At 38.3% G+C, this 72,089-nt stretch overlaps 3 protein-coding genes and 1 pseudogene across 4 annotated transcripts; 2 read left to right on the top strand and 2 right to left on the bottom strand.

Annotated features, from left to right (window-relative positions):
• The first annotated feature begins 22,554 nt into the window (after positions 1 to 22,554).
• Positions 22,555 to 54,367, top strand: LOC309637346 (olfactory receptor 2M2-like). The gene is given in 6 exon segments (XM_082411755.1): positions 22,555 to 22,957; positions 23,781 to 23,869; positions 33,074 to 49,737; positions 49,740 to 50,207; positions 50,210 to 50,254; positions 50,257 to 54,367. Coding segments are annotated over 4 exon segments (876 nt in total). The 5' UTR covers positions 22,555 to 22,957; positions 23,781 to 23,869; positions 33,074 to 49,673; the 3' UTR covers positions 50,556 to 54,367.
• On the bottom strand, positions 23,877 to 33,064 carry LOC309637345 (casein kinase II subunit alpha pseudogene; annotated as a pseudogene). The gene has a single exon. The product of its transcript is annotated as a casein kinase II subunit alpha pseudogene (transcript).
• Positions 33,256 to 34,464, top strand: ZNF322 (zinc finger protein 322; the record flags this gene model as incomplete). Its single annotated transcript, XM_082413768.1, has 1 exon — positions 33,256 to 34,464. The coding sequence occupies one exon, from the start codon at positions 33,256 to 33,258 to the stop codon at positions 34,462 to 34,464; it is 1,209 nt and encodes a 402-aa protein (XP_082269894.1).
• A 2,171-nt stretch (positions 54,368 to 56,538) lies between the features above and the next one.
• On the bottom strand, positions 56,539 to 70,365 carry LOC309638680 (olfactory receptor 2M2-like). Its single transcript, XM_082414912.1, is given in 3 exon segments — positions 56,539 to 62,654; positions 62,656 to 63,257; positions 63,260 to 70,365. Coding segments are annotated over 3 exon segments (918 nt in total). The 5' UTR covers positions 63,324 to 70,365; the 3' UTR covers positions 56,539 to 62,402.
• Between the last annotated feature and the right edge of the window lie 1,724 nt (positions 70,366 to 72,089).

Genomic DNA, 72,089 nt, shown 5'->3' with positions numbered 1-72,089 from the left:
GATTGTTCCTGGTCTTGCTGTCCAGAGTGTCCAAGACCTCTGGGTCTACGCTGGAAAGGTGTGGACTCCTCCGTTTCAGAATGTAGAATCCATCAGGTGCTTAGGTGCTTATAAGGAATGATTTTCAAAGAACATTGATTACATTCTTTAAAAGCTGGAAACTGATAGACATGCCTGGAAAATGTTATTTCATATTTTAAGTAGAATGTGGGAGTTTAAGCTTGTGTTCCTTCTTAGCACAGTTGGCAGTGCGTCAGTCTTATAATATGAAGGTCCGAAGTTTGAGCCTCCGAGAGGGCAAAGCAGTTCACCTGTCTTATGTTGCTAAAAAGAAAAGGTATGTAGACTGTACCAAAACAAACAAACAAAAAAACAAAGTAAAATGATCAAATGCTGCCAGCTAAGCTTTGATAAATTATCCAATTTTTGCTCAGGAGGGTGAAACCAGATTTCAGGTTTGTTGCACTTCCCCGTAACTTCTGTAAAATCATTGGTGAAGTAATTTAGATCACACCAGAAAATACAAGCTATATCATATTTTTGTGTTTTCTTCTCCCTCTGATGGAAGAAGCCAGGGAAATTTCTCTTCCAAATTGGTGCTGTGAAGGTCGCCTAACAGCAGTTAAGCAATGAGGATGTGTAAAATTATTTATTCTTTTAATCATGCAACAAATAATTCTTGTTAGTGGACTCTTCTGGGTGCAGTGATTCAAGAGTGAATAAAACCCCCTAATTCCCTTCCTCATGGAGCTATACCCCCTCCATCTTCTGCTTCTTCTAGAGTGGCAGGATCCAAGGAGCTTGAGGATTTGATTAATGAGGTTTGTGAGGGTTCTTACACTAGGTAAACTATAACTCTTTGACATTCTGTGAGCTTGGAAGCTGGAGGGAGAAAGCGGAGACAGTGGTCACATCTGGAATGCTGACAGTGTAGACAGTGTAGTAGCCTTTTCAGGATAATAAAATATCTTGAAACCACTTTATTCTTTGCGGAACCAGTGACAGTATGGTGACATATATGATTATGGGTTGTAGGATTCCAACTTTGCCCAGTTGATTTTCTTTTAAAATGTGAAAGAGAAGTGATGTTCTGTTTTACTTCTTATACACATGTTACCAAAATGATACCCAGAGATGGATTTCTGAAGGTTAGCTTGTCTAGAGCTTGCTTCCTAAAGATCAGACCGTGCTGTTTCTTCCCCTTAAGGGCTCAAGGAAGGGAGGCATCTTCAGGCTGGAGAAAGCACCGCAGTGGTTACGAGGGGATTACCTCTTTCCATCTGCTGCCTCTCTGAGCCTTTGAGAGAAGGATGACCACCACTGGGGACTTGGAATACAGGCTACGAAAGAATGAAAAAAAAATCCTTTTTCAGCACCATATGCTAAAAATTGTACTAAATGTTTATTAATTTTATGGAAGTTGTTTGATTTCGGCTTTGCAGTTCATCCAAATATCATTATTCCCATTTTACAGATAAAATTGAAGCTCAGAGTACTTGAACCATTTTTTTCTCAGTTCGAATGGCTGTATGGAGCAAAACCGGAAGTGGAAAACTGATTTTTTTTTCCTATATTAAAATGTAGGCTTTTCCTTTAGCCCTGTGCATAGTCTTATCACTTTTTCTCCAGACCAATTCATTCATTAATTCATTATTAAAACAAATACTTATAAATGAGTGGATTTAATCTTCCACGCATCAGATATTAATTCAAAATCACTTGTGTCTACCACCCAGGTTCAAGTATTCTATACATGGCTTTGACACTTTCTTCTCCCTCAAAATCTCTACATCCAGTGTCTTGACACATACTCAAATACTGTAGATCCTTCCTGGACAACCTCTCCAGAATATTTCTTTTTCCTCTCACGCATCTATGCCTTTATCCATTCTATGTTTATGGAGAATGTATTCTGTACCAGACAGTGTACTGGGCTGGAGATGCAGAAAGACTCATGCCACTGCTAATCTCAGGAGCTAAAAGAATAAACCTCGATTCTTTAATATCTTATAACTTCTTTTTCTCTCTCTCTAATTCTAGTTTCTCCGTTTCCTGCCTATTTGGCGTTCAAAATAAAAGCGTTTCATAAAATGTTTTGATTTTAAAGCCATGTGCCTGGATTTTTTTTCAAAGGTTCTTAAGCCTCCACAATTTTCTCCCTAGTGTATCTTCATGTGTCCAGGCTTTTCAATCACTGTTTCCCTCCATGTCTATTTTACACACACACACGCACACACACACTCCACTCCACTCCAACTAAACAGGTAATTGCTGAACACAGGAATTCCTACCTCCATGCCTGTTCCTTCCACCCTGTTCACTCTTCATCTTCACCCCTCAATGTCCCTATTTTATATCTTCTCTCTGATATGATCTCGCTTCCTATTTCCGATGGGTCTTGCTTGTAATAGTTTGTAGTTTGGGGTTATTCTCTCACACGGTGTAGATGTGAAACCTTTCATGACCCACCTCAGCAAGAATTGAATAAATATGCCGGGAAAGAAGCACAGCATGAGTTTCCGTAGTGTAGTGGTTATCACGCTCGCCTAACACGCGAGAGGTCCTCGGTTCGAAACCGAGCGGAAACAACTGGTGCTTCTTTTGCCTTCCACCATCTGGGAAAAAATCAGTGTACCACCTGCCCTAAAAGGGACAAGTGATCATCCAACTTCTTTTGGTTTGTTGTTTCGGTCTCCTTTTCAAGACACAGATAATCATCCTGAGATAGTCTTGTCGCATTAGCCAACTGTTCTGGGTGACTCCTCCCAAGTGAGACGTGTTCTCTTCTGTCCCAGAAAATCTGAAACGTGAACTTCTGGGGTATCAAACTTTTCCCATGGCTACTTTCTTTTCTTAGCGGAGGACTAGGTACCAACCGCGCTCTTGCTTTGGGGCATCTTTGAGAAGATGTGCCTTTAGTCTAAATTCTGGTTTCGCACTAATGGCCTTGACATTTCCTGAAGTTTGGGCCTACCAAAAGAGCGAATAATGAAGTACTCTGAAAAACTGAAGGAGGAAGGGGGGGGCGGGAAAAAAAGTGAGTTTGCTGTAGGGGAATTAGCTCAAGTGGTAGAGCGCTCGCTTAGCATGCGAGAGGTAGTGGGATCGATGCCCACATTCTCCAAATTTTACTCTTTCTACTAAGGAGTGCCAATCTTCCAGCCTGTAGTAAGAAATGAGAAAATTAGACACTTTGGACCCTTCCTTGGGCAAGTTCAAGGCAGGGCAGCGCTGGCTCTACTGGCCTTCGGTATGTACAGATACTTTCAGCCTATAATTTGTTTTGTTTCTTCAGAATAGCTGGTCATCTAAAGGGATATGCCCAATTCGTCCTTTTATTCCTGTTTCTTCCTGCAACTTGGCCACAAGGAGGCACAGTCCTGAGAAGCTCAGGACAGAGCGGAGTTCAATAAAGCCGCAGCTTTCTTATCAGGGACTGAAACCGAGTGCCCCAAGTAACCAGAAAATATCGAGAAAGACACTGTGGAAAGCAAACACGTGAAGTTATTAGTGAATTTCTGGATGAACCCATTATCTATGTATAAGTGACTCAGGTCCTAAACAACATAAACTTTGAGAAATGAAGTGATAGCGCACTGCCCAAGTCCACACTGGTCACTGGATTGCACACACTCCAGAGATCTCCAAATAGCATCAGAAAGGCTTTGGAAATGGATTGGACTATGAAACCGCAACACACAGAAGGCTGGTTGGTACTTGGAACTTGAACACAAGGCAGTCAATTGACCGCAAAAACAAAAGTAGCAATATTCTCCATAAAATTTGAACAAGACACAAAGTCTGATGCAAAAATGGCCAGGTTATAATCCAACATTATTCAGCAAATGAAGAACCAAGAAAATTGGTTAACTGACTTGGAAAAGAGAATCAACAGATATCAATACTGAGATGACACAGATGTTGAAATCTTCTAATAAATACTTTGAAGTAGTGATTATTCAGTGCTCTGAGAATTAGGGGTGAGAACTGTTTGAAATGAATTGAATGTTAGAAAGTCTTAGCAAAAAAATGGGACATATAAGTCCAAATTGAAACTTCAGAACTGAAAATGTATTAACCAAAATTATAAACAACAATGCCTCAGTGGATTGTCCTAATAGCAGACAATGACTGAGAAAAAGTCAGTGAATGTGAAGATAGACAATAGTAACTATCCAGTCTAAATGACAGAGTGAAAAGTATATTTTAAAGGATGGCTGGTGCTTCAGGGACAAATTGGAAAATAACAAAGATCTTATATTCACATCATTGGAGACACAAAACAAGAGGAGAGAGAGGACCTTGAAAAAAGGGGAAATGTTTTTTGAATTTCCAAATTTGAAAACTTTCCAAATTTGGCAAAAGACCTAAACCAGATTCAAAACGTTCAGTAAACTTGAAGCAGGATATACTCCTATAAATCCACACCCAGACATGTTACTATTAAACTGCTGAAAACCAAAGGAAAAAAATAAAAACTTCTTGAAAGCAACCCGAGGAAAACTAAAGGCAAACTGCGATCTGAATGGTTTTGGAGTTCTCATCAGAAACCACAGAGGCCATAAAGAAATGACATGACTTTCTTAAATGTTGAAAGAATAGACCAGAATGCTGATATAGCAAAAATATCATTCAGACAAAGAGCTGAAAAATACATTTTGATTTGAAGGTAAACTGAGATAATCCATTGCCAGCAGAAGTGCTAGGAAAAAGTAAAGTGTGAGACAAGAAAAATGATACCAGGAGGACACTTGGAACAGCATGATTGAACAATAGCAGAGCTAGGAAAGATCTGGGTAAAAATGACAGACTGTTATTCTCTTGAGTTCTTTAAAGTATGTTTGATGATTGAAAGGGAAAATTACAACACTGTCTCATAGAGTTTCATTATATCTACATGTACTTTATACATAACATAAAGGGCTTATGGCAAAGATACATAATGGTGGTATAGGTTTCTATACTCAACTTGAATGGTAATTTATTGATTCTAAGTATGCTGTGAGATGTTAAGGATGTATAGGGTAATCACTAGACCACCTACTAACAATGCTTAAATAAGTCAAATGAAGGTAGGAAGGAAGAGGAACAAAGAAATATGAAAAACAAAGGGAACAAACCCTTAGTAAATTATTAAATAGTAAATCTGTATTCAAACTTATTAGTAACTATATTACATGAGTTTCTTATAGTCAGTATATTTATTTTTTACTAGTTATCCATTTTATACATATTAGTGTATATATGTCAGTCCCAATCTCCCAATTCATCCCACCACCACCCCCAGTATGTTTATTTTTTAATAATTCTGACAATCTAGACATGTCAGACTGTACTAAAAATAAATATGCTGACGGAATTGCTTCTCAGCATTTTCTGCTGTGAAGTTTTTGCATATCTGTGTCTATCTCCAGGAACCTCTAAAACAAAAGAGGAAAAACTATCCAAGTTTTGTGTGTAGCACATGAGAATGGCCTCTTTGTTTCCTTTCATGATTTTGAAGGGTTTCTAAAGTTATTGCTCAGGACCGGCATTACAGTTGAAATACAGAGGCAGGGACGGTAATCATGGGGTCCTAGGCAGATGGGTAAGCATCTCGTTAAGGACAGACTTCCCAACACTCTCTTTCTTCCCCCTCTTCCTGCGTGAATTCATTTTCTATAAATTCCACTGGGCGTCAGAACCTTCCTTTGCCCGACTCTCTGGCTCTTTGTCATCCCCTCCCCGACCGGCATCTACTAGGAGACCTTAGACCCGCAAGTCCCCTCGTAATCTAGCTTCTCTAGGTCCCCGTCATTGGCCATTTAATTAACTTTTCACCATTAAAATTAACTTATCTCGGCTTCTATAACAAGGGGTTGAGGACCCACCCGACATACAGCACCGCGCATTGCTGTGATGGAAAATGACCAGCCCAGCCTCGCACAGACCTTCTTCCTCTTTGAGCATCTATCTCTGCCTGCTCCGAGATCCCCCATCTCTCTTCCACTGTTTTCCTCCACCGGCTACAAAGTTGGAGTGTCAGTTAAGACATCGCCAGCCCTGTCATGTGTGGAACCATACGAGGAAAAAAATCAGAAAGATTCGATTTACTACACTTCCAGTATTTCAATGTCCAATATTTCCCTGTCTTCTACGGGCTCATAAAAAAAGTTTTTAAGACACCCGCCCCCCCCCCCCAAAAAAGTCAATGTTTTCTATATCTGTATTGAGCTGTAGTGAACTGGGAAGTTGCTGTTACCGACCAAGAGGGCAAGGAGATGCACAGCCGAAGACCGCGGGCGTAGACCCTGCAGGCACCAGCCAGAGAAGTTAGTGAAGTACAATTTCTGTCCTATTGGCTATTTTGAGCACGTGGTTATTTCGGCACTAGAAGTTTTATGCTCCGCGTGGTTTTTCAGGACTAGTCTGGAGCCCCAAGCGTCACCGCCCTCAAGGCAGAGCTTCTCCAGAACCCCTCGGGAAACAGCTGTTGCGCGGAGCGGCGAGCGCGTGTCTACTGGGGACCCTAACGGTTATTGTAGGAAAACTCTGGCTCTGATACCATCTCACTTCTCGATACTTCAGAGCAGAAGAAACTATGTCCCAGAGGTAAATAAGTGCAAAAACAAAGAAAACGAACACGCCGAAGAAAAGAAAGCCTGCCTTCTCTGAGGCTCGAACTCAGGACCTTCAGATTATGAGACTGACGCGCTGCCCACTGCGCTAAGAAGGCGGTGGGAGCGCCTTTTTCGCGAGATTGTAAAGGAATTATCTAATTTCTTTCCCTCGAAACGGACTATTTTCTGGATTTTCAGTTTTCTTGGTCCAGAGTTACTGGCTATCCAAGATATTTCCAAATATCTAGATTCCTTTCTAGCCCCGCGCTCAAAAGAGCTTCATACCTGGAAACTAGTGTATCCACTGAACAATTGTGCCTGACCTCTGGTTGGTGCTGTCCTTATTTTCTAATCATCTGGATTGTCGTTCCCTCAGTTATCACTCGATTTTTTACCATCCATAGTCTCCTCTGTTGGAATAGTAGACTCTCACCAAACAGTAGTTGGATGAATGCATAACTCCCAAACATATCTGCAGTCTACACTTACGTGTCTTCATTTAAATCTACATTTCCACCTATGTTGCCTGAGATGTTCCCCTCAGTATATCACAAACTGATTTTGTAAGTCTGCATGTTTTCTTCACTTCTATGTACCAAAAATCCTATTAAAGATTCTATTCATTCAATTTCATTTAGTCCAATTTAATTTTTTGCCATAAATCTATATATCATTATCCACATTTTACTGATGAAACTGAGGCTCAGTAGAATCAGATTCACAGCTGCTAAATGGCAAAGCCAGATGCTGAAAGCAGATTTTGCTGATTACAAAAAGTGTGCTTTCTTCACTCTAGATTATGTTCTTTCCACCATTCTTCCCCACATCACCACATTCACTCGTTACACAAATATGTATAGAATTATGAGTTCTTCAGTCCATTCAACAGACATTAATTCACAACCTGCCATGTGCCTGGCACCTGAGTTCAAAACTTGCAAGACAGCCTTGACCTTTTGTCCCTCAAATCCTGACAAATACCTTAGACTATCAGTGCTCAAAGTGTGGTGTCCAGACCCATGGGGGTTCTGAGACACTTTCAGGGTATCTGTGAGGCCAACAATTTTTTCATAATTATCAAGGCTTTATTTGCTATGAAAAAAAAATCCGATGGTGCAAAAACGGCAGCGCATAAAGCTTCTGGTGCCTGCTATGGATCAAGGCAGTGACATCAAGCTGTGCTAGCCGCCACTGTGTCTATCTGCTACACACTCAGAAAAAAAAAAAACGTATTTTACTTAAGAATATCCTTGATGGAGCAGTAAAAAATATTTACTAACTCTCACCCTTAAGTACATGTCTTTTTAATAATTTGTGTGAATAAATGAGAAGTGCAGAAAAAGCCCTTCATCTGTGCACCACAGTAGAATGATTATCTCTAAGAAAAGCACTTGGGTGACTTTTGAGTTGTGAACTGTTCTAGTTATAGGTTTTGTTTTGTTTTGTTTTCATGAACACCACTTTTATTTGAAAGAAGTAACAGACAAAACTATGACATATTCAGGCATTTTCTCAAGAATAAAAAAATTCAGCCTGTCACTTCAAAGAAAATAACTGACAGAATTTGTTTGCAATGATAAAATATTAGCCTTCAAGTGAAAATTAGCATTTAGGAAACTTCATGAATTTACAGCTTCCCAATATTTAGAGATGTTTCTGATGAGATTGGTGATGGTATCAATGAATGTTCTTTTCTGTTTGTTTGATATTGTATACTGAAACGTTTCAACATTTGGAAGAACTATATATCTCAGTGGACCAATATAACCAAGTTGTTACCAAATCACACATGGGTAAAAGATCCATTCAAAGTTAGCAATAAGGCATCAGATTCTACTTTACAACCAACCATAAAGAAGGTACTGCCTGTCAAGTATTGGTGTAAAATCAAAGAAGGATGTCCACAATTACCTGAAAAGGCTATTAAAATACCCTTTCCTTTTCTAACAGCATATCTGTATGAAGCCAAACTTTCTTCATATGCTTGAAACAAAACATTATATATCAAGATTTTTTTGAATGTGGAAGCAGATATAAAAATCTGTCTTCTATTAAACCAGTCATTAAAGAGAGTTTAAAATTATATAGTTATTTTCCATAAAATTATATTACTTATGATAACATCTAGTAGGTTGATCATGTTATTTTAAAAATCAAATAAACATTTTAAATCTTAACATAATAAGTATTGACAGATAAAATTCACAAAGATCTTTGGGTTTCATTATAAAGTTTTTAAGAGTGTGATGAGTCCTGACACCAGAAAGCTTGAGAAGTACTACACTAGATTATTTTTTACAGAACCTCTCTTGAATCTCCCTCTTCCTTTTCATTCCATCATTCATTCTACTCATAATTATTGAGGACGTGTTCTGTGCCAGGCATGGGGAGTCAGAGGCAATTGGGCAACCCCGACCTCAGGAGCTGACAGGATAAACAAAGGCCCCGTTCCCATACTCTCAAACTTCCTCATTCTCTCAGCTAAAAACAGCCTCTTAAATATATCATTTTGATAATGTAAGCCTTCTGCTCTGTATTAATTTGCTAGAGATGCCATAACAAAATACCACAGACTGGGTGGCTTAAACAACAGAAATTTTTCTCACAATTCGGGAGGCTACAAGTTCAAAATCAAGGTGTCGGCAGGTCTGGTTTCTTCTCAGGCCCCTTGACTTGCAGATGGCCACCTTCTTGCTGTGTCCTCATATGGTCTTTCCTCTGGGCACATGTCCGGTATCTCTCTCTTTGTGTCCTAATTGTCCCTTCTTTTAAGGACACCAGTCAGTTTGGATTAGGGCCCACTCTAATGACCTCATTGTAACCTAACCACCTCCTTAAAGGCCCTGTCTCCAAATACAGTCATGTTCTGAGATACCACGTGCTAGGCTTTCAACATATGAATTTGGAGGGACAAAATTCAGCCCATAACATGCTCAGATTTTTTATATTTTCAACTCCAAATTTTCACCCTTTGCTGTCACTACTTCCCTTCATGAGTATTTTAAAGCCCCCTCAATTAGAAAGGCCATACACTTTTTCTCATAGAGGAGTTCCCACTTCCATGCCTGGTTCACACATCCATGATTTCTCCTCATCTTCATTCTCTAAGGCCCATTCTTGACACTTCCATTCTTATATGATCTTGACTGTTTTTTCTGGAATCCATGACTCCTTTTCAGTAACCATCTTATGGTTTTTGCTGTTACAGTATTCAGTATGGATGTGCCCCATCTTTCATTAATATCTTCCATCTAGCAGTCACTGTATCCATAAGGAAGTGCCGCCAGTGGAGCTACACTCCAAAACCTTACATATACATAGAATAATTATTGAGTTGGCCAAAAATTTCCTTCGGTCTTTAAGTAAAAATAAAAGACACATTTTCCATTTTCACCAAGAACTTTATTGAACAACGTATTCACCGTTTTGTTCCACTACCTTCTGCCATTTTCCAGGCAACTTCATAATTCCATCTTCCCAAAATGTTTTATCTTTTTGAGCAAAGAACTGTTCCAGGTGCCTTTTACAGTTGTCCAGGGAATTGAAATTTTTTCCCTTAAGAAAATTTTGTAAAGGAATAAATGGAAATCCAAAGGTGTAATGTCTGGTGAATATGAGGATGAATCAGAACTTCCCAGCCAAGCTGTAACAGTTTTTGCCTGGTCATCAAAGAAACATGCAGTCTTGTGTTATCCTGATGGAAGATTACGCATTTTCTGTTGACTAATACTTGATGCTTTTCATCGAATGCCTCTTTCAGTTGGTCTAACTGGGAGCAGTACTTGTTGGAATTAATCGTTTGGTTTTCCAGAAGGAGCTCATAATAGAGGACTCCCTTCCAATCCCACCATATACACAGCATTACCTTCTTTGGATGAAGACTGGTCTTCGGTGTGGTTGGTGGTGGTTCATTTCGCTTGCCCCACGATCTCTTCTGTTCCACATTATTGTACAGTATCCACTTTTCATCACCCGTGACAATTTGTTTTAAAAATGGAACGTTTTTGTTATGTTTAAGTAGAGACTTGCATGCGGAAATATGGTCAAGAAGGTTTTTTTTTGCTTAACTTCTGTGGAATCCAAACATCAAAGCGATGGACATAACCAAGCTGGTGCAAATGATTTTCAGCGCTTGATTTGGATATTTTGAGTATGTTAGCTATCTCCTGCGTGGTATAACATTGATTGTTCTCAATTAATGTCTCAATTTGACTGCTATCAGCTTCAACTGGTCTACCCGACTGTGGAGCAACATCCAGTGAGAAATCTCCAGCACGAAACTTCGCAAACCACTTTTGACATGCTCAATCAGTCACAGCACCTTCTCCATACACTGCACAAATCTTTTTTGTGTGTTTCAGTTGCGTTTTTACCTTTCTTGAAATAATAAAGCATAATATGTCAAAAATGTTCCTTTTTTCTTCCATCTTCAATATTAAAATGGCTACACAAAAATTCACCAGTTTTGATAAGTTTTTCTTTAAATGCACGCTGATAAGACAGCTGTCACAATACAATCTAACAAAATTGCTTCGAATGAAGTTAAAGGCAACTAAGCGCTACTAGAGACATCTTACGGAAAACCAAATGAACTTTTTGGCCAACCCAATATTTATATTGCCTAAAGAAATTCCTGACTCTGAGTCCTGATTCTGAAGGTAGCCATTTGTTATCTTCTTATTCACTCAGGTTCTTGCCAAGCTTACAGGATCCAATGCAGGTCCCAGGAAAAGAGGGAGGAAGGTAATGCAACCCTGCTTCTGTTTCTACCTACCTGGTTCCTTTAGCTGGAAGCTCTGTAGCATCCATGTCATGGGATGGTTTATGCCATAGTCTCAGGAGTTTTTCTAATGTTAAGAGTATCTTTTCTAATGAACTCTTTCGTTGGTGAACTCTTGTCATTTGTCTTGGTCAATGCCAGTAACAGGTCTGCATGTCAAAATGTTTGTAGGTGCTTGGGATGTTCTTCTCTTCCTCCATATTTGGGTGAATCATTTTCTCTTAATTAGGGAGTTCTTTCACTCTTGTTTCAAAGTCTAGTCCAATATGCTTCTTTTACAAAACCTCTTCCTCCATGCTACATTTCTCTTCAGATTCTTTTCAGACCCTCTTAGATCTTTGGGGTGATGGTTGTGGGGATGCTGGCTATAACTACTTTCTACATTGCTACACATCTCTATTTAAATTTGAATAGGGACATAAAATGAGAAAAAAATACACATTCGTATCTCAAAATATATAGCACAAATGCAAATAGGGAACAGCTGACAATAGACCAGGAATTATCTACTTTCTGCTCTGGTTTTAAACAGTTTTTATGTTGTGGCATGTTAAAGACAAATAAATGGGAGTTATTGGCTAGAACAAGATATTATTCCAAAAGTGCAAGTAACTGGGACACATGAAATTCATGGCTTTTTATTTTATTTGCCATCTCTAAACAGAAATTATATTCACACCAATACTCAGAAACTGAAAATGTCAAATAGATTTACATTATAAACATTGTTGTATCTGCCATGTGTTTGGAATAACCCAAATGGAGCACTGCCTCTTAGATATCTGAGATGTCATTTTTTGGTATGATAGTAATAATAACAAAACTGATTAACAGATAGCCATATAACTTTATCAATTGGACCTCTCCAAATTCTGTGACATGAAAATGACCAATCTCTGGGATAGAATAATACAGAAGATATATTTAGGTCTTCCATTATCATTTTATTTTTATTCACTGGATGCATTCTTTTCCTACCTCCATATGAAGTTTTATGACTTATCCTGACTCATACCATCTCAGTCTCAAAAATTAAAGTGCTAAGTTCCATGTAACACTCTAAAATGCAAACTTGACCTAAAGATAAAACTTCTCCCTTCACCCACTGGGGATTTTGAGTCATGGCTACTTGGATAACTGCTAGGGAAAATATTTCATCTCTCTTTGCTTCCCTGAACTCCTACCCTTCCCCTGCCATCTTGTTAACTAAGGCTTTGACCCTTCCAAGTTTGAGTGTAGTGGAGGGATGAGATAAGGCAGAGCGAGGTGAGATTAAGGGGACGGGGGTACAGTAAAATTCTTACTTAAATGGTGATGTCATTAGTGTGACCCTCTCTGGTTGTTCAGATTTTAAATATGAATAATTCTTCTTTGAACAACACACAGGATTGTGGGTTCTCTTTTGCATTTCCCCTGATGATGACGTATTCTCCTCCACTTCCTTCCCTGTGACTTCCTTTTCAGCAGCTGTGAAACTCAAAGTTTCCTCCTGCTTCTTTTTTCCTAAGCTGCTTTCTTTTCTCCACTCAGCCCACTTGAACTGGCTTTAAGTCGATCCCCTGCCATTGCTCCCTCTCTCCTGCTTCCCACACATGTTTTGTGGGAAATGCCCATGCCTGGTTGTCCCTGATAAGCTCTGGAACTACAGGCCAATCCCAAGAAAAGAGCAACTTCAGGCAGTCAAGCTGCCCATCTCTTGCCTTTATATTACCCACGCCCCTCTCCACCGTGTCTCCCATATTTTGATGCCATTGACTGGCCTTGCTGACACCTCTCTTGTGCAGATTTAGTAAAAGGGCAGAGACACCGCAATCTGCACCTTCATGTGTAGGGAATGTGCAGAAATAATAGCATACCAACAGCTCACTACAAAATCCTTTTCATAAATTCTATTTCCATTGCCATCGTTTTGTACTATACGGATGCTCTCCTCACCCTGCTCAGGATCTGATGCCACTGGCTGGGCTCCTGCTTCCCACAGACACATCCCTCCTGCTGATTAGGCTTCAACACCTCATGCTGAGCTACCCTCTTCATCTCACTGGGGCTCCGACACTGTGCTTGGAGCCCCCTTCTTAATTAAGTGGATGCCTTCTGCACTACGCTTGGGTTGAACAACCAGCAATAGGCAGTTCTCCTTGATACTTGTCTATGCATTTTCTCACCATGATTTGCATTGCAAATCTGATAGAATGTAAATTCTTTGTCATTTTTGTTTACTGATTGGTCCCAAAAGTCTAGAACAGTGTCTCTGAAAATATTTGCTGAAGAATATATCTGTGAAAATTTCCTTCTTTCTATAGTATATTCTTGAGATTTCCTTTATTGAGGATCACTTGTGGGATAAACTCTCAAATTTTCTTTTGTCTTCTGGTATCTTTATGTCACTAATGTTCTTCAAAAATAGATTCACTAAATAAAATTTTAGTTGAAGAGTAATTTTATTTCTTCAATTTGAAAATTCTAATAAGCTATTTTCTAGCTAACAGTGTCACCATTGCAGGCAATCTCTTTTCTATTTTTTGAGGATTGCCATTAGTCTCTAGTGCCATTTTGATCCTTTTTTCCCCCTCCTCCCCCTCCCCCCTCCTCCTCCTCCTCCTTCTTTTTGCTCTCCTCTTTTTCTTTTACAGTTTCACTATGATGTAACTGGCTATGGATTTCTTTTTATATTTCCAGCTTTTGATGAATTTGACTTCTTGAATCTTTTCTCTCCTATAAATCTTGAAGTAATAGGTAAAAAATTATCATGTATTATGTGTTCAGTTTTTCATTGTGGATCTCACACCCAACCTCCTCTCCTGTAGATAGAAGTTATCACAATTGTCACTGAACATGCCAGTGTTCAGTCAGATGACCATCCCTGATGATCAGCAGAAAAGAACTGATGGAGGCATAGCCAAGAGTTAGAAATGTTTGAATACTAAAGAGCATTAACTTTTTGCTTAAAATGAAATCCATATAGAAGAAAGTAACAAAACCTCCCCAGATTATATTACCATCAGAAGCAGCCTCCTCAAATGAATAGCAAATATAAATTCTAGAGCTTTAAATTATAATGCTGGCAAGGGGTGACATCAGCAAGATGGCAAAATAGAAAGCCTTGTTCCCTGACAGAGACACCAACTTAACATCAATATATGGTCCAAAAAGCTTTTATGAGAGCTCCAGAAACCAGTTGAGAAGTTGCAGTACCCCAAGTACTGCAAAGCCAAGAATGGCTCCATTGAAATGAATAAATAAAACCATTGCATTCTACCCACTGTAGACTTTCCTCCAAGCTGACAGAGCCCAGCAAGATCAGGAGAAAATGCCCAACTTATTGTTTCCCTCTTGGGAAGGAAAGGAAAGAATGGAACATATGTCCAACATTTTGGTTTTCGGGGGAGTGCAGGGGAGGCTGCCCAAGGGACAAGTTTCTGTCTCACGTGATTACGAGCACTGACACGGAACCATCATACTTCGGAGGCCTGGGGCCACAGAGAACACCAGAGAGTTTGGCAGCTTGTGGCAGCTCCACAGAACCTGCAGCACCACAGATAAACACCAGAGGGAGCAAGAGACTATGAGCTCCAGAAAAAGAATCTGCTGTGGAATGCCTCTAGTGTATTTTTCGGTTCAGTTATTGTATTCTTCAGCTCTATGACTTCTGTTTGGTACTTTCTTATATTTTCTATGTCTTTGTTGAGGTTTTCATTGTGTTCATCCATTCTTCTCCCAAGCTTGCTGATCATCTTTATGACTATTACTTTAAACTCTTTATCAGGTCAATTACTTATTCCTTTTTACTGGGTCTGCCCCCTGCCCCCAGAGGTTTTATCTTGTTTTCTCCTTTAGAACATATTCCTCTGTTTTCTCATTTTGCTACTCGGTGTTTTTTCTATATATTACATAAAACAGCCCTTTCCTAGTCTTGAAGGAGTGGCCTCACGTAGATGAACCTTATCTTCAACCTTGCCCTAGCTCTTTTTTTCACACATAAAGATATTTATTGCTTGGAATTACTCTTGTGGTTGCCTGGACTGGCAGGTTCGAATTCTGTAGGGTTTACTTTTGCTTCTTTTCTTTTTGCTCGTGTTTTAGGTGTCATACCTAGACTCATTCTTTGACCTCTTCAGCTGGCTCAGCCCTGGCACTTGGGGTTCCTAGCGGAGGACCAGGCTCCAGGGAGGACTGGTCATACTCCTGGGTGTAGTTCTTTTAGTGAACCTGGTAAAGTGCTCTCTCAAAAGGACAGAAAGTCTCTGCCAGTGAGCTGCATCTGCACAGATTGTTCAGGGAACCCAATGGACCCAGTTATGCTTCCAAATTTGAGGTAGACTAGGGTCCTACCAGATCTGACATGCTTTATCTATTGTTTCAGTAGATTTGGGGTGGATTCTTGAGAAAGGCGGTCTCGTGTGCACAGTCTTTCAGCCCCTGCTTGGTCAGATAAGAATGGGCCTTGTGCCTGGAACACATCCTTACCAAGAGATAAAGAGCCCACACAGTCTGTGCCAGGCTTATTGCCTTATGTGGGAATCTATTTCCCTGTTTCATAATGTGTATTCCTTTGTTCTGCTTAAGCACATGCATCAGTGACCCTCAGGCATGCTCCCAGCTTCCAGTATTTCAGACCCCACGGGAAAGGGGTTGTGGTCCTCCTACTGTGGCATGAGAGGGGTGTGCATAGCTGCTGTGGGGACCTGCTAGACATGGGGGACGGACACACTTATTAAAGCTGACCTTGCTCTGTCTCTTCGCTGTGTAAGTAAAGTGTTGTTCCATCCTGTGCTTGACTGTGTTGTGTTTTCCCTGGTGACTCTGATAGCAAGATGCGGTGAGCAGACTTGTTTGGACTTCTATTTCTGGTGGTTGGCAATAATGATGAACTTTGTTACCCTCCAAGTCGTTAGAGTCCTCCCCTGACATGAGCAATCAGTACAGGAGGAACATGTGAATATATTACCATGATGGCAAAAAGGACTTTGCGGATGTGATCAAGTTTACAACCTTGAGATGGGGAGATCATCCGGGTGAGCCCAATCTAATCATATGAGTCCTTAAGAGTGGAGAAAGTTTTCTGGCTGTAGTCAGAGAGTTTTGCAATGACAGAAGGCTTGGAGAGATGTGACATAAGAAGAAATTGGTCCTTCATTGCAGGCTTTGGAGATGGAAGAAGAAGGCTATGAGCCAAAAGCTGCAGGAAACCTAGAAGCTGGAAAGAGCGAGGAAGCAGATTCTCCAGAAAGGAACGCAGCACTGCAAACACCTCGATTTTAACCCAGTGTGCCCTCAATTAGACTTCTGAACTACAGAACTGTAAGATAAGAAATTTGTATTGTTTAATCCACTAAGTACATGGTAATTTGTTACAGGAGCCATAAAGAACTGACTCACAGCCCTTTCAGGGAATACAAAGGATTCTACAATCATGTCTCTCTTGAGAACTGCCACTTCTTTCATTCAGAGCAATTTTGGGGCATGATGTCCGTCACATGCATAGCCCCTCGATTAGTGTCTGATACATATTAGCTGAATGAGTAAATTAAAACTGTTTGCACCAATTGTGTTCAGGCTGTGTACCTAGATCATTGGCTAGGCTGATGTTGAGTTAATACATAATTGTTCTCTAAAAAGAAGAGCCTATGTATTAGCTTACAAAACAATCTGTTGAGCCCTAACTTATTTCTCTACTATGTTTTACCTGATTTTTCTTTTTCTTTTTTCTTCCTTATCCCCCAAATTCCAAAGGTTCTTCTTTATTTGTTTTGAAGGTTTCTGTTGTCTTAAACACATCAGCAAACATCAATATCAACAACACATCAACAAAAGCACAAAAGTTTTTATTAACCTAAGAATATTGTTCCTCAGCCTGCAGAAGGGGAAGGATTCTTCAGTTATGTTCACATGTTTTGTGAATTAATATTGCAGAATTTCTTTGGAAGAGTTTGAGATGCTCTATAAAAACATTTGGGGCAAGGAAGCAGAGCAGGCAGCTCTAAGTTCCTGTCCCTTGACAAAAACATTTAAAAACAAGCAGAAAATGTGAAAGCTAATTGAGAATTCTGGAAGGTAGTCCAAACTTTACAGCAACCAATGAAAGCTGAATCAAGAAAAAGTCAACTAAAATATGGTAGGAATCTTTGTGGCATGTTTACTTGCTCTTGCCCCACTCCCCCTCTGGCTCAGCAGCAGACTTAAAGACAGAAGTGTGTGTTCCCAGTGTGGGAGCCTGCTGCCTGATTCCAAAGAAAGCAGAACAGTCCTTGTTCTCAAATTATCATATAGGTCTGTTCTAACCTGTCTGGGGGCTACCTGGAGGACTGATGCAACGTGCTCATCTCGGTTTGGTTTGGTTTGGTTTGGTTTAACTCAAAACTCATGCCAAAAAAAAAAGTGGCAACCATTTGTTGAAAAAATTTTAAGTTAGGAAAACAACCTGAAGACACTTGAGGCAGAAGATTATACTTGAGATTTATGATAGACCTCCTCACGTATAGGAGGAGAACTTTTTTTGAAAATTAGGGCAATCAAAGCATCTGTGTATATAGGCTTGAGTCAGTAATACCCACCTAATAAAGACCTAGCCTGCAACAAAGTAACCACTCTCTCTATAGCCGTCCCCGGTTGCAAAGGGTAAGTGATCTTGCTTACCCTTTGCACCAGGGGAAAGCCAAAGATGATGTTCAAAACAGATGTCCCAGACACTGCTAAATGTCAGTGTCTAAGAACAAGATTTGTACTCAGTAAGGGGAGATAGAAGTCTATTTCAGCAAGAGGGGAGCCACGAGAAGTCTATTTCAGCAAGAGGGGAGCCACGAGGTTGAGGGCCAAGACAGAAACTCAACTTAGTTCCTTGAGTTCTCCTTGGGAGAGAAACAAGTTCTGGTAAGGAAGGAATGGAGCCACTAACAGGATAAAACAAGACACACTCAGAAATTTCCCTCTGCTGTTTCTCCCCTCCAGACTTGAGCTAGCTCCCTCCACTTGAGCTCTTTTAAAAGGAGACTTCAGATATGGCCAAATCCCTGGTGGCTTTTCATCAGATTTCCCAAAGGAAGTTCTGCCCTCTTCACATAATTCACTCCCTCTTTATCTACTGGACCCTGCATACTACCAACTTCATTTTTTGCTTCTTCAAGCTGATTCTCTCCAGATTTCCTTACCTTTGTTACCCTTCTTATTTAGTGACTATCATTGTCTCATTATGCTCTGTAACTGCAAGGGAGTTAATTTTTATTCTGCTGTCCATATGCTTTCCAAAAATATTGGGTTCTATTCCTATGGAAGAAGATGAACATGCATATTATGGGGGGGGTTATAGCTACAAGAGTCATGCAGAAAATGAAAAATAGACCACTTGATTTAATCCAGTATTTAGCAAAGCAACTTCCCTCCTTCCTTCCCCCCATCCCAGATTCCCATGTAATATCCATATTCACCTTCATCCATAGGATTAGTACTTGCTACTCCATGTGACAGTGTGACTGAGGTCTGGCCAATGAGATGCAGGTGGAATGACTGTGTGGCAGCTTCTTGGAAACTTCCTTTACTAAAAGCTGGCACATGCCCTTTGCCTTTTCTTCTTTGTCTCTTCCTCCATCTTTCTGTCTCAAATGTGAATGTGATGGTTAGAATTCTACCTACCAGATAAAGGCAACATTCCAAGGAATAGGGGACAATGAACTGGAAGAAACCTGGCTCTCTGAAGAGTTGTGGAACAAAGCAATCATAACAGCCATAGACTACCTATCTCTTTTTGTAAAGTCTCCTCTGATCCCTCCAGACAGAATAACCCACTTCCTTCAACATTCTTATGGTACTTTGTACAGATCTTTCCTCTAGTTCGTATGCTATTGAATTAAACTTCTCTCATGCACAGGGGTAGCAAAGCAAAATCCATCCTGATTGACTGACAGTGGATATTGTATTGAGAAGGTACCTGAGCTTAAGTTTTTGTAAAGTGGAAAAGAGAATTCACAACTGATTGGTGTTAGTGCCATGGATATGGGGGGGGGGGGGGAAACTAGTAATTTACCCCATAGATTTGCCACCTCTGAACTAGGCAAATATCTATTTCATTTTTCAACTATGATTTATTAATGATAGGAACGAATTTTTTTTAATTTTCTATTTCCAGTGCCAACTAGATCACAGGGTAGAATGCAAATTGCATGAGTTTTAAAGATAAAATGAGACACCCGAATTAACTTTCCAACTGTGAGAAGCCACTTTGAGGTACTTGTTCATTCTCCTCTTGCTTGGTTATCCTTCAGTGGCAAAATCTGAGATACCCTGGGAAATCAGGAGCTGAAGAACAGCAATGCTATCCTACTGGAATTGTTGAAACATGAACATGGTGATTTATTTTCTAAAAATATATTACTGATTTTTATCTTTGGATTCAATTAGACAGAAGATTATTTCTTATGAGAAAAATCCTCTGAATCAGGGTTCTGGCAAATGACTAATAGAATAGATGGGAGCCTGATGAATACAGTATCTATGGCTAGTTGGGTTTCCTCCTTCCAAATTCTAAAAGTAAGGGTTTCTGAACAAGACCAAAGCAACACAGATATATTTTCCTGCTCTGATCTCAGATTCCTTCTCCCATTCAAGGCTAGTTCTTCTTCGTACTGCAGACCTCAGCCTCTCCTGTCTCCTAAGTGACCTCTCTACATCATATACCCCTTTCCTGAATCCTCATCCTTTCTATGAACTTGTTTCCTTTAGCAACATATTAAAATTTCCCCACCCTGAAGCCCTAGGCCCTGCTCACTGTTTAAGTCCTGTGTTCCATGCTAGAGATGGTCTTTCTTTGTTCTTCTTCATAGCCAAGCTTCTGAAAGAAAAGATGATGCTACCTGCATTCTCTACTTCCCTTTCCACCACACTCCGCAGAAGCTGCCCTTACTAAAGAAAAAAACCTCTTTTTTTTCTGAACTCCGCAGAGCCTCTTTAGAGAGGCAGGATAGGGTAGTGGTAACAAGCACAGACTCAGAAGCCAGACTCCCAGTGTTTAAATCCCCATTCTGCCTCTTATCAGCTGCATGATTTTGCCCAAATTACTTATCCTCCTTGTACCTCATCTTCCTCATCTATAATATGGGGTTATTGTGAGAATTAAAGCACACAGGGTTGTTGGATGATTAAGTGAGCTAATACTATAAAGTGCCTATAACAGCACTTAGAACATAGTAATTCTCATGTAAACTTTATCCAATGTTCTTTGGTGACATCTCATCTGATCTCTTTGACATTGCTCTCAATAACCTTTTAACTGAACCTCTCCTCCCTTGGTTGCCATGACCCATTTTTTTCATTTTCCTAATTTTCAGGCTACTCTACCTTATTCTTTATCCTTGTCTCCAGGCTTCCTGTTTTGCTTCTCTCTATATGTAAAACTAAAATAAAATCATCCTTCTAAAGATTTTAAGATTGGGGATAATTGAGCTACTCCATGAATGGATTCCCATTTCTTACAAGATAAAGTCCATTAACTGAAATCACATTAAAACATCTCTGACCTATTTCCCATCTTCCATTCCAGTCCCATCTTCAACTCCTTGCTGCCATTCCTTCAAGCCTCACCTCATGCCCCACGTTCTACAGAGTCATTTCTGACCCTTTCTCAAACAAGTGCTCCTTCTCTCTGCTCCCACACTACCTTATGTAACTTCTACCTCTATCACACCACTTGCTCGCTCCATACTAGGCTGTGACCCGTTAGAGGAATGGGACTGATTCTTTCCTGCCTTTAAATTCCTAATACTCAGCATCGTGTCAGGTGAATTGGAAGTGCTCAATAAACATGTGTTGAGTGAATGAAACAATGAATAAAATGAGCTCTTTTCTTGGGTCAATGTATCTTTAAAGAAAAAGCTGAAGAGTTCAATTCAACAATTATTGAGACCTTCCTATACACAGTGCAGGAATCAGAACTCAGTACTTTTCCACTATACAGTCACCACTATTGATACAGCCCTATAAGTACAATGATGGCAAGCACAGGCTCTGGTATGAATGTTCATATTTCAGCTTCACTAGTTACTAAATGTGTGATCTTGGGCAAGGTACTCAATCTCTTCCTGCACCAGTTTTCTCCTAAGATAAAAATAATAATAAACATCTCATAGAATTTTTTTGAATTTTATTTTATTTTATTTTTTTATATATCAGGTTCTTATTAGTTATCCATTTTATACATAGTGTATATATGTCAATCCCAGTCTCCCAATTCATCACTCATAGAATTTTTGTTACAAGTTAAAGGGATAATACGTGTAAAATGATGAGAACAATGTCTGGAACATATCACATACTCTAAAGTTATTAAAAATTATTTCAAATATTAAGAAGGCTCTGGATAGAATATTTGGGACTTACTTGGAAGTTTTGATTAAAAACAAACATGAAACTAAGCTGCAACTACTCTGGGGAAGAATTCCAGAATTAGGAACATGATTAGTTAATCTTGAATAAATGACGGTTATGACCCTGATGATACTCTCACCACTCCCTAAACTCAGTATTTTTCTCCCAATCCAGGTTCTTGGTCTCATTACCCAGTTTTTTGTCCTCTATATTCCTAGTACTAATCCTTCCCCTTTGATGTCTGAGGGATTTTAGGAAACTTTTTTTTCATTGAACAACTGAGCAAGGGGAAATGTAGATATAGGTATATTTACTTCTCTCTGAAGGAAATCTCATTTCTGCTCCAACCCAAACATAGGTGATTACTTAAGTTGATTCCAGCCCATAAACAATCAGGAAGGACTGGGAAACCTACAATCAGAGCAGTCCTATCCTCCTCTGCAGTTTTCTCTACCCACACAAAGCCAACACTATCCCCCCTTTAAAGCATTTCATTCATCTCTCTGGCCACATCTTGGGTGACGGAGCGCTTCCACTGTGTTTTGGGATCCTCCATTTCTTCCAGATCCTTCGGGGTGTTTTCCACTGGGTCGGTGGCATCCATGTCTTCTGAGGCTCCTCCTGCCTCGAGTCCACTTTTAACAGCCTTCAGGAAAGAGAACATAAGTCGGAAACTAATATAAACAGGGTTGCTTCTTCTTAGACAAGGTGGCAGTGGGGTCCTCTCGTCACCCCCAGACGTCCGTAGCATCAGAAAGGATCCCTAAATAAAGTCCTCCACTGCTCCGCCCCGAAACACCAAGGGCCCCGGAGCGCAGGCGCCCCAGGGCCCCGCCCCCTGTCCAGAGGCTCGGCCCCTATTGGCCCAGAGGCCGGGGGTGGAGCGCCCTAGTGGCTGAACAGGGGGTGATCATGTGATTCGAGGGGGCGGGGCTGCGCCGGCTGCTTCCCAGCTAGGCTGAAAGGGCTCGGGTAGCCGGCCTTGTCGGCCCTTAAAGCGCCCCCTGGATGGCCTGGCCCCAACTGCCCTCGCCGAGCCACGCAAAGGGGGCTGCTTCTGGCTCTAGTCGGCCTCCCAGGTTGGCTTTCCTTCTTTTCCCGAAGGTGGGCCCTTAGGTTTACCGCCCGGAGCCTGCGGCCGCCGGGAAACCCAAAGCCGAGTGTCCGGAGAGTAACCGGAAGTGCCGTCCCAGGCGGAGAGGCGGCGCCGGCTGCTGCCGTGGTAAGCGCGGCCCGCGGGGCCTGGGAGGGGCATGGCCTGCGGGGCCCAGGGATCGGGGGAGGGGTTCTGCGGGACCGGAGACCCCCTCGGCCTCCGCCTGGTAGGAGCAGCCTCTGGTCCTCGCAACAGAGCAGGGTCTGGGACTCCCCCCTGACGGCGACTGAAAGGAGGTCAATGAAAAGTTGAAGGAAGAGAAGCTTAGTACTATCGTTCCTGGAGATAATAGTAAACACTGCCAGGCACTTTTCTAAGTGATCTAAGTGTATCTTTCACTTTGGGGGGAAAAAACAAAACAAGGACGTTGAATGTTCTACACCCACCGCCCACCCCTATCTTTAAGGCAGAGATTGGTCATGTTGCATCGAATCTGTATGCAGAAAAATCTGGTTTGTTTAATCATTCCATAACCATTTTTGGAAACAGGCATTATATATAGCTTTGTATCGTATGCCCTTATCAACTGCATCTTGAGGTTTATAGTGGTAGAAGAATGGGTCATTGATCTCAGAAGTTGAGGTAAAAATTGAAACAAGTAGAACAGGACTCAGGGCTTTATTATGAAGTTAAGGTTAGTCATTACCCAGAGGGATTCTCGATGTTTTGTCTAGAGCTGTTGGGAAGGAACTGATGGCTACCAGTGGCAGGTGCTTCTCGCAGGAGAAAACAGAATGTAAGGAAAGGTGGGAAGAGGTAAGTTACGGTTGAAAGATACTGACCAGACTGGGGAGTAAATGGAACCAATTTTTTGATGTCCAAGCCTCAGAAAAGTTATAAATTTCACAAAAATTATAAATTTCTACATTATTGATTTTTTTTCCTCTAGGAGAGGGAAGAATTGAGTGTTGTGAATAGTTATGGACTAGAGACCTTTTGGAGCCAAAAGGAAGATAGTCTTGAGTCTTTGTTGTTATGGTAAGTAACATACCAGGCTGTATGTTTCTATATAAACGGTGGATTTTTGAGGCCAGAGGAGAGGGAAACTGGGGGAGACAAGGAGGAATGGGAGAAGATACATGGAAAGAAGATACATGACCCTTTCTTAGCTCCTGAGATAGCAGAGTGCTAAAACCGAGTCCTGTCCTACCAATTTAAGTGTATTTTCTACTCCTTTTCAACAGGTTTATTCACAATAGGCTTTTAGTAATTCCTTTGTGATTGATTTGCAGCCCCCAAAAGGCAGTATGCCCAATGCTTAAGCAGGCCCTGGAGTCAGAAGATGGAGATTTAGATACTGGCTCTGCTACTTACTAGCTGTGAGTTCTTACGTAGTTATTTAACTGCCCTGAGCATCAGATTTTCTATCTGTAAGGCGAAAACATTGGTATTCATACCTATTTTACAATCTTGGGAAGATTAAATGAGATAATCCATGTAATCAATGAAAAATAAATGAGGTAATCCCTAGCCTGGGACCTGATACAGTAATCATTATCTAGTTTTTTAGATAACACTTTATCGACTTTATCTGCTTGTCACGTACATCCTTCAACTGTAAGGATAGCCTTGGGCTTTGAAGTTCTGTACTCAACCTGTCTGCCTATTCTGTGTACTCTGATCCTAGCCATGGAAGAGAGAACCAGTCTTTTCCTAGGAAGAGGTAAGAGAAACCTCTTAGCGAAGGGTACCCTGAAGCTAAGACTTGAAGTATATATTTGGGTTTGCCAGATGGACCAGCCAGGGCTACTAGCCTAGCCTGTTATATTGCTACTGAGGCTTAGAGGATGATGGTGGCTCTTTTTTGGTTCTGATATTCAGTCATACTTTTCATTCATTCTACAAATGTATTCTAGACGCTAGGACTGTTGCAGTGAACAAAAGACTAAGTCCTAACCCTAATGGAAGTTATATTCTAGTAGGAGAGAGACAAGTTAACAAATATAAGATATATACCACAAAGTTGGATGATGATAAGTGCTATGAAGAGAAATATTGTAAAACAGGCTAAGGGGACGTAGCTATTTTAGATGAAGTAGTCAGGGTGTGCCTCTTTTTGAGGAAATAATTTTCAGTCAGAGACTTGATCAAATAAAGGAGCAAGCTACTTGGGGGGAGAGCATTCTAGGCAGAAGGAGCAAGTGTAAAGATTCTGATGTGTTGTGTGAGGCTGAAGGTAGGGAGAGGTACCACATTATGCAGCGCAGTGAAAACTTTAGGTTTTATTCTTAGAGTGGTAGGAAGCAGTTATAGTATTTTGAACTAGGGAAGTGTCATGGATTACTTTAAATTTTGACAGCCAGACTGTATTTTATTTTCTAGGTGCTGACCTCTAAAAGACTTCCTTATTTTTAATTTTTTCCTTATTTTTAATTTTTTTCCTTGGTGCCCTACAATTGATTGGCTATTTAGGGCAAATATGATACCCTGGGCTGATAAAATTAGGGAATATTGTAATTCATTTACCAGGCTATGACCATGCTCAGAATCGTTTATTTCCACTCTACTCTCCTTTTGACCTTAACAGTAATACACCTTTTAAAAGACAAGACTCCCATACAGCCAGCATCTTAGAATAGCTATTTGTCTGTATGGATGCATATCTTTACTTAGTTGTGATTCTAAAGTCTTCCTTTTCCTCCTAGCATTCTCCATAAATGTTTTTCTGGTTTTTGCTTAATCTTCATATTAATCATTAACTGATTATTATTTATTATTTAGTTAACTATTTTAAATGGATTTTGAACAAGGCTTTGCATAAGAGACAGGCACAGAGGATGAGCTCAAGAAATGTTAGTGTTTTTGTGACTGTGAAGATGGAATTAAGAAAATAATAGAACCTACCATTTATTGAGCATCTGTTGAGACCCAGGCATTGAGCCACGTCCTTTATTGACAGTGTCTCGGTTCCCATGGCAACTCCTTAAGATATGTAATGGTATCTTAGTTATTTTATCGAAATTGAAGTTTGAAGCTGAAGGAAGTAACTTACCCAAGTTCTCATAGCTACAAAAGAGCACAGTGGGAAGTTGAGCCAAAATCTGATTCCAGAGTTTGAACATTCAGCTTTAACTATCACAATATACTAACTCTCAGCGCCCATGTTCTTTTTTTTTTTTTTAATTTATATATATATATATATTTTTTTTTTTTTTAAATTTATTTATTTTTGGCTGCATTGGGTCTTCCTTGCTGCACGCTGGCCCTCTCCAGCTGCAGCGAGTGGGGTCTACTCTTCATTGTGGTGCGCAGGCTTCTCATTGCGGTGGCTTCTCCTGTTGCGGAGCACAGGCTCTAGGCGTGCAGGCTTCAGTGGTTGTGGCAGTGGGCTCAGTAGTTGTGGCTTGGGGGCTGTAGAGCACAGGCTCAGTAGTTGTGGCGCACGGGCTTAGCTGCTCCACGGCATGTGGGATCCTGCCGGACCAGGGCTCGAACCCGTGTCCCATGCATTGGCAGGCGGACTCTTAACCACTGCGCCACCAGGGAAGCCCTCAGCTCCCATGTTCTTAAAAAATAAAATAAGATAACATTTAAATTTTGAAGTAATTTCAGATTTACAAAAAAGTTATAAAATAATATAAAGAATACCCATACACCCTTCACCCACAGTCCCTAAATGTTTACATTTTACTATGTTTGTTTTATGAGTCTGTCTATACTAATTTCTCTATACATACATGTACCTATATGTACATTTTTTCTGAACCTTTTGAGAGTAAGTTATAGACATAATACCTCATCTCAAACTATGAGAGAATTAGGCCCTAAAGTCCTAAGACATGCTAAGCCCTGAAGTAATAGGTATGCAATGAATTAACTTCTCTCCCATGTGTGTTCAGTGCTACTAGCTACATGCCATCCTTGGGAGAATTGAAAAAATAGTTACTCAAGTCATTTTCTGTAGGGCTTCGTTCTTTGCCAGAACTCTAGTTGAGAAAGCCTGTCCTAAATACTCAATTGTTTATTCCCTGAAGACAAGGCTATTCTCTTATATTATCATTACAGTTATCACAGTCAAAAAATTAACATTCATATAATACTATTATCTGATCGCCAGACATGATTGGAGTTTAGCCAATTGTTCCACTAACGTCCTTTGTAGGAAAAGAAAAATAAGTTTTTGTTGTTGTCCAGGATCCATTCCACCATCACCCATTTCATTTAATTTTCATGTCTTTATTGTGGAACATATCCTCAGACTTTGTCTTTAGACTTTTTTTCTTTTAAGTTTAGGCCATTTATTTGGCAGAATTTTCCTCAGTTTGGGTTTGTCTGATGTTTCCTCATGATTAGATTCAGGTTATACATTTTTGGCAAGATAGCACAGAAGTGATGTTCTGTTCTTCTCTTTGCATCATATTAGGAGGCAACTATATATCTTGTTACTGGTGATGTTAACTCTGATCATTTGGTTAAGGTGGTGTCTTCCAGGTTTCTATACTGTGAAGTTACTTTTTTTGTCTTTGTAATTATTAAATATCTAGTGGGGAGATATATTCAGATTGTGTAAATATCATGATTCTCATAAAACTTTCATCCACTATATTTTTGCCTGAAACAGTTGTTACTCTTCATTGGACATGTGATGTCTTTAATTCCATCATTTATTCTACATTTAATTGTTGGCTTTTTTAATATAAGAAAAAACTTTCCCTTCTCGCTCACTATTTATTCACTTTTTTTGGGGGGGGGGGGATAAATAAAACCAAACGTTTATTTACACCAAAGAATTCCAGCACTGGATCTTTCACATATGAAGGACAAAGTATTATGTATATACAGACAGCAAGGGGTGGCAGGGCTGTAACAAGAGAGTTTAGTTTTCCCACAATTACAGGTCTACCATTTCAGTTTTACTGGAAATAGTGGCTCTGCTCCTACCTCTCAGGTACATTTACAAGACTGACGGGCAGGTCTTCTCAATGGATGGCATGTGAGGGAAGGGGAAGGTAGGAGGAAAAGAAGGTAGAAAGCTTAAAATAAAATGCAGTGGCCACGTCTCTCATTAGCTCTTCAAGAGTTGCTAGCATGAAACCAACATAGACAGTGTTTTTTTCTTTTGTAAAAAGCAGTAATTATACACAGTAACTAACTGAATTCAAAAGGGCCAAGTCAAAGAAAACTGAAAAAGATTTTGCCTTCCCCCTCCTACCAGCTGTAGAGCTTGTTGGGAGATGAAAGGGGAGAGGACCAAGGTAAGGAGCCTGGGAGGGACGGTATTAAAGTTTTAAACTGAACTGAAACTGAATTATAAGTGAGTTGCATTTAGGTTAGGTCAATAAGACATGATTCATACTGAACAGTCGTTTTCAGGACCTATCTGCACTTTGGGTAGATTTTCAGCATCTCAGTGTAACTAAGACATATTTCCACTAGATTCACCAGTATAACCCCACTGAAGCACTTTCGGAGTAAAGTGATATAAGTGACTAGCAGTACACTGCTCTTGTAGGTTGGGTCCTTTCTTCCTCCTTCCTTCCCACCTCCCTTCAAGAAGCTACATTTTTGTAATCTCTGGAGGAGAACATGAAATACAAACCCCTCAAGGTGTGGGATGGTAGGGGAGCAATGGTGGGCATGGGAAGAAATCTCCACCCAAACGCAACAGCCAGAATTGAGACTGGTTTATTTTTGTTCTTTAGGGATGAGGAACTGAACTTGGAAGGGGAGAAAAAAAATTTGTCTGTGAAATATTCCACCTGCAGATAATTTTTCAGGGACTCCCCTGAGTTATGAAAAGTTCGAGTTAAAAAAAAAGAAAGAAAGAAAAAAGAAAAAAAAGAATATCAGCCTATTATAATTTTTTTTTTAATAACTGAACTACTATAAATCCACAAGCAATGGTTCAGACACAGTGCTTCTGAAGTGTTTCACTCCTCCCCGCCAGGCGCAAGCTGCATCAAGGGAGTGAGTGGACTCCCCAGCCTCTGCTCAGGCATCAGGAGACAGAAGGGGCCATTACTGCTGAGCGCCAGCGGCAGCTGGAACAGGCACCCCGAGGGGGTTGGCAGCAGCAATCACTGGTGTAGTCTGCCCGAGGTCCAAGGGGTGAAGGGGTTGGCACTGAAGAAATCCCTGACATCATGTTGGCGCTGCTGACAGGCATACTGCCCCCTGGCATGCTAGATGAGCCCACTGAAGCCTGGTCCTTCACAGCAGTGTAGAAATAGGGGTGCTGCATGGCCTCTCTTGCGGTGAGCCGTGACTGGTGGTCGTACCGCAGCAGCTTGTCCAGGAAATCCAAGGCCTCAGGGCTGACCAGATGCTGGTTTTCACTGTGGACAAAGCGTTCCCGGCGCTTACAGGAACGTCTGCCCAAGATATCGTTAAAACGTGGATCTAATTCAATGTTGTATTTGTCAATATAGTCATGTAAATCTTCTGTCCCCAGAACCTTGGCTGTCCTCACCAACTGATCACAATTGTCATGTCCATGGAAAAATGGCTCCTTTCGGAAGATCACACTTGCCAGCATACAACCCAAGCTCCACATACCCAAACTATAATCGTACATCTGATAGTCTGCAAGTAGCTCAGGACTTTTGAAATATCGGGAAGCAACTTGGACGTTATGTTCTTGGCCAGGATGGTAAAACTCAGCCAAAGCCCGGTCTATTAGCCGTAGCTTTCTGTGCTCATGATCAATCATAACATTATAGGGCTTTACATCTCTGTGCATAATCCCCATCCTGTGACAATAATCCAGGGCCTTCAGAATCATACATGTAAAATCGAATATCATAGTCTGTTAACGTCTGGTACAATTGCTTGAAGTCTGTGTTGTTTACGTGTTCAAAAACCAAGGCGGGAGTTCGTGACACAGGGTCTTTTACAATGTCTGCCAGTGTGATGATGTTGGGACCGCCTTGCAAATTCTCCAAAATCTTTATTTCATGCTTGATTTTCTTCTTCTTTACTGGCTTGAGAATTTTAACGCAACTTTTTCATTATTTGTGATGTTGATGGCTTCAAATACTTCACTGTGTTTACCTGGGCCTAATTTTCTAACCAGCTGGTAGTCATCTTGATTTCCCCATTCCACCACATGTGACTTGTAATCCCAGTACTCTCGGGGTCTGTGCATATTAACATCTGTGTAAACTCTGGCCCTGCTTGGCATGGGTCCCGACATGTCAGACAGGTTGGCGGACAAAGCTGGACTTGACGTTTGGAGAGATGGCAGTCACTGTGTTGAGAGGCAGCTGGGAGTAAGACCTTGTTTCAGAACTGTTTCCTTCAAACTGTGGTGGAAGCTGCAGTGGCGGCGGCCACTCTCCCCTCTCTTCACACAGACAATATGGCGGCGGCAGACTATTTATTCACTTTTTAAATGAGTATGGATTCATGGATTCTTATTGTGTTACTAATTTATCACTACCATTATTTATTTTGATGTTGTTTGTTCCAGATTTGTATAGTGGCAGCCCCTTCAGCCTGGCTCCTGGGTCCACTTGGCATATTGTCACCACTTTTTGAGCACTTCCTTATTTTCTGACACAACAAGATGTTCCAGGTTCATCTTGTACTTTCTAAACCCTGGAATTAGCCATTTCTCCAGTGAGCCTTGATTCCTTTCAATGGGAAAAGGTGTTTAGAAACCACGCTCTAAGTGCTTGGTGTGCTCATTACTACTGGGATTTCATCGTTTCTGTGACCTCTCAGCTAGACATTAGTAGAAAAAAAGTACGCACTTTCACATATACACACATTTCTATTTTTTCTGTATATACTTAGAAACCTTGACCTCATACTGATACTTCTAATTCCAGTTAAACACTACAGATGCAGAGTTCATTCTAGCCTTTCCCTTTTCTGTGTTTGTAACCCCCTTCACTGACAGTGAAGCATCTGGGTGCCGTTATATTTATTTATGTGTTCATTCCTAGGCTATACATTAAGTAGTGAACCTTTTCCACTCTGGGGGAAAACTCCTACTAATTAGAGTTCAGTAATTGTTTATAGTCCTTTTTATCTTTAGTTTGAGTTTATATAATCCTAATACTGTATTATAAAATTATTTGAGTTATTTTTCCCCCTCCTGGGTGGTTTTGTTATTAATTTGAAATACAGACTTGTTTGTTTTATTTGTATTCCATTTTAATTTTTTTCTCCCCCAGCTTTTCTATTTATTTATGTATTTATGTATTTGTTGAATATGTGAAATGTAACAGTTTAAAAAGTAAAAATGTGTGTTTTACAAAAATGTATATACTAACAGAAGTATGACTCTCTTTCCATCCACCCTTTGGTACCAGTTTCATTTTCCTGTCCTTTTGATCCCATTTACACCTACCTTGTGATGATAACCAAACTCATTAGTTTCTTCTTTTCTGAGTTTCTTTTTGGCCAAATGAATCGATACATGTGTAGTTTCTCATTTCTACTTCATTCTTACACAAAATGTAGCATACTTTTTTACACCGTTGCTTTCTAAAATTTACGGTTTATCCTAGAAATTGCTCCACATCAATTCATCCTGTTTTACGGCTACAAAGTACCTCATTATATGTGAACATACCTCCTCTGTGCCAGGCACTGTCCCAGGTGCTAGGGAAACAGCAGCAAATGAAATGAACTAAAATCCTTGTCCTTTAGGGGCTTACATTCTATGGAGAAAAATAAAACAGGAAAGGAGAGAAGGAGTGTTGTATGTGTGGGTCAGCTGGGGTGGAGGTGTGTCATAATTTAAAATAGGATGGTCAGTCAGGCCTTACTGAGACTATGACAGTTTACCAAAGATTTGAGTGAGGTGAGAGAGGGAGCCTTGAAGATCTAAAGGAAGAGCACTTTAGCAGGGAGAGACTACAAGCACAAAGACCTTGAAATGGGAATGGACCTGGCTTGTTTGAACAACAGCAAGGAAGCCAAGGTGACTAGCGTGCAGTACACACGAGAAGAGCAGGGAAGTGTGTCGGAGTGGTAACTAGGAGTCAGATTTCCTAGGGACTGGTAGGTTCTAATAGGAGCAGTTTTGGTGGAGTAGTGAGGGTATTTGATTGGAGTATGTTCCAGAAACCTTGGAAAATAAGAATTAAAGACAATAAACAGGTTGATTTCTTTTGAGGAATTTTGCTGTAAAGAGAAACAGAAGTGAGACAATAGATCGAGCGTGAGGTGGTTGAGAGAAGTTTCTTGTTAGTGCTTTTGTTTTAGGAGAGAGGTAACAGCTAGTTTGCTGATTAGTGTGATCCAATAGGAAAGAACAAATTGATATTGCAGGAGAGAGAGGATAGAATTGCAGGAGTGATGTCTTTGTGGCAAAAAGGGGTGGAATCCAGTACACCAATGGACAGGCTGTCCTTAGATTGAGCAGGGGCAGTTTGTTATCCGTGGTAACAGAAGGAAAGATGGAGAGTGCATGACCACACTTGGAAGAGGTTGGTTGATGTGGTGGGAGCATGTGGAAGTGTTTTTTTTATGTTTTTGGTTTTTGGCTTCCTTAGATTTTCTCAGTAAAATAGGAAGCAAAGTCATCCTATTTTTTTTTATCAGCAGTAAGTTGGGATTTTTCTTTTTGAGCAAGCTTTGTGCTCATACGACCATATCAAAGCAGAATCTTAGGCCCCTTTATCATAATAATAGTTATTATAATAGCTAACACAGAGTGCTTACCATGAGATAGATCGTGATTAATTTATTATTCACCTCAATGATGTGAGATAATTTCCATCATTAATCCATTTTATAGATGAGGAAACTACATACAGAGTGATTAAGTAACTTACCTGACATCACACAGCTAGGATGATAGTCATAGAAACTTACTTTCTCTCTCTTTGCACTGGGAATTCTAATGATCATTAACCATTTTCTTCCAAACCTCACTATAGAAAGGACTGCACACATACTCATAGCCCCTTTTGGACTGTTTTCTTCATGAGCAGGCATACTAATTATTAGGCGTCTTGATTATTCAGTTGAACCAAAGGAAGAGGAGGAATCCTGGTTTTGAGATCACCTGAGTTCATTAAAGAAACAATTCTTCCTGGTACTTGCCCTGTATGTGTTGCTGATTGGTTTTATACTAGCAAAGAGGAAAACTAACTGCTTTCAACCCCTGTAAAACCTAGAGCACTTGTGGACTTTGATGCAGAAATTCTGTCTTTTCTGCAGCAATTTTAATTTTGAGCATTTTTTTCTTAGTTAAAGGAATATAAATAATACTTCTTCTTTGTCTCACAGGGTTGGAAATACCAAGTAAAGAATTAGTGTATATGATGCTGGAAACTTGCAGAGAGGAGCTGCTCATGACTGAAAGGTCTAAAACAGATGTATCTTTCAAGTTCTCATTGAGAAAATGACTGTGAAGAAAATGATGGGTCAGGAAGACCAGTGGAAAACTCCCTAGGAGAGAGCCATAGAAAATGTACACTTCAGAAGAGAGGTATAATCAGAGAACTCAAAAAAGGAAAATATATCATGTGTGCCCTCAGAAGGGTAAAAAGATTTTTATTCATGTGCATGAGATTGCTCAAATAGATGATCAGATATACCAGTGCCTTGAACGTGAGCAAAACTTCTGTGAAAACTTAGCTCTTATTATGTGTGAGAGAACCCATACTGGGGAGAAACCTTATAGATGTGATATGTGTGAGAAAACCTTCATCCAAAGCTCAGATCTTATTTCACACCAGAGGATCCACAATTATGAGAAACCTTATAAATGTAGCAAATGTGAGAAGAGCTTTTGGCACCACTTAGCCCTTTCAGGACACCAGAGAACACATGCAGGTAAAAAATTCTATACATGTGATATTTGTGGCAAGAATTTTGGTCAGAGCTCTGATCTGCTTGTCCACCAGCGAAGCCATACAGGCGAGAAACCGTATCTATGTAGTGAGTGTGACAAATGCTTCAGCCGAAGTACAAACCTCATAAGACACCGAAGAACTCACACAGGTGAGAAACCATTTAAGTGTCTGGAGTGTGAAAAAGCTTTTAGTGGGAAATCAGATCTTATTAGCCACCAGAGAACTCATACTGGTGAAAGGCCCTACAAATGTAATAAGTGTGAGAAAAGTTACCGACACCGTTCAGCCTTCATTGTTCATAAAAGAGTTCATACTGGGGAGAAGCCCTATAAGTGTGGTGCCTGTGAGAAATGCTTTGGCCAGAAATCAGACCTTATTGTACACCAGAGAGTCCACACAGGTGAGAAGCCGTATAAATGCTTAGAATGTATGCGAAGTTTTACTCGGAGCGCCAACCTAATCAGGCACCAGGCAACTCACACTCACACTTTTAAATGCCTGGAATATGAGAAGAGTTTCAGCTGTAGCTCAGACCTTATTGTGCATCAAAGAATTCACATGGAAGAGAAACCACATCAGTGGTCTGCATGTGAGAGTGGCTTCCTCCTGGGCATGGACTTTGTTGCCCAACAGAAAATGAGAACTCAGACAGAGGAGCTGCATTATAAATACGGTGTCTGTGATAAAAGCTTTCACCAGAGCTCAGCCCTTCTTCAACATCAGACAATCCACATCGGTGAAAAACCATATATCTGTGATGTGGGGGAAAAAGGTCTTGAGCTCAGCCCTCCCCATGCATCAGAAGCCTCACAAATGTCTTGACCAGACAAGAAGTTATAATGCCATAAAAAATGTATTTACAATGTAAGAGAACTCCTTAAGATGAAGAACTCTAAGCAAATCTCAGACTTTCCTCAGAGCTCAGATTTCACTGCGGACCAGAGAATCTGCAGTTGTAGGAAGTTGAGAAATGGTTTGCCCAGAGAGCTGTCCTTACAGAACCTTATCAACCACTCCAATGAGAAACCTTACAAATGCTCTGAGTTTGGGAAAACCTTTAGTCCAAGCTTGTATCTGATCACCCACAAGAGGATTCATACAGGTGGGAAACCTTACAAATTTGGTGAATGTGAGAAAGCTTTCTAGCAATGGTCACCTCTTCTCATTCCAAGAGAATTCACATTGGTGGACAGCATTTTTAATACCCTGTGTCAACAGTGCTTCAGAGAGTGTGCACATTTCGTTGGACGTCAGAACACCCCACTGGGGAGAGACCCCCACAAGTGTGAAGAAAGCTTCTAACAGAACTATGACTTTCTTACCTATCAGAGAAGCCATACAGGTGAAAATTTCTATATTTACCTTGAAGGTGGCAAAAGCATTAGGTGGAGAGCCTTCTTGGGTTTGCACCCCCCCAAAAAAAAAAAAAAAACAATCTGAGGAAAGACCTTATGAATTCTCTGAATGAGGAAAGCTTCTGTCAGTGATTGGTTTTTGTGGTATACTGGGGAACTCACATAAGTGAAAAACCCTATAAATAACCTTGAGTCTAAAAAAAGCCTTGCAGGAAATCCCTACCTTACTGTGCCCCAAAGAACCTACTCTGCAGATAATTTTGTTCTAGTAAGAGATCTAACTGTGGACTCTGTACATTTAATAGGTATGAGAAGAACTGTTCTCATAGTTAGTTGACCCATATAGTAGAGATGACTTTTAATGAGTCAATATGTAAACTTTTTTTTAGATACCCAGAAACTTTTTCTGGGAGGAGCTAGGGCAGGTCAGAGTAGGCCTGATGGGAAACTCAGGTAAAGATGCTTTTCTTTTATCTGAACCACTTAATGATTGCTTTACTTACAGTTTTTAAAATTTGGAACTCCAATAAAGAAAAGGACTGTAACCTTGAGATAGATGGTGTGGCATGTGTTACTGTTGGGGGAAAGAAGTACATTTACTTTGCCTCTGTTGATTTTGTAAGTCTTGGCTGGAATGGGGACTAGTGTGTTGATAGCAGCATGGGAACCTTTTGCTGGTTGTGAAAAGAACTAAGCAGCTAAGGAGTAGTTTTCGTAGATCAAAACTCTTCCCAAGGCTTCCCCTTTGGAGGGCCAACCTCATAACGAGGTAGAATACTCAGCTTTTTACTTGTGAGTTGAGGCATACCCTCACAAGTTTCCTTTCCCTAAAATCTTTCCAATTATTACTGGTATTTGCAGTTTCAGCTTTAGAGATTCATTTCTTCTCAACTCAGAGATGCACATTCCAGGATAATAGTTATGATTTTTGCTAGTACCCATACTTTTGTGACTTCATTTATCATGTTTCTTTCAATGGTAAGATATCCTCATCAGCTCCTTGCAAAATAATTAAGAGAAAGCTGAAAGAAAGGTTTAAGCCTGAGTAGGCTTTAAACTTTACAGAGTAAAACACATAATGATGCATTATTAATGGAGAAGCTAGACTTTGATTTTGAGAATCGTGACTCAAAAGCTGGTGTTTTGTTTTTTTTTTTCCACTCCATTATCCTGCTGTTTATAGCAAATCAAGCCGCATAATGACATGCCTTTCATTTACTTCGGTTCTGCCAAGGAAAGAGAATACTTTTTATTCCCAGGGAAAAGACTGCAATCACCACAATATAAGGTATATATTTCGCTTGTAATGTAGGATTCTAAATGCTAGAAGGGAAAAGTAGTTGGCAGATTCATCAGAGGTTTAAGGATAAGCACTTATCTCCAACTTAACAGAATAATTATGATTACCTTTAATATTCTCCAGAAATACTCTAATTAATCTAGGGATCTGTAAGTGGACACTTCTGAGGTTTTTTTCTTCCCTCAGATTAAAAGACATTTAATATAAATACTTAAAACTTCTACAGTATTTGGGACTGTAGGCTTGGTGAATAAGTATTTTGAGTCCTCTGGTTTATCTTAGCAAATCCTGAACTCCAGAGAGCGTTGGTGTTCGGACTCATGGCGGTGGCCAACTGTTGCACTGCCACCTTGTGTATGGCTCTAAGCTTTGATCCTGATGACTGGTTGATGACCTTGATAATCTTAGGGTCAGAGGATATAGCTCATAGTGATAATAAGGAATCTGATTCTAGGGTGTTTTTTTCTTTCTTCTTTTAGAAAACAGGTCCTAGAAGTTTATTTGGTCTGATGTATTTTAGTAATTTTCATAAATAGCTCTTATACCATAAATAGTTGCTCGGTGTGATAAAACACACAAGATGTATTTGTTTCTCTTTGGTGAAAATCATGCCTATCACTAGTATATGTTTGACAATTGTAATTCTTAAAATAGTATTGGGTGTATGGCTTGGTGGTGATGAAAATTAGTCCTTATGGCTACTTGTTAGTCATTAGAGAGAACTTGGAGAAGGGAACAGAGTTTGTATCTTTGGCAGGGCAATGACTTGCCCCTTCTTTCAACTAATCTTCCTGGTAATTGTCTCTAGTCTTTAAGTAAATTAAGAATGGACCATCCCTCAGACAGAGAACTTTGGGGGTATGAAACAGGTCTGAGGGCTTTTAACCATGGGGGGAAAAAGGTGTTGGTATTACTCATATAGAATAACCTGAGGTTGGAAAGGACCACTTGGGAGCCTGTAACCAAAACTAGAAGGTAACTTCTGGGATGGATGGAGGTTCTCTTGAAACAGTGCCAACCTAAATCTACCTCAGGTAAGTAGTCAGAGTGACTTTTTCACGATTTCAGACCAAACGAGACACTTGTATTCAGTCAATGTATTCCTGTGCTTTAATGTTTTTGTTTTCCCTTAATTCTTAAATAAAAGCATTGTTCTGAAAACTCCATTTTTGCCTCCACTGTACTAAGAAGAAGCATTTCCCCTACACTTGCGTTAGAATAAAGCAGATGTTCAGGAGTCCTTTCACAGTGTATACATATATCAAACTGTCATAGTGTACACTTTAAATACCTTACAATTTTATTTGTCAGTTATATCTCAGTAAAGCTGGGGGGAAAAAGAATAAAGTGGATATTCATGTGACCCTTTGGCCTGGTGGTGATGATAGCCATTGGACCATCTCTAGAATTCCAAGATTTTTTTTTTTTAAGAATTCCAGGAATTTTTTATGCTAAGGCAAATAATGAATGGAAACCTGGAAGGAGTTATGGTCTTTGCTCTGCTGTAGGCATTGGACCCTTTTGGAGCCTCCCCATTGCATTACATACAGAGCACAGGGAGGAGTAATAGCTTAAACTGACCGTATTTGGGACTAAAATTCAGAAACAACAAAACTTCTGTCTATACCCTCAAAATAAAGGACAATTTTGAATTTTCAATGCCCAGTGGAATTCATGTATGACTCCAGTTCTACCTCTTATCACCTCATCTTATCATGTGTTGGAGTGAGGCAAAGGAGATGGTGTAAAAATGGTGGCACTGATTTACCTCCCATTATGAAGTTTGCCCCAGTTTACATCTGTTTGCTCTGCCACAGAATAGGTCCCAGCATTTTAAGTGGCTCTCATTGTGGGAAAAGAAAAGTTAAGACAATTTGGATGGATGAAAAGGGGAAGGGAAAATGGTACAATTTCAAGTTTTGTTTTTTCTTTTGACATAAAGTGGTGTGGCTAAAACAAGGCCTGTGGCCTTTATGCTTATCCCCCCACTTAAAGTGATGCTACATCCCAACGTTTAGCTGGGCTGTGGCGAGAAATATTTCTGGGAAAAACACTAGTCATAGCCCTTACAAGTAATTAGAAGAGAAATGGTGCCACACTCGGGTAGAAGAAGGGAAAGGTGCCTCTCAGTACACGTGTATGCCCCAAGAGTTTCTTGAAAGAGTTCTTCACATTGCTTCCTGACGGGCTGGGGAGGACTTGTATGTGACTGAGGCTTTGTTGTTTCATGCCCAAAATATTAGCTTGTGTCATTACCCAAGCAGAGATTTGGACTTTAAAGTGAGGGCGGCTGAAGGCAGTTAACCCTTGCAGAGAGAATCCTTTTTCCATCTGGCACAGGACACTTTAAAAATAGGGGTATAGGAATCCAACTCTCAGTAGTAACTGATAACATCAAATAATTGGTAATTAGTGAAGAAAGGAGAAGTCTCTTGGAGTAACTCCTGTTGTTTATCTTTTATACCCACTTTCAAATTCTCTGCAACCCTCTTGTATCCAGGAATCTTGGTCTTAATTGCCTGGCTCAGCAATTTGCATTAATGTATCTGAAAATGAGAAGTCTTTTATATGGAATTCGAAGTGAACATCCTCACTATTGAATCCAGCACCTCGTCTAGATGAGGAGCCTCAGTCTTGCAGATGAAGTTGGAGCTGCTTTGGGAGAAATGAGGGCAATTGGTTTCGGGGGCAGTAGGGCCATATCATGATTTACCAACAGGCAGTTTAAAACACATCAGTTTCTGACTGAGCAGGGGACTGATAAGGGAGTTGTTTGGAACAGTCACAGTTGTTTGGAACAGGGCTGCAGTGACCTGTCTTCTCTCCTCTGTCAATGTCATAAGCCCACACTCTCAGCCCTCATTCTCCAGCCCTATTCAGCCACCACCACCCCTGCATAGGATCATCTACTCCAACGAGAAAAATCTCTAGTAGAGGCCTCCTGACCACTTCAAAACAAATCTCTTTATCCTGCCTTTCTTCTCCCAAAGGAATAAACGTCCTGACTCCTTTAACTTGCCAAGCACATTCTCTTCAACAACCTCTGAAACCTTCCTCATTTATCTCTCTCTAGATTTTTTCATTTATTTCCTTCATTGAGATTTTCCCTCATGTCTTCAAATATGTATAGATGCCCTTTCATTCCCTGTCTTTTTTTTTTTTTTAAAACTTTAGGTTGCCCTTAATAGGCTAGTGTTTCTCTTAATTTTCCCCCTTCCAGAATTCACCAGCTTAAAATCTATACTGCCTCCATTTCTAAGTGTTCATTTCCTATCATGCTATAATCTGGCTTTACACAGTTTCCTACCTAGCTATTCTCTCAAAGATCATGAGCAACCTTTGAAACAAAGTGGATGATGTGCTCTCCAACACGGCACATCAGTTGCCTGCCTCTTTTTTTTGTCCTTAGCAATACAGTATAGTACTGATTCTCACCCTGTCTTTCTGACATTTCTTTCTGTTGACGCCTGTGTTGGCTCCTTTTTTCCTAATCTCATAAAGCATAGGGGCTGATTACCTGCTTTTTCTTAGAAAATGTATTCATCTGTATTGTATGTCTTTTACTCAGATGTAAGTAACCTCCAAATTCTCATTCCCATAAGAGCTAATTTTAGTTTTCCAGCATCCTGAGTCATTTCTCTTAAAGGCTCAAACCATGTAAAATCCAACTCATTTCCACTTCCAACCACTGACCCATGTCCCAATTTTTCCATTAGGATTGATGGCACCACCTTTGCTGAGCCAGGGTATCATCTTTGACTCTTTCTTTTCTCTCCCCTGTCACCAGATCCTGTTATACTTTCTTCATGTCTCTCACCCTTATTCCTTCATTTGCATTCTTATTATAACCACTCTAGTCCGGAAACTTACTAGTTTTGATTTTTACAATAATCTCTCTTATCTCTCCTCTTTCTCTCCATCCTACTCAGTTCAGTAGGTTTACCTGCTTTTTACACTGTCTTATGCAACCTTAAATAGATTACTTTCCATTACTTATAGCATCAACTGTACGTTTTCTAACCTAGCTTTTACGGAGCCTAAAATTTGATCCCTTTTTAGATATATTTTCTGAAATTAATCTAGAGCTGACATTTCACCCTCATCTGTTGTGCGGCAGGAGTGTGGTTTGATGAATCGAGGGCAACTTCAAGCATGAAATACCATTTCCTTTGGTTTGTGAGCCCAAGTTTAAGCTAATTTAGCACCTAGCATTATCCTGATTAGCATTATGGGTCTAAGGTGGGCACATAAACTATGTTGGCCCAATTAGACTAAAGGAAAAATCTTATATAAACTCCTCCCCACTCATTCCACAGGCATGGTTGATCTGGCTCTGGGGAGTGACAGAAAGCAGAGCTGAGAAAATTGCCAAGAGATGGGTCAAGAACCATGGCTGAAAAAAAGATGAGAAAAAAAGTCCTTTTTGATTACGTCTTATTGAGTTGGGTTTCTATTACTTATAACTGAAAACATTTTCATATATTCCATAAACTCTTACCTAGTTAGGCAGTTTTCCTTGCTATCCACTGAACATACTTGTTTTTTGTTTACTGTGCTTTCTGTACTTGGACTGTGTTTCATATTGCTTTCTAGCTACTCAGATCTAAATATCTGAATATAAATATCTGTACAAAATATGAATTTATATGGAACTCATACATCCTTGGAAGGCTCTCTGGTATCTGTTCTCTGATGACCGGAAGTGACTATGGAAGATATCCATGGATGAAGGACTCTACTGGGCTTGCACAATTTTATGGATTATGCGTCAGATGATACTCAATATCTAAAAGGAAGCTCAGGTCACATGGCCATCCTTTGTATCCCATTGTGCAGCATTAAGTCTCTACAAAGCCCAGTAAAGAGTGAGGAGCTTTTTCTCAGTTATTCTTTTCCTGTGAATTGACAGAGGCTTCATAGAGCATCTCTATTTAACACGGACCCTTGATGCACCATTGGATCTGGTATCATAAAGCCCAGTTACACAGCAACTTGCTCAATACTCTAAATCAGCTACAAAGTAGCTTAATGGATTTGGGGACTGAGATGAAATAAGGTAGGTAGAGTTTTGGTAAGGCTCCATCTATCCCTCATTTGGCACTTATAGGGAGGAGCTCTCCAACTATTCTTACTCATAGTGTTACTGGGGCTTCTGAGTGTTTACTGGACTTCTCCTCCCATGGGTCCTTCTCATGGAAATGATAGGACTCCACATTTCCCGGTGATCAGAAGAACTAACACATATCCCCACACTGTCCAACTGATGATAAGTATCAGGCATTTGAATCTGAGCTTTTAAAGATTTCTAATTAGGGTCAGGCAGGAAGTTTTAGTGGGAGCCATACAAAGAGAGAACTAAGAATGTAATGACTGTTGAGTGAAGGCCCAGTATTTGAATCACTCCTGTCATAAGGAAAAAGAGGCCAATAGTGACTGGTGATGTCTATTTTAAGACAACGTGTGGCCATTATTGAACATTCGAAATATTCCCCAAAAAGTAATAATTAAAAAAGTGGTACAGAAGGGAATATCCCTCATCAACTCAGCAGTCATCTCAGACTCTGAATTAGCAAATAATTCTGCTCTTTTTCTTAACCATAGTAAAGTAAAATATCACTGGCAGCAAGCCTATGCATTATATGAAAGCTGTTTAATGAAGAACAAGCATGTTTGAGGCTTATTAGTAGCTTAATCTAAAAGTGTCAACTGACAAAGAAAATAGGGTGAACGAAAAAAGCTTATTGAACAAGTTTTTCCATGGGATAGAGAATGAAATCCAGGGACCAAGATGTCATTGTTAACTTTGGAAGAAGAGAGCCTGCACAATAGAATCAACTGGGAAGATTTTTAACATAGCAATGCCTGGTTTCTTCCGAAGAGATTCTGATTCAATGAGTCCAGAAAGGTCAGGTACTAGAAAACATTTTTGAATCATCTCCTCAAAAGATTCTAGTAAGTATCTAAGTTTGAGAACCACTCAGAGGCAGGAGAAATTGTGAAGATGTTTAAAGCCAGACATTAGGTGACTATTTCAAGCAGTCTGTATTATTAATGATGAAAGAAACAGATCATTCTCTACTACCTGGTATCAAAAACAAAGCTTATGCTGGAAACAGAAGCAATTACCTTGATGACCTTGGAAAAAATTGAAGATAACTTCACCAGTGGAATTAAAGGCAAGAGACTAAATCCCTATGGACTAAGAAATTTAACTAGGGGAAAAAATCCTAGGAATTTAAGCCTTTTTATTTACTCAGTGCTATTGTTTCTTCTTGGGAAACACCAGAAGGTACGATTGGAAAAAGAAGTTTAAATTTCAAAATTTCTAGCACGTTCATGGTTTCAATGAGGCAGAAATGGATGACAACCTCTACTATTTTAGATACTTCCAAAGCAGTAGATATATTTTCATCTTAACTTGGCCTACCTTAATTCATCTCATATTTAAAAGTTGAGAAATATTAGTCTTGTCTAGGTCTTGGGTTCTTTTTAAAGAATATTATGTGAATATAAGACATTATGATTTGACTGTACTATAATGTACACAACTTTAAAACTCATTCAGAGAATCTCTTCATGGATCTATTTCATTAAATCTACACTTTTTTTCCCCTAAGAAGCACATATTGAACTCTTTGTAAAGCAAAGTTCTATTTGATTAAAATAGTACTTTTTAAAATGACATTATCTTTTAGTGGCCTATACTCTAGTTTAGAGAATAAGTCATTATACAAAATAATAGGATAAAAATAAAGATGGAAGTTAATATATGTTTTATGGATTGAATTGTGTCCCTCAAAATTTATATGTTGAAGTCCCAGTACCTCAGAATGTGACCTTATTTGGAGATTTGGTCCTTACAGAGGTAATCAAGTTAAAATAAGGTCAATAGGGTGAGTGTTAATCCAGATGACTAGTGGCCTTATAAAAAGAGGAAATTTGGAAACAGACACAAAACAGCAAGATTGCCATGCGAAGATGGAGGACACATCAGGGTTATTTTCTACTAGCCAGGGAATGCCAAAGGTTGCCAGCAACCACCAGAAGCTAGGTGAGAGGCATGGAACTGATTCTTCCTTGCAGCACTCAGAAGGAACCAGTCTTGCTGACACCTTGATTTGACACTTCTGGCCTTCAGAACTGTGAGACAGGAAGGTTTGATTGTTTAGTCCTCCTGGTTTTTGGTACCTTGTTATGGCAGTCTAGCAAACTAATACAATATGATTAAATACCAAAAGTATGGTAATGGTAATAAGATGGTTGAAGCTTATATTTTCTGAGTTCGTATGTTTTGGATTAAGCTTTATGCTGAGTTATCTTTTATTATCTTTGCAACAACACTGAGGGATGATATTGGTCTCACTATAGAATTTTTTTTTCAAGAGGATTCTTGAGAATATCACTGTTGGCAGTAGAGCAATGATTCAATCACAGACCCATCTGATCTCAAAATCCCAGTTCAGCACTCTGGTCCAAGAGCAGTAGAAGAGACCATATGACTGAATTTAGTGAATGGGGAGCATATGATCTATTAAAATGAAATAGAGTTCATGAGGGTGATGTGGTTGTTCTAGAGCTGGAGTGAAGGAATGAACTGAAAATGTTGGGGTGAGTTGGAGAACAAAGCTGCTTCTTCATGAGGGAACTAACCTGAGCCAAGACCTCATATTAGAAAATATTTGGGGATGAAAGAGTAGAATTCTCAGGGTTTGTGTCAAAAAACAATGAGAAACCTCCTGAGATGGTGGGAGTAACCTCTTGTGCAGTATCCTGACCCCCAAAAGAAATAGTTGTCATTCGATTTTCTGACAGTTTGGAGCCTGTGTAGGTCTCTGACAAGGAGAGTGACATAACTCAATGGTACTAAAAACAAAAAGCAATCAGAGACTATTGTATCCACGGGAGGGGAAGTAAAGGATTTACTTTATTGAAAATTTAACAATGTTACTGGGAGAGGCAGAGGAAATTTTCAGAAGTAGCCCTGTGTTTCCAATAGGTACTAGCTTTTCTCTATATGGAATGCCATGAGAGGGTCCTCTTCGAAAGCAGGAAGATGGACTACAGCAGTGGTTCTCAAACAGTAGCCAGCATCCAAATCACCTGGAGGCTTGTTAAAACATATTTCTGATTCAGTAGGGCAGAGGTGGGGCCTGGAAATGTGCATTTCCTGCAAGTTCCCAGGGGATGTTGATGCTACTTTGTTGGGGGATTGCACTGTGAGAATCACGGCACTAAGTGAGTACTTTCCATCTGTCCTGGGGCAGGCTTTTTACTGTGTTCTGCAGGAGGAGGATGTTGCTGTGTTATAACTAAGAGAAAATACAAGTTAGTCCGGCATCCACAGAGGAACTGACCTCTTCATACTTGGTATGCCCTGACCATGTCCAAATTTTTATCTGTCCTCTCCATGTGGTTTCTCCTCAGTTTCTTATTCCTTCCAAGTGTCATTTTTGCTCAAAATTTAAACTAATTCAGTCATCTTCCTCAGCAGAGGTTTTTCTCTGTTCCTCCTCTCTCCAGTTTTCCTTTTACATATATATGTATTTAATTTATATTTGGAAGGTCCTCCTCTTGGAACTAGGAATACAGGTAAACTCAATCTCATTCTGTACTCTAATGAAGTAATTAGGCATAGCCATATAGTGTTTAATGATACATTGTTTGTAATGATCAATGACACGTGGGCCCTTAATTCAGGATTATATAGCAGAAAGCATTTTGCGAGCATTTGGATGTGGATTTTCTTTTGTGCGAAAGAAAGTAAAATACAAAAGATTGAACTAACACGGTTTAAGATTTTAGGTGTATTACTATATAAAACCCTTTGTATTACTATTTGTATAACTAAAGACAGTCTAAGATGTTCTTGAAAATTATTGAACCACAATTTTTTTGACCACTAGTGTTGCTGCAAGATATAGTTTTGCAGGTGTGACAATACAGAGAAGTTTTAATCAGCTGTTACTTTAAGCTCTCTAGCAAATTTTAAAGATTAGTTTTTGATCAGAAATTCTTATCGTTGGAAGGAATGAAGAAACACTACATGTTCCCATGAATAGTGACACACACACACACACATAAACACAGAGACAAACACAGGTACATTCCCTGTATTAAATAATTCTTGGGAGAGTCTGTTAAACAATGCCTTTGTATGATATTGAAAAGCAATGCCAACTGCCCTTTTGCCTTATTTCAACGTTTCGATACTGTTACTTAACACGTGTCAAGAATAGGAAATATGCCAACTGAGTGAGGTACAATATTCCTATGGAAAATTAAACTCTATTTAGTAAGTTGATTACATCCTTGAACACGCTGAATGTTAGGTTGAAGTTTCTGGAGTTTTTTGAAGTACAGTAATGGCCACTAATATATATGTAAAGGATGAGCTGGAAACTTAAGGATCTTCAGAAATAAGGGTTAATTAGCTTGTATAGTAACTATCAACATATGAGGATTAGGATTGTGGATTTTGGGTATAAAAACAGATGCACTTGTATGAATGAGAGAGTTAGTTTTAATAACAAATTCGTATGACTGTGTGACTGAGTCTTTGGGAATAAAAAGGAGTGAAGAAACCAAAATTATGGTTTATGATTAGTGAGATTTACAGTTAAAGAATTAAGGGACACTATGGTTATAAATATTTTCAGAAGACAGAATAAAGAAATGGCTAAGGACACTGGTAACAAAGTATTTATGTTTCATGGAGGTGAGAACATATATGTGCATATACCTTTGGGTATCTGTACATATATAATAATTATTACAATACAATTTGAAAAGTGCTGTTGTAGAGGTGTGTTTAGAAAGTGTTGGGAGGGTTTCCAACTCAAGAGTGCTGAAGAGTATGTGTAGCAATAAACAAGGACAATGATTTAGGGGGAAGAGAGGATCAGCAAAATAAATATTACAAGGGATACATGGAAGGATCAAAGCACAGGGGTATCTGATGAACAAAACAAACCAGAGTTGATGCAGTCGTGAGTTACACACAAAGGTCCCACGTGAAAAGGCATTAACTGAAGATCTGCTCAAAGAATGCTGTTCCAGTCAGCCCCACCACCATTCTCTCTCCAACCCTCATTCCTCATGCAGAGCAGTTGGCAGCCAAGTGCATACCTGGAAGCAAAACAAATGAAACCGGTACTGCTCTGTAAAACAATAATGACATTGGCTCAGAACATTAAGAGTTCTCCTAGGGTGTTGGCACCCCTACATAAAGTTCTCCTTATTTAGGTATTTGGCCATTTTAAGTGTTAGCTCTCCTCTTACAATGCCCACATCTAATTTTCTCATTTGCAGGCTCCCCTTAAGTAACCAGTGTTCACAATTCAGTTACCCGTTCAGGGTAGAAACCTGTAGTTAATCAGAGAGTAATCCGTGCTCCTACTGTTTACATTGTTTTAATATCACAAAGTTCCAATTGGCTCAAGTTTTAAATCAATAAACAATCATCATAAGATCTTTCAAAAAGACATTCTAATAAATGTTGTCAATAGGAACAATAGTTAGTGAAGTAACACAGTGAGAGATATAGGTACTCATCTTTCTCTCTAATGAATCCAGTAAAAAGAGAAATAGACTTTTAATAATGTTTTACAAAATTAGAAAGAGAGATAATAGAAGAAACAGATATAAAAAATACCATAATTATCAAAATGTATGATGAAAATGGGAAAGGAGAAGAAAGGCTGTTTAAGAGAATATTTTATTGTTGAAATATAGTTGATATAAAATATTGTTAGTTTCAGGTGTACTACATAGTGATTTGACATTTGCATACATTATGAAACGATCACCAAGATGTCTAGTAACCATCTGTCCACATACAGAGTTATTACAATATTACTGTCCCTATTCCTTATGCTGTATATTGTATCCCCATGGCTTATTTATTTCGTAAATGGAGGTTTTTACCTCTTATTCCCCTTCACCTATTTCACCCAGTCCCCACGTCCTCCCATCTGGCAACCATCCATTTTTTTCTCTGTATCTATGAGTTTGTTTTCAATTTGTTTTGTTTTCTAGATTCTATATGTAAGTGAGAGTATGCAATGTTTGTCTTTCACTGTTAATTTCAATTAGCATACTACCCTCAAGATCCATCCATATTGTTGCAAATGGCAAGGTTTCGGGGTTTTTTTAAGGCTGAGTAACACTCCATTGCATATGTATGCCACATCTTCTTTATCCAGTCATCTATGGATGGACATTTCAGTTGCTTCCATATCTTTGGTATGTAAATAATGCTGCAGTGAACATCGGGGTCATATAACTTTGGGGATTAGATTCAAATCAATAGAATCAAATGCAATAGAATATGACTGATCATATCGCAGTTCTATTTATAATTTGAGGAACTTCCATACTGCTATCTATAGTGCCTGCACCAATTTACAATCCCACCAACAGTGCACGAGAGTTCCCTTTTCTCCACATCCTGGCCAACAACTGTTACTTGTTGTAAAAGACATAAATTCGTGACTTCCGTGTCAAGTCTGACATGAGGAAAAGTGTATTATTATGGCTGTAACCAGCGGGTGAAATAAATTATTAAAAACTGTATATCTGTGGGGAACAAGATATGAGAATTTCCATTTTAATATGTGCATTTTATTTTAATTACAGCCTTTTTAAAAATTAAAGTTAAAACAAATAATATGGGAGAATAGCAGAAAACTCTAGAGACAGTTGAAATACCCTGATTAATAAAAACCAAGAATTTGAACTTTGTTATCTTCATTGATTGTATTAAGATGAGAACTCCATATTTTTGGTAACACTTGTTTTGTAAACTTGTCTATTTTTCTAATAACTTATTTAGAAAATAATTTTGCATAGATAGCTGAAAAGTAAAACTCTTGTTAGTTAATGCTATCATTAGTAAATAGGGATATTGATTATTTGATGTTTCCAAAATAATTTTCTGAACATGGTAAAAGTTTTAAGTATTAGCTGAGTGAATACTGATTGAATTACTTTAATCAAGGCATTAATTTGTGTATTTTTATTGAAATAATCTGCACAGTTGATTTCATTTGAATTTTATTCAGCATAAAATACTACAGTAATATTGAAGTGTTATTAGGTTAAAAGTAAATATACCATTACGTTATTATCATGAAGGCTCTGGATCTAAAACCTAGTGTATTCCAGAAAAAGCAAAAGGCTAAATATGGATTTGATCAGTGTTCTTAATTAGTACTAGTGTCTAAGTAGACTAGATCAAAGCGCATTATAGCCCTCATAGTCTCCTCCCACAAACCACACACACAGATGCTAATTTCACCACAAAATTTGGAGGAAGGGCAGTCTAGAGTGGACATGAATCTCCAGAGCAGGGAGGATGAGAGTAGGAGAAAACAGGAAAGATACCGTTTGCAAACGATACCCACAGTGCAATGATGGGTCACTTGCCACAGTCCAACATCAAGGCAGGAGATGCAGACAGTCTCTGGATGATAGAATCGCATAGGCCTTTTACCAATGAAGGGATGAGAGCAAGGACAGGCCAATTCTGGCTGGGCTTGAAACTTCTAAAACACTGAGGGGCCCTCTTTAAGAAAAAAAGAATATACAATGGTGAATAAAAAACTGCTAGGTCCTTCTAATGGACTTAAGCTTCAGTTAACTCCTCCTCTGGGTAGGGAAATCTCAAGAACTGCCCTTTCAGACTGAAACATAAATCATAATTTTGATTTTTTTACTTCCTCATCCACAATTAAATCATCTATTCATGATGTATAAATTACTTGCAGTTATTTATCAATTATTCTGAACTGGAAGTTCATCATCTATGTAATTGTATAAGTAGTAGTCCTGTTTAGTCTCTAAGTTTGGTGCACAAATAAGATTACATAAATGCAAAAGTTAATATCTCTTGGAAACAACAGAATATTAGTCGTTATTTTACTTTACTATATAGGCAATGACATTCAAAATGCTCTCTTCCTCTGTTACAGAATTCACTACATACTGACATATGATAAATTTATGGATATAATCCTGTTTAATAATAGTTTATATGTTTCTTGAGAAATCAGATGCCCTGTCCAGATGCTGTGGTTTGCATTGATATCTTGTTTAATAATCACAACTTAATTAAAAGGTTATCTCTACTATGTAAAGGAAGTAAAATGAAGCATGTAGAAATAACTTATCAGAGGACATGCACGTTGGTAGTGGAGGAACTTGAGTGCGATTAACGCCACCTGACTGAAAAGTCTCTGCTCATCCTTTTCCCGTCCTGACTGTATCGTGTATGTTGGTTTACCAGGGTACCACACATAGAGTGGACAGTGAATAAGTAACTGTCCCAGATATTTAATATTTATAACTTCTTGTGGTTCTAGATAAAGAAAATATTCATCATGGAATGGGTGAATCAGACATTTAGCTCTGACTTCACCTTGATGGGAATTTTTAGTCACACGCCACTCATATCTTTCTGTTCTCTCTGGTCCTGGGCCTCTTCACAGTGGCGCTCTTGGCAAACACTGTCATGGTTCTCCTCATCTACCTGGACACCCGGCTCCACACCCCCATGTACTTCCTCCTCAGCCAGCTCTCCCTCATGGACCTCATGCTCATCTGCACCACTGTACCCAAGATGGCCTGCACCTACCTCTCTGGCAGAAAGTCCATTTCTGTAGCAGGATGTGAAGCCCAGATATTCTTCTATGTGTCCCTATTTGGCGCTGAGGGCTTCTTGTTTGCTCTCATGGCCTATGACCACTATGTTGCCATCTGCTACCCTCTTCAGTACCCTAATCTCGTGAAGTGGAAAGTTTGTGGGCTCATGGCTGCCTCCTCATGGATCCTTGGTGTCTTTGATGGGATTGTTGATGTAGCTGCTACTTTGTCCTTTTTGTATTGTTCCCAAGAAATATCCCAGTTCTTCTGTGAAGTCCCAGCACCCTACGTCTCTCATACACAGATGCTTCCACATTTGAAACACATTTATCTGTTGTGCATTAATGCTCGTCTTCCCTTTGTCACTCATCATCATCTCCTACACACATGTAATTATAACTGTTGTTTGCATGAGTTCTGGGGAGGGTCGGCACAAGGCTTTCACCACCTGTACTTCACACCTTATTGTTGTAGTGATGTATTATGGAGCAGCTATATTCATATATATGAGGCCCACTTCTAATCTTTCCCCAACCCAGGACAAGATGGTGTCAGCCTTTTACACCATTCTCACTGCCATGCTGAATCCCCTTATATACAGCCTCCAGAACAAAGACTAGGGAGGTACTAGGGAAGGGGAAATCTAGAGAATAAATTGAATAATGGTTTACAGGGTTTATTTTTCTCTCATAACTACTCTCTCTTGCACATTTATTTATGAAAAAAAGGCCCCATATAATTTAACAACAAATACACAAACATATATTTTATATATACATATTAGTATATGTGTGTGTGTGTGTGTGTGTATACAAAACAAACAAACAAGCAACCCTCCCATATATTCCTTACTGAAATGTTCTCAGGTGTTCCCTGGGGTACATTCTCACTTGCCTCAGAAAGCTAAGTAAATCTAACTTTTTTTTTTTAATAAATTTATTCATTTATTTATTTATTTTGGCTGTGTTAGGTCTTCATTTCTGTGCAAGGGCTTTCTCTAGTTGCGGCGAGCGGGGGCCACTCTTCATCACGGTGCGTGGGCCTCTCCCTATCGCGGCCTCTCTTGTTGTGGAGCACAGGCTCCAGACGCGCAGGCTCAGTAGTTGTGGCTCACGGACCCAGTTGTTCCGCGGCATGTGGGATCTTCCCAGACCAGCGCTTGAACCCGTGTCCCTTGTATTGGCAGGCGGATTCTCAACCACTGCACCACCAGGGAAGCCCTAAATCTAACTTTCTTTAACTATAGGTGTGTTCCTGCTGGCCTTTGCTGGTGGGTTTTTGTATTGGGTGTTATCCAATAAGAAGAATTATGAAATGACTGACAAAACATAGAACATATTTGGGACCTAGGTCTAGGCTAAGAGTTCTTCAACTTGACAACAAAAGCACGATTCATAAAAGTAAAAAAAAAAAAATGATAAATTTATGCCCCCTCCTGGCAACCACTCATCTTTTTACTGTCTCCATAGTTTTGCCTTTTCCCAAATGTCATACAGTTTGAATCATAGAGAAGCCTTTTCAGATTGGCTTATTTCACTTAGTAGTGTGTATTTAAGATTCCTCCATGTCTTTTCAGGACTTGATAGCTTATTTCCTTTTAGTGCTGAATAATATTCTATTGTCTGGACACACCACAGTTTGTCATTCCTTTCACCTAATGAAGGACATTTTTGTTGCTCCCAAGTTGTGGCAATTATGAATAGAGCTGCTACAAACATTCATGTGCAGGTTTTTGTGTGAACACAAGTTTTAAAGTCATGGCTGCATCATATATTAACACTATTTTAGCTTTGTAAGAAACTGTCAAATTGTCTTCCAAAGTGGTTGCACCATTTTTCATTCCCATCAACAAAGAATGAGAGTTCTTATTGCTCCGCATTCTTGCCAGCATTTGGTGTTGTCAGTGTTTTGAATTTTAGCCATTCTGATAAGTATGAAGTGGTATCTCATTTTTGTTTTAATTTTCAATTCCCTAATGACATATAAGGTGGAGTGTCTTTTCATAAGCTAATTTTCCATCTACAGATCCTTTTTTGGTGAGGTGTTTATTTAGATCTTTGGCCCTTTTTAAAACTGGGCTGTTAGGATTTCCCTTTGGTGACATCAACAGCTTCACAACGACATAGAACATCTCTCCTTTCTGTCCCTCTTTTTTTTTCAAACTACTAATGCATTGTAATATTTCAATTAAAAAAAATTTTTTTTTTTTTGGCCATGCTGCACGGTCTATGGGATCTTAGTTCTCTGAGCAGGGATCGAACCCAGGATCTTGGCAGTGAAAGCACCAGGTCCTAATCACTGGACTGCCAGGGACTTCCTGATTTTTTTAATTAATGTTTTTATTTTTCACAGATTGTAGATTCATAGACAATTATAAGAAATAATACAGAGACATCCCAGTTTCTCACAGTGGTAAGTTACATCTTGTAAAACTAGAGTACAGTAATACAACCAGAATGTTGACATTGATACAGTCAAGAAACAGAACATCATTGAAACCACCAAGATCCCTCATGTGGCCTTAAATCACACCCACCTCCCTACCTCATCCTTACCCATCGAAAACACTAAGCTGTTCTCTATTTGTATAATTTTGTAATTTTAAGAATGCCATTTATGTGGAATTATACAGTTGTTTGTAACCTTTTGGGATTGGCTTTTTTCACCTAGAGAGGTTCTTTCAATATTTTTTATTATTAAGTAGATTATTTTTCTACTTGTGCTCTTAAAATTTATTTTTCTAAAGGCAAGAAAATGTGGAAGCACTATCAACTTTCATTGTTTATTAACTGGATAATTATAATTTGTTTTTGAATAAATTGACAGTATCTCCTCATTGCATGGCATTTATTCCTATGTAGTATCATTATGACTACTGAACTTCACTTTTTTAGTCATCAATTTCTACTTTTCTTAAAAACAGATGACCAAAATCTGTGGAGTTGGTTGTCATTGCTGAGAAGTATCACAGGGCTTAATAAGGTAAAACTCACCCCCATGAACTTCTTAGCATTCAAAGACACAGGTTAAGTTTTTGAAAAATAACCTAGACTGAAGGAAAAAATTATATCAAGCTTATAGACAGAGATGAAACACAGAGTCAAATTGATTATCTTTTTAGTTGCTCTCATCTCAGGGCTCATTTTGAAATGAGTGCTTGACCTGTGAAGGTGCTGTATTTGCTTACGATGTCTGTAGAGGCGAAGCATCATATATCCACTAGTCCAGCACATAGAACCCAGGAAGGAGGCATCTCGAAGGACCATGAATGTGAGAAAGAATCACCTAGTTAGGTCATCCATTTCCAAAATGAAGCAAGATTTGACAATGACTCTGGATAGAGACCCACTCCTTAAGACTGTAACTGAGATTATTAAGTTAGAAGATATGAGTAGATTAAGCATCCAGATGAATAAAAAGGAGTAAAAGATGTACAATGGGTTTCTGGCTTTAAATGCTGCCCAGTAAGACCTACCAGGACCCATGGTGATAGCTTGAAGAATGCTTAAAAGACTTGTCAAACAGATGGAAAGGCCATGTGACACTCTGTGTAGGTGAGTATTTGTCTTACATATAATATTATCCATGAGAGTCCTGAAGCCCAAAGCTGCTCCTGCCTCAGGGATACCTGAGTATCCCTGAGTATAGTACAAACTAGTAACATATGAACCAAGGATAAGTGGGTTATTATGAGGCATATGGGCCTCTGTTTGATACTCAACAGTGAAAATATGAGCACAGCACACAAAGAGAATGGCATTCCCAAAGACACCAAGTCCAGTTTGAAAGAGAAAAGCAATTCCCAGGGTGCCATCCATTGAAATCATTCTGACATTTCATGGACTGCAGAATTTTCAGGATGAACTTCTGTAACCTGTTTTTAAAAATTCCTCATTTTAGTAATTATTACCTGTGACCTCAAGAAGCATTAAACTGGTGGAGAGTAAAGGGAGATGGAAGTATACAAAGAAGTACCGTGTGGGCATTAGAAGAAAAATAGTAAGTATGGGAAAAAGAGAAAGAGATACAAACTATGTGTATAAGAAGAAAGTGAAAAGGAAAGCATCCACAGAAGAAAGAGGGAAAGGGTGAGGAGGGAAAGTGGGGAACTCAGGAGAAACAGTAAAAGGAAAATGACAAAAAGGAAAGTTGTGGAGGGGAGGTTACCATTGAAAAACATATCAATAAGGGAAATTAAAACCCATCAAAATATAGTGGGAAAGGAAGAAAGGAAAGAAAAAGTGCGAGTACTGGAGACGGGGGTGAGAGAACCAGCCACTTGGCATGCTCTTCCTCTTTCCTGCAATCATGACCCTCAGGGATTTTCTGCTCCTTCTTCTGCCACCAGGTTACTGGTAAAAACATAGTGATTTATTTAGGAGGATAAATAAAGTGCTGTTTTGTGAGCAGTAAATTTAAGGCAGTGCACTTACAGTTTGAAGCAACAAATTTCCCACATCTGAACATCTTCTTACTGAATGAACTGGTATGCAGAAAGCTTGAAAATTTAAATGTGTGTGGATCTATTACTTTAGATTGAGAAAGAAACACACACACACACACACACACACACACACACACACACACAGTCTCACATTCTGATAATGCATATGCTGTCTATACGTATGCTCATTACCATTTCTGTAAGTGCTTTGCCCCTTATCAAAGCAAATATGAATTTAAAATTATTCCACCTCTAGCCTGCAATGCAATGAAAATGCTCTGCATGCATACTTCCTGTGCGTGCATGTGTGGGTATGGTTGTATGAGGAATGGGGGTGTAGATGGTCACGCGTTTCTTTAAAGAGCAGTAACAAATCAATTATTGAGCCCTCACAGGGGTGATAACGCATATCTTCATGCATTGTTACTCTGATTCTTCTTTTAATACCATCTTCTCTGTCCTTTACTCCCTGTCCTGTACTAATGTGATAATTTCAAAGTACAACTCCTGGGCATATTTCAGGTACTTCAATCAGCTCTCTCTGGATACCACATTATTTAAGAGACAAAATATGCAGAGATATGCTGCCAGGATTACACAATTTATTTCCATGGAAAGCTGTATTTTCATTTCTTGGAACTAGTGTTGAGGATTTACTTTGGTTAGAATCATCACTTACATTTTGTTGTGGACCTATATTGTGACACTCTTGGAATGAAGAGTATTGCTAAGTATTGCTCAGTCCCAGTAAAGAATACTGGTTAATCTCTAAGAGGATGGATTAGAAGTGTGTGTGTGTCTGTGTGGGGTTTTTTTGTTTTTTGTTTGTTTTGGCTGCATTAGGCCTTCATTGCTGCATGCAGGCTTTCTCTAGTTGCGGCGAGCCGGGGCTACTCTACTGCAGTGCGTGAGCTTCTCACAGCGATAGCTTCTCTTGTTGTGGCGCCCGGGCTCTAGGCTCACGGGCTTCAGTAGCTGTGGCACATAGGCTCAGTAGTTGTGGCTCTAGGGCTCTAGAGCACAGGCTCTTTAGTTGTGGCGCACAGGCTTAGTTGCTCCACGTCATGTGGAATCTTCCCGGACCAGGGCTCGAATCCATGTCCCTGCATTGGCAGGAGGATTCTTAACCACTGCGCCACCAGGGAAGTCCTGTCTATGTGTTTTAAAAACATACTTTTTAAGAGTTTGAAAATATATTTAAGTATTTATATAAATTTAGAATAAATATGTAAATTGTTCTCAAGTTGTTTTAAATCAGCAAAATTCTTTATCAAGAATGACAAGAAGAAAATTCACCAAAATGTTATTAATGGGTGATCATATTCTTTGTTCAAGTATGAGTGCTTTTTTTTCTATTCATTCATTCATTCATTCACTTCGCATTTGACAAATTTAAGAACAAGCATTGGTTTTTCCATTGAGAAATAAGTAAAACTGAAATTTAAAAAATAAATGTAAAAGATAGTTTAAAAAGGGAAATTGGTAGTAGCCTGCTAGGAAATTACAAGTGTGATTTTGAGGATATTTAAAAATTTTGAGCCATTTTTTCAAATATAAACCTCACGTTTTCCCACTCACTAGGGAGGTAGCCTCCCACTTAATCTTTTAAGATCTTCCAAAGAGTAATATGTGTTTACTGTCCAATTCTTGATTCACTTTGTATGATACTGATATATCAAGTAAAAAAAGAAGATAAGAAAAGACTTATATGTTTAAGACAAACAGGAAAAAAATCCCACTGAAGTCATCAGAACTGTAATGAGACTATAGGAAAATTGAATAATAAATATTCAATAATAAACAACACTATGAGGTGAGTATAATGATTATTTCAATGTTATAGAAGAAGAAACTGAGATACAGTGAGGTTAATATATTGCCTAAATTCATAAAACTAGTAGATGACAGAATCAGGATGTAAACCCTGGCAGTCTATCTGCAGATACATGCTGTTAATACCTACTCATACATGTGATCTTACATATTTAAAGACTCATTCCCAGCAGATCCTAATAGAGTAAGGCATTATTGGACAGCACTAAAATAGTACCAAATGGAATAAAAAAATTTTATTTTTTTTAAATTTTTATTTATTTATTTATTTTTAATTTATGGCTATGTTGGGTCTTCGTTTCTGTGCGAGGGCTTTCACTAGTTGTGGCAAGTGGGGGTCACTCTTCATCGCTGTGCGCGGGCCTCTCACTATCGCGGCCTCTCTTGTTGCGGAGCACAGGCTCCAGACGCGCAGGCTCAGTAATTATGGCTCACGGGCCCAGCCGCTCCGCCGCATGTGGGATCTTCCCAGACCAGGGCTCGAACCCGTGTTCCCTGCATTAGCAGGCAGATTCTCAACCACTGCGCCACCAGGGAAGCCCAAAAGTAAACTTTTGCAGTCGCACTCAAGGAAACTTAGTCTCCTTTTCAGCCATCAAGTTTATATTATATGAGGATTATATTCAAGTTTTCATTCTCACTCGAGCTCTGATACTTCCTGACTTACTTGCCTCCAATGCTCAAATAACACTTTCTATTCTTGACCCACCATTATTACTGCTTTAATTAATTTTTATTTTTGGCCTCTTTTTTTCAAATCCTAAATTTTCATTTTACTCACCCAAGAGAGTGAAGGCTCCCATTTGCTGTGAATCTTGGCTCTGGTTTAGTTTGTATTTGTCATATAAGGTACAATTATACCTTTTGAACTCGCTGAGTACATGTGTTTGCTGCAACCTCCTCACGCAACTGTCATGAGCTCAACTGTGAGATTCAGAGGTAAGATTTCTCTGGAGAGGCTCCCAACCATGGAAAATAAGAATTATAATTGTACTAGCTAACATACACTTAACAACAGTGATTAGGATGCTGTCAAAAGACAAGGAATTGCAGCCAATGTAGCTGCCTTGTTGGTTAGACTTGAGTGAAATTTTTCTTCTTTTTAATTTGGGTACTTGTCAAAAATTTCATGAATGCACAATATGTTTTATGATGCAAAAGTTACATGTAGATTATTGTTACATGGTCAAGGTTATAGAAGTGAGAAACATTGTCTCTATTTGGGAAATCTCTGGTTAAAATTAAAAGAGAAGTTAAATGGTCCACATGTTTTCCAGGTTTCCAAGGTAGGTGAAACCCCGGTTTCTATTTCTATCAGTTCATAGTTTCTGAGTTAAAAAACGGTTTACATGAATGCAACCTCTATATAAGATTTTAGAAATTGGATTTCTCCCCAAAACTAAATATATGCTGTAAAGAAAATAATTAGGAAAGCAAGGACCATATAGACCATATAGAGCCCCTTAATTCTTCAGAATAGTGTCACAGTGTCAATGACATAGGAATACAATAGGTTATTTAGCTGTTATCATCTGATTAGAGTAGGTTGATTCAAGAGTTTTGTTGTACATTTTTTAGGAATCAGACTTACTATGAAATGTTATGAATATATCTTTAAATTGTTGTGCTAGTGATTTTATTCAAAAGAATCCTAAACTTTGTTGGATCATAAAAGTTTTTTAATGTTAAATACTATCTAATAGTACTCCAATAGTATTGACTCAATTTACACAATCTTACCAATAGGTTAAAATGTCCATCCCTCCACTGCCTCTCTATAACAACAGTGAATATAAACAGTCACTTTTTACATTTTTGTCAAGTTGGTGATCAACTAGTTATTTTAAATTATACTTCATAAATCAGAAGGGAGAGAAGCCCATATTTTTATATGTTTACATGAAATTTGTTGTCCTAAAAAATTGGGAGATTGCTTCTTCATAAGTGCCGCATAGTTTCTTTGGGGATGTTTTTTATTGATTGAAGGACCTCTTGTCAGATTATTAATATTTCACTTTTGTTATATATTTGCAGATATTTCCTCTAATTAATTATTTGTCCTGCCTCCTCTTTTATGGATCCTTTGACTCTATAGAAATTCTAAACTGTCACATAGTCAAGTCAGACAATTTATAATGGCTTCTGGGTTTGGGAAAGTCCTTAGATTAATTTACCCGAGAACAAGTTTATAATATTCTTAATATATTTCTCTATTAGTATCTTAAAGTTATATTATATTTAAGCCATGACTTACTTTGAGATATAGTGTAGGATGTAATATATGGATCTAACTTTGTTTTCTTCCAAAAGACAGTAATTTGCCTCAAAACCACTAATCCAAAATTTCACTCTATCTTCTTTTTTTAAAAAAAATTGAAATATATATGACAAAAGTATAGAACACTTCATGGCTTGCATGTCATCCTTGCTAAGGGGTATGCTAATCTTCTCTGTATCCTTCTAATTTAAGTGTATGTGCTTCCCAAGCAAGCACCAAGATTTCTCCAAACCTCTGCCATATTTTATGTTAAACACCGTTTGTTTATATTTTTTCTGAATTGTGACCTCTATTCTATTAACCTATCATAATTATGTTTTTCATCAAAGCTATACTTGAACATATTCAAAAATACAAATAGTTCCAAACGCTTTGTTTCATTCAGTCTTTCAACATAGTATCACGTCGGCTGTAAGAATTTTTGTAGGTGCTTTTTATCCAGTTGAGGAAGTTCACAGCTATTTCTAGTTTGCTGAGAATTTTGTTTGTTTGTTTGTTTTTGATCATGAATGAGTGTTGAATTTTGTCAAATGTTTTTTTTTCTACATCAATTGATATAATCATGTGATTTTTCTTTAGCCAGTTGTGATATAACTGACTACTTCTTGGTTATTGAAACTGTCCGTAAATTTCTGAAAAAAATTCCACCTGACAGTGGTATATAATTCTCTTAATTTATCTGGGGTTTGATTTGCTAACAAATTGTTGAGGATGTTTGAATGTTTGTTCATGTGGGTGTGAATTTTCTTTTTTTACTGTGTTTGTGTACTCTTGGGAATAGGGTAATATCAACCTCCTAAAATGGGTTAGAAAGTGATCTCTCCTTTTTTATTTTCTTGAAGACTTTGTGTAAAATAGGTGCTATTCTCATTTAAAGTTAGGAGTAATTAATAATTGTGGTAAAATTGAACAATATGCAAAGTTTTACAAAAGCTCAAAATTTAATCAAAGAGAAGCAATAAGGCAAACCTAGCTAAATATATTCCTTAATGATGTCAACTTTGTATTACTTGAATTACAACTTGAGGACTTTCATGAAAAATGAGCATTTTTTATTGGAACAAAATACATACATAATAGAACAAAGCACAATACCCAATATCTTCTTTAATACTAAGAATTATGGTCTCCTCTTACTGTGGAATGCTTGAATGTAGAATTACCATTCCTTAACCTTGAAAGTGTTAAATATGTTTTTGTTGACAAAACAAATAAGTAAATGATAGAGAAATAGAACATGCCAGGAGGGCTGTCAGTATCTAATCAATCAATTGTCAGTTTTTGTTACAAGAGGAGCGAAGTCAGTTGGGATGGACTATATTTTGATGGAGGAAGTCGGGGTACAAATATTGATCCCAAATCAGAGGAAGGCAAAAATGTAAATGTCTTGAAAGAAAGTCATGGAAAAACTAACAGATAAATGTATTACTTTACAATTGTTCCAGAGGCAAATGATTAATAGAATACAGATACCATTATCTTACACATGCACTTAAGGTCAAAGTTCCTTCCTGACTCTTTCGGGCCTTGATTGTTTTCAGCTTGAAATAATGTGCATAGTCTAAAATAATCAAGATATCAAAGTTGGACAAATATATCATAGAAACAAAGGTATAGAACTTTATATTATATATAATTTTAAAAATCCTAAATAAATTAACTAGCAAATTCACTGTAGTAATATCCACATATTTCCAATGTCATAATTGAATGGGTTTATCTCATAAAGAGGAGAATACCAATAAATACATTAGCCTGTATTATCAAATTCAATGGAAAAAAACACAATCATCACAATTCTTGCAAAAAAATGTTCAACTAAATTTAACACTCTATAATGATAGAAACCTTTAGCAATCCAATAAAAAAAATACCTCTTAATCTTATGAGGGGCATCCAGGAAGATCTTACTTAAAACCTCAAAATTAATTGTGAAACATTTTAAATATTCTAATTAAAATCAGGAATAAGCAAAGACACTCACTATTACCACTACTATTCATACATTGTCCTAGAAATCCTGGTGATTCAAAGAGATAAAAAATTAAAATTAAAAATTAAAATAATTTAAAAGAATGACATAAAATTGACATCATTTGCAGGTTGTATGATTTCAAGATTAAAAATCTCCAGAAACTCAGTTTTGTTGTTGGATTTGAGCATAATACTGTACATGAAAGTAAATAGCATTCTGATACACCATATAAAGATGCCACACATATAAAAGACAGTGCGCTGAAATAGATACACAAGTGGGTAATGAACTTATAAAAGATGTTCAACCTCACTACTAAGACAACAGTCAGTTATATAGAGCTGTGGCGAAAAGGAAATCCTATACACTGTTGGTGGGAATGTAAATTGGTGCAGCCAATTACAATGCAGTATGGCGGTTCCTCAAAAACCTAAAAATAGAACTACCACATGAAAAGAGCTCTCACCAGACACCAAATCTGCCCATGCCTTGACCTTTGACTTCCCAGCCTCCAGAACTGTGAGAAATAAACTTCTGCTGCTATAAAAAAAAAAAAAAAAAGAACTACCACATGATCCAGAAATTCCACTTCTGGATATATATCTGAAGAAAATGAAAACACTAATTCGAAAAGGTATATGCACCCCAATGTTCACAGCAGCATTATTCACAATAGCTAAGATATGGAAGCAACCTAAGTGTCCATCAACAGACAAATGAATAAAGAAAATGTGGTATATATATATATATATATGTATATATATTTATATATATATATATATACACACACACACACACACATATACACACACACACAATGGAATACTAGTCAGCCATAAAAAAGAATGAAATTTTGCCATTTCCAACAACATGGAGGGACCTGAAGGATATTACGCTTAGTGAAATAAGTTAGAGAGAAAGACAAACACTATATGCAATCAGTTATATGTGGAACTTAAAAAATTAAACAAACTAGTGAATATAACAAAAAAGAAACAGACTCACAGATACAGAGAACAAACTGGTAGTGCTTACCAGTGGGGAGGGGCAAGATAAGGGTAGGGGCTTAACAGTACAAACTACTATGTATAAAATAAATAAGCCAGAAGGATATATTGTACAGCACAGGGAATATAGCCAATATTTTATAATAACTATAAGTGGAATATAATATACAAAGATTTTGAATCACTTTCACTATATTGTACAAATGAAACTAATATAATATTGCAAATTGTTATACCTCAATAAAAACTAAATAGAATATAGGATAATGCTACTGTAGTAACTGCCAAAACTCTGGAATATAAGTGGTTCCACCATAACATAATCTTCAATTACAGAAATGCTCAGTGCATCAGGGAAGTCAAAAACTAAGCAAGAGAGCGAGAGAGAGAGGGAATAAAGAAAAAAAATTTTTTTCCTCTGCCAAAATAAGTAACATTCATTATAGGACAAGCTTTTTGGTAAATAAAAAATATCCATGACTTACTTGCTGGTTAGACTATTTATTTAAAATGAACTAATAACAAAATGAATTAGACAAGTGTGGTATTTAACTTATTACATAAGTCATAATATAAGCACTTCAACAAGACACTGGGTTTTAAAAATAAGGAAAAGCATATAATGCAGTTTATTTACTATTTAGTTCAATAAACAGAAGTATATCTGTTTATTAACATAATTTTTCAGTTTTCAAGAACTTTAATTGATTTATGCTTAAAACCAAGATGAATATACAGTGAATGCAAAATATACCAATTAACTGAATGTGTACCCAGAGTCCATCAACTCTGATGGCTGTAAATAACTTAGGAAAATGGTCTGTATATTTGTTGCTAAATCATGTGTTTGTTTTTCATAAATGAATGTGCAAGAGAGAGAGTAGTTATGAGAGAAAAGAAGTCCTTGTAAACCATTATTCAATTTATTCTCTAGATTTCCCCTTCCTTAGTACCTTTGGCCACATCTTTGTTCCAGAGGCTATATATAAGGGGATTCAGCATGGGAGTGAGAATGGTGTAGAAGGTTGACACCATCCTGTCCTGGGTTGGGGAATGCTTAGAAGTGGGCCACATATACATGAACGTAGCTGCTCCATAATATATCCCCACAACAATAAGGTGTGAAGTACAGGTGGTGAAAGCCTTGTGCCTACCCTCCCCAGAACTCATGCGACCCACACATTATAATTACATGTGTGTAGGAGATAATGATGAGTGACAAAGGGAAGAGGAGCATTAATACACAACAGCTAAAAATAGGTGTTTCAAATGTGGAAGTATCTGTGCATGAGAGACGTAGGAGTGCCGGGATATCACAGAAGAACAGGGATATTTCTCGGGAGCTGCAACAGGAGAAGGACAAAGTAGCAACTACATCAACAATCCCATCAGAGACACCAAGGATCCATGAAGAGGCAGCCATGAGCCCACAGACTTTCCACTTCACGAGATTAGGGTACTGAAGAGGGTAGCAGATGGCAACATAGTGGTCATAGGCCATGACAGCAAACAAGAAGCCCTCAGCGCCAAATAGGGACACATAGAAGAATACCTGGGCTTCACATCCTGCTACAGAAATGGACTTCCTGCCAAAGAGGTAGTTGCAGGCCATCTTGGGTACAGTGGTGCAGATGAGCATGAGGTCCATGAGGGAGAGCTGGCTGAGGAGGAAGTACATGGGGGTGTGGAGCCGGGTGTCCAGGTAGATGAGGAGAATCATGACAGCGTTTGCCAAGAGCGCCACTGTGAAGAGGCCCAGGACCAGAGAGAACAGAAAGATATGAGTGGCGTGTGACTAAAAATTCCCATCAAGGTGAAGTCAGAGCTAAATGTCTGATTCACCCATTCCATGATGAATATTTTCTTTATCTAGAACCACAAAAAGTTATAAATGTTAAATATCTGGGACAGTTACTTATTCACTGTCCACTCTATGTGTGGTACCCTGGTAAACAAACATACACGATACAGTCAGGACGGGAAAAGGATGAGCAGAGACTTTTCAGTCAGGTGGCGTTAATCACACTCAAGCTCCACCACTACCAACGTGCATGTCCTCTGACAAGTTATTTCTACGTGCTTCATTTTATTTCCTTTACATAGTAGAAATAACTTTTTAATTAAGTTTTGATTATTAAACAAGATATCAGTGCAAGCCACAGCATCTGGACAGGGCATCTGACTTCTCAAGAAACATATAAGCTATTATTAAACAGGATTATATCCATAAATTTATCATATGTCAGTATGTAGTGAATTCTGTAACAGAGGATTAGAACATTTTGCATGTCATTGCCTACATAGTAAAGTAAAATAACAAATAATCTGCTATTTCCAAGAAATACTGACATATACATTTACATATTTGCACACCCAACTTAGAGATCAAACGGGACTACTAGTTATAAAAGTATATTAATGATGAATTTCCAGTGCAGAATAATTGGTGAATGATTGCAAGCAATTTATACATCATGAATAGATTTAATTATAGATGAGGAAGTAGAAAACCAAAATTATCATTTATGTTTCAGTAGGAGAAAGGCACTATCTGGGGATTTCTTTTCATATTCACCAAAATGAAGAAACTTTAAGAAGGTATAGGAAAGTACCCAAATTCCATACCCTGTGGTTCTGCTGAATTCCCTAAATCAGCATCTAATATGGGAAAATAAATAAATGTCTTGGTATATCTCTATCAGTGTAAGAGTGAGCTAAGACCAGCTTGTTGTGGTTAGGGAAAATATGGAATTATGCTACAAAAAATTAGACTAAAAGAAACTGAAGAGAGACAGCTTTTATGTTGTTCAAACATCAAGGAAGAGGAACCCAGCCAACCTCATGACATGATTTATTTTGTCATTAAAGGAAAGGTGTTCTCTCATGCTACCTACCACTGCCTCAACCTAACCGTGCTTAAAGATTGGACAGGTTTCATGCCTTTACTCCAGAATGCTGTTGAAGACAGCTTTCACTGGCCCTGGTCTAAATGTCTCTGGCTTCTACAGTATGGCCCCATTCCAAGAAATTTTTCAGGCAAAGAGTTAGCACATTTTAAAATTTCCTTATTCTCAAATCTCTTTATGTTTTGTCATCCTTACCCAGAGGAGAATTGATTTAATTGAAGCTTAAATCCATTACAAGAACCTAGCAGTTCTGTATTCATCATTTTATATTCTTTTTTTTCTTAAGGAGGGCCGTCAAAGTTGTATAAGTTTTTACTTACGATAGTATTAGCTGACAAGAATTTTACTTCTCACATATTTATACGAAATTATTTTTCTAAATAAATGGTTAGAGAAATAGGGAAGTTTACATAGGAAGAGTGTTGCCAAAAATATAAAGACTTCTTAATCAGTGAGAATACAAATTTCAAATTCTTGGTTTTCATTAATCAGGTTATTTCAATTATCTGTAGTATTTTCTACTATTCTCCCATATTATCTGTCTTAACTTTAATGTTAAAATGTTTGTAATTAAAATAAAATGCCCATGTAAATGTGAAATCCTCAGTCATATCTTGTTCCCTAGAGGCAGTTTTTTTTTTTAATTTATTATTTCACTCACTGGTTACAGTCATAATAATATGCTTTTTCCTCTATTTTATAATTCACCATACCTGACATGAAAGTTAAGAATTTATGTATTTTACAACAAATAACAAGTGTTGGTGAAGATGTAGGGGAAATGGAACTCAAGTGCAGGTGGAATGGTACATTGGTACAGCCACTATGAAAAGCGGCGTGGAGGTTCATCAAAAAATTAAAAGCAGCACTGCCATATGAGCCAGCAATTTCACTTCTGGATGTTTACCCAAAGAAAACAAAAACACTGATTCAAAAAGGTATATGCATCCCAACATTCATTGCAGCATTATTTGCAATATCAAAGATGGAAGCAACTGAAATGTCTACCAATAGATAAATGGATAAAGATGTGGTATATATACACAATGGAATATTACTCAGCCATTTAAAAAAATGAAATCTTGCCATTTGCCATCTATTCCTTTACTATTAGGAACGTAGTTAATAATAATTTATTAACTTTATATGGGGACAGACAGTTACAAGATTTACCATGGTGATCATTTCATACTGTATGCAAATGTCAAATCACTATGGAGTCAACCTGAAACTAACATAATATTGTACCTCAACTATATTTCAATAATTTAAAAAAAGAATTTGTCTTTCAACATCCTTTCATCTCTTTTGACATTTTCTTCATACAGTTTGATAATTATAGTATTTTTCATATCTGTTTCTTCTATTATCTCTCTTTCTACATTTGTAAAACATTATTAAAACTCTATTTCTATTTTTATTGGATTCATAAGAAATGTGAATACCTAATATCTCTGACTGTGTTACTTCACCATCCCTTCCATAACCAGTATTGTCCCTGTTGACAGCATTTACTAGAATATCTTTTCGGGAGATTGTATTATGATTGTCTATCAATTTAAATATTGTTTAACTCCAATGCAACTTTTATAATTTTAGACCATAATTATAATTTTAGGAGCACAAATTCCTCTGCTTTTGTAAAGACAGGACTGATTTTTTACAGACCCGATATTTTACCTTGGAGGGGTAGCTGAATTGTGAAAGCTGGTTACTTAAGTGGAGCCTGAAAATGAGAAAATTAGATGTGAGCATTGTAAGTGGAGTTAACCCTTAAGATGGGACTTGCTGAATACCTAAATGAGGAGAGCTTTATGTAGGCGTGCCAACCCCTATGAGAACTCTTAATGTTCCGAGTCAATTTGATTGTTGTCCTACAGGGCAGTACCGGTTTCATTTGTTTTGCTTCCAGGTATGCACTTGGCTGCCAACTGCTCTGCATGAGGAGCGAGGGTGGGAGAGAATGGTGGTGGGGCTGACTGGAACAGCATTCTTTGAGCAGATCTTCAGTTAATGTCTTTTCACGTGGGACCTTTGTGTTTAACTCACGACTGCATCAACCTCTGGTTTGTTTTGTTCATCAAATAGCCATGTGTTTTGATCCTTCCATCTATCCCTTGTAATATTTAGTTTGCTGATCATCTCTTCATAATCATTGTCCTTGTTTACTGCTACATATACTCCTCAGTACTATTGAGCTGGAAACCCTCCCACTACTTTCTAAACACACCTCTAAACAGCACCTATCAAATTGTATTGTTATAATTATTGTATATGTACAGGTACCCAAAGGTATATGCACGTATATGTTCTCACTTCCATGAGACATCAATACATTGTTGCCAGTGTCCTTACCCATTTCTATATTCTGTCTTCTCCAAATATTTATAACCATAGCCTTCCTTAATTCTTCAACTGTATATCTCAGTATTCATAAATCGCAACTTTGAATTCTTCACTCCTTTTCTTATTTCCAATGACTCAGTCACACAGTCATACAAATTTGTTATTAAAACTCTCTCATTCATACAAATGCATCTGTTCTTATATTCATAATCCACAACCCTAATCCTTATATGTTGATAGTTACTATACAAGCTAATTAACCTTTATTTCTGAAGACCCTTAAGTTTCCAGCTCATCCTGCACATATATATTTGTGGCCATTAGAAACTTCAGCTTAACATTCAGAGTGTTCAAGGATGTACTCGATTTACTAAATAAAGTTTAATTTTCCATAGGAAACTTGTATCTCACTCAAACTAACTGTTTTTGATATATGTTAAGTTACAATATTGACAACATTGAAATAAGGCAAAAAGGCAGTTGGCATCTCTTTTCAATATCATACAAGGGCATTGTTTAACAGACTCTCCCAAGGGTGATTTAATTTGGGGAATGTACCTGTGTTTGTGTATGTGCTTGTGTGTGTGTCACTATCCCTGGGAATACCTAGTATTTACAATGATAAGAATATCTAATCAAAAACTGATCTTTTAAATTTGCTAGAAGGTTTAAAGAAATAATTGATTTTAAAAATCTCAGTATTGTCACACCTGCAAAGCTATATCATGCATAATATTAGTGGCCAAAAAATTGTGATTTAGTAATTTTCAAAAATACCTTTGACTGTCTTTAGTTATACAAATAGTAATACAAAGGACTTTACAGAGTAATACACCCAAAATCTTAAAGTGTGCTAGTTCAATCTTTGGTGAAGTAGTTTGCTTTTTTCTCACAAAAGAAAATCCATATCCAAGTGCTCACAAAATGCTTCATGCTATACAATCTTAAATTAAGGGCTCTAGTGCCACTGGTCATTACAAACACAGCATCATAAAACACTATATGGCTATACCTAATTAATTCTTTTGAATATAGAATGAAACTAAGCTTACATTTATTCCTACTTACTAAATGAGGATTATTCATATACATATATATATGTAAAAGGAAACCTGGAGAAAAGAGGAAAAGAAGAAAACCTGTATTGAGGAAGATGACTGAATTCGTATAAATTTTGAGGAAAAATGTATTCTTGAGAGGAATAAGAAATAGAGAAGAGACCATATAGAGAGGACAGATAAAAATTTGAACATGGTCAGGGCATATCACGCCTGAAGAGGTCAATTTATCTGTGGATGCCAGAGTCCCTCCTAACTTGCATTTTCCCTTATAAGCCAGCAAAACCATCCTCCTGCAGAACACAGTAAAAGCCTGCAGGAAGTCAGTTGAATTTTCATATCACACAAGCATGACCTAAGATGGTCATCTAGTGCAGTGGTTCTCACAGTGTGATTCCCCCAAACAAGCAGCATCAACATCACCTGGGAGCTTGTGGGAAATGCACATTCCCAGGCACCACCCCAGACCTACTGAATCAGAAATATGTTTTAACAAGCCTCCAGGTGATTTGGATGCTGGCTACTGTTTGAGAACCACTGCTGTAGTCCATCTTCCTGCCTTCGAAGAGGACCCTCTCATGGCATTCCATATAGAGAAAAGCTAGTACCTATTGGAAACACAGGGCTACTTCTGAAAATTTCCTCTGCCTCTCCCAGTAACATTGTTAAATTTCCAATATAGTAAATCCTTTACTTCCCATCCCGTGCATACAATATTCTCAATTCAATTCAATATTCTCAAATATTCAATTTTTTTTTTTTTAGTAACATTGAGTTATGTTACTTTCCTCCTCAAAAGCCTCCCCAGTTCCAAACTGTCAGAGAAGCAAATGGCAACTATTTCTTGGGGGGTTCAGGGTATTGCACAAGAGGTTACTTCCACCATCTCATGAAGTTTCTCCTCATTTTTTTCCAACACAAACCCTACTTTTCATCCCAAACACTCCACCACATTTTCTGATGTAAGGTCTTGGCTCAGATTACTTCCCTCATGAAGAATAAGTTTTGTTCTCCAAGCCACCCCATTTTCAGTTCATGACTTCATTCCAGCTCTAGAACAACTTCATTATCCCATGAACTCTACTTCATTTTAATAGATAATATGCTCCCCACTCACTAAATTCAGTCATGTGGCCTCTTCGACTGCTCTTTACCAAAACTGTTGCAGAGTGATGCACAGGGACATCAGTTTTGAGATCAGACATATCTGGGTTTGAATCACTGCTCTACTGCCAACAGTGATACTATCAGGCTTCCTCTATTTTTTTTTTAAGTTCTATAGCGAGACTAATATCTATCTCTCAGGATTGTTGCAAAGATTACAAAAGATAACTTTTATAAATTACACAGCATAAAGCTTAATCCAAAATATGAACTCAGAAAAGATAAGCTTTAACAATCTTAATCATTATTATTATCATCACACTTTTGGTATTTAATCATATTGTATTAGTTTGTTAGACTGCCATAACAAGGTACTAAAAATCAGGTAGACTAAACAATAGGAACTTATTGTCTCACAATTCTGGAGGCTAGAAGTGTCAGATCAATGTGTCAGCAAGATTGGTTCCTTCTGAGGGCTACAAGGAAGAATCAGTTCCATGTCTCTCACCTAACTTCTAGTGGTTGCTGGCAATCTCTGATATTCCCTGGCTTGTGGAAACATAACCTTGATCTCTTCCTTCATCTTCACATAGCATTCTTGCCGTGTTCATGTCTGTCTCCAAATTTCCTCTTTTTATAAGTACACCAGTCATTTGGATTAATGCCAGCCCTAGTGATCTCTTTTTAATTTTATTACCTTTGTAAAGACTGTATCTCTGAAGAAGGTCACATTCTGAGGTACTGGGGTTTAGGACTTCAACATATACATTTTAAGGAAACACAGTTCAATCCATAACACATACATTGATTTGCATCTTTACTTTCACCTATTATTTTATGTAATGACTTATTCTCTAAACTAGAGTATAGGCCACTAAAAAGTAAAGTAATGGCTTACCTTTTTAAGATACTATCTTAATCAAACAGAACTGTGCTTTACACACATTTGGACATGCGCTTCTTAGGGGAAAACAAACTGTCTTGAACTTATAAATGAGATCCATGAAGAAATTCTCTGAATGAATTTAAGGTAGTGTACATTGTATTGATGGAACAACCAAATCATAATAATGTCTTACATTCACATAGTATCCTTTTAAAAACTCCAAGATCTAGTCAACACTAATATTACTCAAGTTTTAAATATGGGATGAATTAATGTATCTCAAATTAAGAAGAAAATATATTTATTGCTAAAATAGTATAGGTTTTCATCCATTTCTGCCTCATTGAAACCAGGAAGGTGCTAGAAATTTTGTAATTTAAACTTCATTTTCCAGTCTTACCTTGTGGTGTTTCCCAATAAGATACAATAGCACTGACTGAGTAAATAAAACGGCCCAAGTTCTTAGCGCCTTTTTTTTTCCTTGTTAGTCCACAGGGATTTAGTCCTTTGCCTTTAATTACAGTAGTGAAATTATCTTCCAATTTTTTCCTAGGTCACCAAGCTAATTGTTCCTGTTTCCAGTATAAGCTTTATTTATTTTTTATTTTTTTAAATATTTTATTTATTTATTTATTTGGGCCCTGTCTTCGTTGCGGCAGGCAGGTTCCTTAGTTGCAGCATGCAAACTCTTAGGTGCAGCATGCATGTGGGATCTAGTTCCCTGACCAGGGATCGAACTCCGGCCCCCTGCCTTGGGAGCGTGGAGTCTTAACCACTGTGCCACCAGGGAAGTCCCAGCTTTATTTTTTATACCAGGTAGTAAAGAATGATCTGTTTCTTTCATCATTAATAATATAGACTGCTTGAAATATTCACCTAATGTCTGGCTTTTAAAATCTTAACAATTTATCACACCTCTATCCCAATGGTTCTCAAACGTAAACACTTATTAGAATCTTTTGAGGAGATTCAAAAATATTTTCTAGGACCAGACCCTTCTGAGTCCAATTGAAACAGCATCTCTTGGGAAGAGGCCAGGCATTGCTAATTTCAAAATCTTCCCAGTTGATTCTATTGTGCAGGCTCTATTCTTTCCAAAGTTAACAATGCCATCTTGGTCCTTGGAGTGTACTGTTCTCTATTTCATGGCAAAGCTTTTTCAATAAGCTTTTTTAGTCCTTCATATTTTCTTTGTCAGTTGACACTTTCAGATTGAGCTACTAATAAGCCAAAAACATGCTTGTTCTTCATTAAATAACTTCCATACAATGGATAGTTTGCTACCAGAGACATTTTACTTTACTATGGCTGAGAAAAGGAGCAGAATTATATGCTAATTCATCAGTATAGAGCCTGAGATGATTACTGAGTTGATGAGGGATTTTCCTTTTTGTACCACTTTATTATTATTATTATTTTGGAGGAATATTTCAATGTACAATAATGGTCATACATTGTCTTAAAATAGATGCCACTACTCACTATTGGTCTCTTTTTTCTTATGACACTAGTGATTCAAATATTGGGGCTTCACTCAACAGTCTTTACATTCTTAGTTCTCTCTCTGCATGGCTCCCCCTAAAACTTCCTGCCCAATCCAATTAATATTGTTTAAATGGCCATACTACCCAAGGTGATCTACATTATGCAATCCCTATCAAAATCTCAATGACATTTTCCACAGAAAGAGGACAAACAAGCCTAAAATTTGTTTGGAATCACAAAAGACCATGAATGGCCAAAGCAATTCTTGAGAAAGAAAACAAAGCTAGAGGCATCACACTTCCTGATTTCAACTATATTACAAAGCTATAGTAATCAAAACAGTATGACACTGGCATAAAAACAGACACACAAATCAATGGAACAGAACAGACAGCCCAGAAATAAACCCATGCCTATACGGTCAATTAATTTATGACAAAGGAGCCAAGAATACACAGTAGAGATAGGATGGTCTCTTCAATAAATGTTTTGGGAAAATTTGACAGTCACATGCAAAGAATGAAACTGGACCCCTATCTTATACCATATACAAAAATCAACTCAAAATGGATTAGGGACTAAAATGTAAAACCAGAAACCATAAATCTCCTAGTAGAAAACATTGGAGGTAAGCTCCTTGACATTGGTCTTAGCAATGATTTTTTGGATTTGACACCAAAATAAAGGCAACAAAGGCAAAAATAAACAATTGAGACTACATCAAACTAAGAAGCTTCTGTAGAGCTAAGGAAACCATCAAGAAAATGAAAAGGCAACCTACCAAATGGGAGAAAATATTTGCAAATCATATTCTAATAGGGGTTAATATCTA

The sequence above is a fragment of the Balaenoptera physalus genome (assembly GCF_965194825.1).
Source record: "Balaenoptera physalus genome assembly, chromosome: 11".
Classification (NCBI taxonomy): Eukaryota; Metazoa; Chordata; class Mammalia; order Artiodactyla; family Balaenopteridae; genus Balaenoptera; species Balaenoptera physalus.
The sequence above is the reverse complement of the archived record's forward strand: the minus strand, read 5'-3'. Positions and strand labels throughout refer to the sequence as shown.